The 72,089-nt window shown below is 40.0% G+C and overlaps 1 protein-coding gene across 1 annotated transcript; it reads right to left on the minus strand.

Moving 5' to 3' along the window:
* Positions 1–6,561: 6,561 nt before the first annotated feature.
* On the minus strand, positions 6,562–30,035 carry LOC147690272 (uncharacterized). Its single transcript, XM_086937910.1, has one exon. The coding sequence runs from the start codon at positions 30,008–30,010 to the stop codon at positions 9,749–9,751; it is 20,262 nt and encodes a 6,753-aa protein (XP_086794036.1). The 5' UTR covers positions 30,011–30,035; the 3' UTR covers positions 6,562–9,748.
* Positions 30,036–72,089: the final 42,054 nt, after the last annotated feature.

The following is a 72,089-nucleotide window of genomic DNA, read 5'->3' on the forward strand; positions in this document are numbered from 1 at the left end:
GTGACACAAATAGAGAGCTTAGGTGTGCCTGATTAGCCCATCATTATAAGGATGGAAGGGCGGAGCTTGGCACAGACCTACTTACATTTGAATAGGTAGTGTCCTGCCTCCACACAAAGGGTTGCATATCCCCTGTAGTTAGACTGGAGCCAGAGTAGGGAAGGCAGGATGCCTGTGGACTTCAAAGGAAAACCTCTAGAAGCTTCTCCCCACTTCAAAGGAAGGCCCAGGTATAAATATGGGACCACAGACACCAACTCTTCAGAACACTTCTGGATGTGTGGATACTCCACCTGGAAGATCTGCTGTGCTGCTGAGAAGACTTCCATTCTGCTGGACTGCTGCTCCGAAGGACTGCTGCCCTGCAGTGCTGACCTGCTGCCTGTTACCCTCCTGCTTGGATGATAAGGAATGGACCTGGCTCTTTTGAACCCAGGACCACCTAAGTGACTCCAAGGCCTAGTTGTCTGGCTTCCTGGCTTGAGTCTCAAGAAGAGATGGATCCAATCACCTTGAACCTAGCACCTGGACTCTGCCATCTGTCCCTGACAAGCGGTGCCACCCCAGTGTTGAACCCTTGGTAGTGAGCCCAAGGTGCTCTGCCAGCCTCTATAGATCCAGCGGAACTGGTCCATCTCCTCTGCTGCATGGCGCAACCCCAAGCAGAACTTTTGTATCGCTGTTAATGCATAGATCTTTTCCACATCGCTGCCTTCCGCCTCCTCAGAACCGCCACTGCTCGACGTATCCTCATCACAGGTCCCACATCCCATATTAATGGCAGCCTCGATGCTGCTGCTGTACTCCGCATCGCAGCCTTGCAGCTTCTTGGAACTGACACATCCCCTCAACTGTGCAACACATCCCAATGCCGAACTTCGCATTGCAAGCCCTTGTCAACGGGATCCTCCACGACAATGCTGGCCCTCACACTGCAGCCTTGTCTCATCTCAGAACCCACGGATCGCTTCGGCTGTGAGATACATTTTTGATGCTGTATGAAAGTACAATCAGTGGTTACCCCCACTTATTGCTTGATGTGATATGTTTATGACTAGTCTGACTGGGATACTGCTAATCAGGACCCCAGTCTATCTGCTTCCTCCCTAAATTGTTGTGTTCAGTACTTAGGTACATGCCAGATTGGATACTGGGGTACCCTTATCAGTCCCTAGAATATGGTACTAAGGTACCCAGGGCATAGGTACCCCAGAGGTCTCCCATGGGCTGAAGCATGTATTATCCCACCCATGAGAGACCATTCAAAATGGACAACAGGCTTGTCATTGCAGCCTGTGTAAGTTGGTGCTTGCACCACTTACTAAATATATAGGTTTCCTATATCTAAGGTTCACTGTACTTAGAACCTATAGGTCACACCTATAGCAGGCCTTTGCAATCCTGAAGGCAGGGTGCTAGGTTCTATGTGAGCGGGTGCCCCTGCATGAGCAGGACACCCCTACAGTCTGTTCTCCCGGGTTTTCAGTGAAGTAATCATATACTATATAGAGGGACACAGTGTAATTACGCAGTGACCATCTCCAAACTGGCTGCAACTAATCTTATCATGTTTGGTATTAAACATGTTGGAATCATACACCCACACCATAAACAGTGTGGGAGGTATGATTCCAAGCACTGGAAGAATGCTCCTTTAGGCTCTCAGTGCTCCTGGCATCAACCATCTAGATGAGGACATCACAAAGTGGTTGATGCCGACAAGTTCAGGATGTACATTGGTTTTTTCTGTGTGCTCAGAAAAAAGGCCCGGATAGGCATTCTGTAGCATGAGAAGCTGTTAAAATGCCACTGCATCCTAGGTGTGAAGATGAAAATTAAAGCAACACATGAAATTCCTTTTAATTATTTAATTATTTTCGTTACAAACATGGATGATCAGCCGATATTTTGCAAATTGTAAAGCTAGCTGTGCTCGGGACTGGAGTGAAATCTCGCTCCCTCTTACGCATTCATAATGTGTGGGACCAGGGTGGATCTCGCTGTCCAGGCTGCACGCTGAATCAATTATCCCATGACTCCATTGCCTCCGGCCTGTGGGTCCATTTGAAGGTCACACTTCTTTCCTTTGGGCTCCCCTGATTGCTCGGGCCTGCCCTGACTCCCTTACTTTTGGTGAGTCCCCTGGACCTTGCTGGTCCCGACTTTGCTCCTGCTTCACTTCCTGCGTTGGTTGCATTAGCCAAGGCTTGTTGGTACTCCTGCCAGACACCGACCCCCTCAGCACTCAACATCCTTCGTAGGACATCTCGTGCAGGGCTCCTGGTCCTCCTCAGCATCGCCTGGTCCTCACAGCTTCAGAGTCAAGGTCCTCATCACCATCCTGCTACACCCGACATCCAAGGGAATTCATCTTCCTAGTTTCCCGGGCACTCCTGAGTGATATAGACTCTGTCCCCTCGAGAATACACCTTCGGATTCCACCGGAAACTTCTTCTGTCCTCCACAGCTGCACTTTCCCGAAGTCCTCCATTGGGTTCGACAGCGGTTTCTGACACCACTTCACACGTATGCACCCGGCTTCCATGGTGTAGGTAACATGGGTACTAGGATATCCATGAGTGGGGTGGCTCTCCAACCTTCTATCTTCCACAGGGTTTCTTCAGGGTCCACTGGTAAGGGTCATCTTTCTTTAAAATTGCAACTGCAACTTACACGTTGACTTGTACAGAGAACGCTGTTGCGTTCCAATACTGCACATGACCTCCGTGGGGCTCCTAGATACTCACCATGGGTGGTTCCTTGGATCCCCAACACTTCTACAACCTCTGGAATATTATTGACTTGAGTAATGGTTTGCATACCACTATTTCAGTATATGGTTTGGTCACCCCATGGGGACCACTGTTTATTCTGTGCTACTTACGTGTTTCTATTGCAAAGTATTGTGTGCATTGTGGATATCTCTGGGTAGGAGATATCTGTATGAGTTAGTGAGTGCCTTATAATAAATACATATTTTTATAAATACATTGTGTTTTTTATTCACTTAATCTATACCTATAAGATTATGTTCTGGTTAAACAAGCTGCTTTACACTTGGTGCATAGTGCCCCCTTATATAATTGTGCATTATATACCAAACCAGCCTCTCACACTAACTCTCAGGCCGGACTGTGGTTCTACATCGCTGGTTTGTTTCTCAACGACGGGTTGGTCACCTTATAGACCTTTTTACCAAAACTTCTCCAATCTTCTAGATCTTCTTCCAGAAGGCCCTTTTTGGGTTCCAAAGTGTCCTCAACACGCATCTAAGGTTCCAGGAGCTGAGTTTCTCTTTGGGATGTTGGGACTGTGTCTCCCAAAATGCACCTGGCCAAATCCTTTAAAGTCCAGCTGAAGGTAGTCAGCTGGTTTCTTCTTGTTGGAGATGATGTGGGTGGTGCTCTTTTAACCTGTTGCTTTCAGGGAGTCCACTCCTTAAGTATGCAGTGGGTGAAGTCATTCAGAATGCAATCTTCTTGGTGTAGGCCAGGGTTCCAGCAGGGCAGTCCTTCTTCTTGTAGTTTTAAGCAGCGATCTGAGTTGCTGGGCAGCTCGTCCATGTGTATCCAGTGTTCTTGGGTGACATGAAGGGGGCACCCCTGACCAATAGGGGGCAGGGGGCCACCCTCAGGCATGACTTTTACCTCCTAAGTGTGGCATAATCTTGTCCCAGAAAGCACTATTCCTTTAAAATGCCAAATGGAGAAACTCTCTCCTGGAGGTTAAGATCTGGCTAAGCCAACCCAATGGCATGGCTACGCTTCTCTAAGGCTTCCTTTTTATCCCCTCTGCTAATTCAATTACTGGGGCTCCTGTCTGGCTGATCCCCTTCAACCAGATGTAATGTGTCTCTATGTCGGCCAAATCACACCTCATCAGAGCAGTTTGGCTCAGACTGCCAAAGGCTGTCCAATCAGGAGTGGCTGCTGGAAGGCTGGATTTTATTTCATCAGAAAAGAAAGTTCTATCACTTCTTTTCTGTGATAGTTATAATAAATGTAACCGTGGCAAGTTATAATAAATCTAACCATGGCAAGTCATTTTTCACTACTGCAAGGCCTACCTCTCACATAGGATAACATTGGTTTACCTTATTACATTTAATAAGTGATAACTTTCAATTGGGAGCAGTTAGACATATTGCGTTTGGTGTCTAACAAATTAAAAGCTCCCTTTAATGGTACCTTCAGATTTCTAGTCACAATTCTGAACATGCCACATTTAGAAAGTTGTCCTGGCTGTCACATTCAAATGCTGCAAAACCAATTTAACAGACTGAAGGTCATAAGTTCAATTGATATAGGCTTGAAGCATTTATTTGCTACTTCATTCTATTTACTATGCATTTGCTACTTCATTCTATGCACTCCACAAATAATCAAAGGTCAGGTAAGTGCAGATACGTTTTAGTCAAGAACAAAATATACATATTAAGGCAACAAATAAAAAAAATACAGATTTTCTGATGAAGTAATGTGACATAACAAACAATACATGAAGTGTGATACATAACAACAATTAACGAAACATTAGATCACCAGTCTTAGTTCACAAAAGGAACAGCTACTTTACCATCCACATTGTGTAACCAATTTAAGAAGCTGTTACCCACATTAGACCCAGTAATGAGACCATCCAAAACACATTTCTACTGGGGGAAACTTAATTAAATGCGAGAGTCCCCCATGCTGTGTAATGCAATCGCGTTTCGATTTCCAAGGATGTTTGCAGGATTCTCTTCTGGGCGTGGAATGGTTTATCTAAGGAACAAAGGGGGGCATGAATTATAGACGAGGAGAGACTCTAAACTTCCCAATTACTCAAAATAGAGGGACATTTTCTCAAAAGTACCTGTTTGAATAGAGAACAACATTTGCATGTTACAGGTGAGAAGAGCCAAGTTAAAATGTAGATGGCATGATCTAGAATGAAAACAGATCCACCATCAGTCTTGTACATGGCTCGGAGAATGTTAATATTTTGTAATGAAGGAACAAAAAAAGGCACTTAGTTGCGCCAGTCGGGCTGTGCGTTTACTAAAGATATCAGAATGCTTGCTGCCGGTTAATTTGAAGCCTGGTTGGGCTTCGAAGGGCAATCAGGATTTAAGGCACTTCATTCAGCGAGGCTACCCGGGTTCCTCTTTGTTCCCACAGATGACGCTTTGTGCTTTTTAGCGCTATTTTCACATAAACTTTAAATTTGCATATCCCCGGTTCTACTTATTGAAATTTTGTTGTTTTGGTCTTGAGTTGACATTTTCTTGTGATGTGTTTCACTGTAATACTGTTAGAAGTGCTGCATACACACTTTACAGATTGCCTCCAAGTTAAGCCGGAATGCTTTTGTGCCAAGCTAACAGAGGTTAAGCACTAGTTAATTTGGGATTTGCTTGGGACTTCACCCTGTCAAGGATTGTGGTTGATACTTGAGTGGGCTTCACCCTCCTCAACCAATAACCCAATTTCTTACACATGGACATAGCACACAATGCACCTATAGGTGCAAGCATTTATACTGCTGAACGGAGAGCGATGTTGCTTCCGTGTGATGGATTGCTTTACTGCTCTGAAAAAATTCCAAGCAGGAAATGATACCTTTTGTCAAAAATACTGCATTAACAGGCATTCTTATTCAAGGAAAGTAGAAACCTCTTGCATGCAAAGCATCAAACATGCAAAGGTTTTATTATTTGCATTTATAGCTGTAATTGTTATAAAGATTGCTATAATATTGTCTCCTCTGCCGTTGTATTCATTTAGAATGTAACATTACCTTGCTGATTGCAATTAGTGTAAACAAAATTGTAAGGCGATAAAAAAATGAACAGTTTTGGACCATAATTTTAACACGCTAGACAGATCTTCTTGCACCAAATACTCACAACTAATTGCAAAGTTGGAAATATATTCTGGTAGTAGTGGGAAAAGGTGGCCTTCCCTTAGATAAAACATTTATTTTCTTGTGTGCCTTCCTTGAGCTGCTTTAAGTCTTGCCTCCGTCCAGCTAAACCCGCCCTCCCCGAAAGACAGATCCCTGACTCAACCAATGAGAGTGGAAGATGAATGGCACGTGTATGCAAATTTAACACATAAAGCAGAAGGTTTCAAGTCCAGATCTTAGAGGACTAAGGGCAGCTACTGGGCCATATATTCCCCTTCCCCCTTGAGTTACTCCCACCCTTTTGTGAACCTTATCTTTGCAGAGGAACATTTTAATTTTTAGAATGAAGTACCTAGCAGAGCACACATTTTTGGCCGCAATGCTTCACAGGTGTTTCTGTGCAGGGCCGGACTAGCTGTAGCGGGCACCGGGCATTTTTCTGTGGGCCGAAAGGGTGGGGGGCAGTTTTTCAGCAGTGCTGCAATATCAGCCTCCTGTAACAAAACTGGTAGCAATGCTAAAGCGGAAGAAGTGCTTCTAATTGCTAGCAGCCCCCCTCCAAACCTGTCCGGTTGAATTCCCAGTCTGGCCCTGCTCCTGTGTGTGACATAATGTCTTTGTTTTCCTGAATATAATTTGCTGTTGTACAATAATAAAAAGGAATCAATATCTTGAAATATTTTACTGTTTATTTTCTATACAGAGTATACTCATTTGATATTACATGTCGAGTGTTAAAATAAAATTATGAAAGCAAAGCACATCATAGATTTTAACATTTGGCAATACTGAGAGAAGTAGCCCTCTCCCAAATGCTAACAATTATTTACAAGTTTTATAACGGAAATATTGTAAAACATAATTATGACCTCATTTTCCCGGGAACATCTGCATACTTATTATATTCACACGTAAAAGCGATATCAAGTTGTCTCATGTCAGGTGTGAGTATTTCAGCCATTTATAATTTTTGCCTTTCTGGTACTTTTCTAAATTTTGGACCATAAGCAAGTTCCATAGTTCAAAGCAAACACTGAAGAACAAATGAGCAGGAATGCCTGGCACTGGACAACTTGAAAAAAATAGAATACAAAAATAATTGTTCCATTTAGATGCGTAAAATTCACATTATTGCATATATGTGCTTTCTATAGAGTTTAGTCAGCAACTAGAATCATATAAATTCCTATTTATCAACAGGTACATATATGTGCATTCTCTATAACGGGTTGTCCTTGAAAAACGTAAAGGTTTGACCACAGCCTAGCTTGTGCAAAAATAGAAAAATAATTACATTGCAAGCAATACTAAGTTTTGTGGGTTCCCTTAATAGTCTCAGGTGGTAGTGTGGGTTTCCATGTCTTTGGTTACTGTATTTACAAAAAGGTATGATTCACAGTACTGTAGTGAAAGCTTGGATTTTGACCGGAGTGCCACTTATGGCATCCATACCAGAAAATGTAAATTATTACTACCAGTCAGTCCCTAAAATCACAGCAGAGCAGGGATTTTAGGCAGAATGGCCAGGCACTTCACTTTGCGTTTTTAATGATGCAGTTGCTGATCTACACTCCACTTGTTATATCCACCACACCAAACCTTGCTATGCACGACTCTCTTGTGTGAGCCCTGGATTCTTTAATGAGTTCACATTCCAGTGGCCCTGATGAAGCAACTGGGAGGCTACCTTCTTGCCTGAACAGTTTCACACACACTCCCAAGTCCATATGTAATAAGGTGTAGAGTTCCAAGGCATTGCTTGATTCGCAACATATTTGGCAGACAAATCTACATTCAGGTGCTTACGTGAATTTTCTGTTTGGGTTACAGACGAGTCATAGAGCCAAAATGGAAAGCGCTAGGAACTTTTAGACCTCTACTGTAGTGCGAGCTTCCCCACACTGCCCGCCAGTATGCACTGCGTGTTGTCTGGGGGGCTAGAAGGTACATCAGTCCCCAGGCTAATTCATTCTGTGGCCTCTCGGATGAGACTTTTGACTTATATTCCAATTACTTTCCATTTCCATGGTGCTATTTTCTCATGTGGTGACAACTGTGCACCAGCACCTGGACTGAAACCGATACATGCCTTTCACATCAGCCAACCAGTAAGGCAATAGGCGGTAACCATATTTTGTCCCTACCCATCCTGTTGGAATTTGAAGTATTTATCCAGATGTGAAAAGCTTTAGGATGCACAGCTGGCCAGTTCAGAAGAGAAAGTAGGCTAGCCACACTGCCTCAATTCCATGAAGAGTGAGGTACAGAGCACACCTGGGTGATATATTCCCACTACAGTGCATGGTCATTGGCTGCATCCTTAAAAACAAGATAGTATATACACCTGACCGCTCTGACTGGAATCGTCTACATTGCTGTGACCACCTGGACTGCAATAACTGTCCATCGCAGTGACTGCCTTAACTGGAATAATTGTCCATTGCTGCATCTGCTGGGACTGGAATTAGTATCCATTCTTAGATGGACAAGTTGAAATCCGTGTTACACTGATTGCAAAGGTCAAACTCACTCTACATTGACAGAATGGACAATACATCGGTGGGTGGAGACGAGAGACATACATTAGGTGTGAGGAACTATTAGATCCATTTTTGTCTTTCAGGCCCCGGAGTGTTTAAAATAGATGGGATAAACAGCAATTAGCATTATGCACAGAAACATTTTTTGGGGGGAAAGTTTTCAGATTTGAAATTGGACTATTTGAAATTGGTGGGATTGTGTTTCTTTTGTGTCCCTGCCTATGCCTTTACCTACTCACAGTGTTAACAAAGGCTCATGTATGAGGCAGCCAACATAAATAGGAGCACTATCATTCAAACCCATTCCACTCAGCACATGTAGACAAAGCGATCTGAGGCAGGAGGGCTGAGCGGGCTAGTGTATTCATCTGATCATTCAATGTGGAGATGTGTGATGGAGGGCTCTAAGAGGCATCAAGTTTAGTTCTAACTGTGTTGTGTAGGGCTAGCAGGATTGAAGTCTTAGAAGAAGAAGCATGTTTTGGTCTACATTATACCAGTCTCCTCATTCCCACCCTCAAGGCTGCCTTCACTTGCTAAATCAGGGATTCTTAGGGACAAGTCCACAGTGGAAATTACACCAAGATTTCAGACATACATAGCAAAATATTAGTAATTGTGGACAGAGCTGTTCCAACAAGGTTTTTCCAGTGGCGTCAAGCTCCACTTGCTGTACTCCAGCATTGTTATCAATGGCTGTTGACAAAGACCTCAGAGGAAAACTGCTTCTTTGTTGAATGCTAACCAGCATAAACAATATGCATACTTCACTGAGCCCGTTGGCAAACAGGTACTTCTTGCTTTTTAAGAAATAGAAGAAAGAAAATGTTTTATTCATAAATACAAACATAATTTTAAAATTTGCCAAACAACTTGTTTTCTTAAAAATGGCATTAGCACCCTGGTCTCTTAGGCACTACACACTTTCTAAAACAGTTTTTAATATAGTGATCAGACTTTTCAAAGCCATTAATGATAAATTCTTATAGATATATCTATGTGTGATAGAAGGTGATTTATAATCAATTGCCCCCAAATAAGTAAAGGGAAGTGCTCTATTCGCCTAAACCAGAGCAAGTTTGTAAAGCAGAGGATCGATAAATGGATGTCCTGGAAAGAAACAATTATAAAGTATTCATTCCAATTAAAAAGTATAAATATGTACTTCATATGGTTGTGTTTAGCATTCTTTTTACCAATGTGTTAACAATGAACATGTATCGTATTCTATAAACATAATATACTTTCACTCTCAAAGTTTTTTGTCATCCATTTTGTAACGCTGCAGATTTTACCTGCGTATTACTCAATCATTTGTTCTCTTAATCCTTATCAGCAGATTTGTCTTCTTTCCATAATGAGGAAAAACCTATTTTTGGGAATCTAAACCACCCTGGGAGTTTAGAAGGTTCATTGTCTGATCTCCCCTGCATTTCTGTTTTTTTGGAGGATGCGTCTTCGATCGTAGTGTTAGATTCTTGTTTCACATCATCCATAGAAGTCGGAAAGACAATAGATGGAGATTGGAATTTAAATTTGAAGGGGGATTTATGACTTCCGCCTATGTTTCCCTTGGGCTCTTGCATTTCTTTTTTTTTGTCTGAGAGTGTAGCTGCAACTTTGTTTTCAGTAAATTGATTCTCCAGTGTTTCACTAGGTTGAAAAGCAATATCCTCCAGTATTTGGTCCCTTGATGTCTTTATTTTAAAAGCACATGTTTTTAATTTTGTAACATTCATATTAGATATATTATCAGAAGGACTGTTTATATCAGCTGCACCTCCTAATTCATGACCTGCATCTCTTTCATTTTTCACATCTTCACTTTTACACAACATACTGTATTCTTTTCCAAAAGAAAAATTAAGAGTAACCTCTGGACTCGGTTCTTCTGAACTAATATTATCAGAAGAGGACAGTTTGATTTTTGTTATTTTCCTTCTGAACTTTGTTGTATTTATTTCAGTATCTGTCGGAGTCTCCATGAAAAACATATTTTCTGAAGATTGGAGTTCATAGGATGAGAATTTATGATCAATAGCAGCTGTCAATGTGTCTGAAATAACATGTTTTGCTTCCCTGCTTTCTATGTGACAATCAGCTTCATCGATGATGTTTTTAGTAGCTAAATCAGTTGACATTAATATACATTTATCAAATTTGATTAAATCTTCTGTATCTTTAGTCTCCGGTTCTTTTAAACCATTTCCACACTGCTCTGCCAATGCTACATTTTTACACTCTAAAATAAACCCTTTCTTGTCTTCTTTTGATTTGATAATAGGTAAACAAGACAAATTAGGTTCATCTCTCCATGTTTGCTTTTGATATTTAATAATTTCACCACTTGCAAAGGCCGGAATATCTCTTTGTGATGTTAATGCTCCAGCCTGTTCAATTACTGTTCTAGAAGTATCATTGACACCTACTTCTTCAGTTGGCATTGATGAACTTTTCATTTCCAATCTTTCTTTTGAAATTAACTTTGCTGTCTTGTGGTTTTGATCAATAGGCCAGATGTTAGTCAATGTTATGTCAAAACTAGACATTGCAGCCTTTACTTCAATGTCTATCCATTTCTCAGGAGTTGTCTCAATATCAGAAGAAGAGATTTGATCATCTATCTCTTTATTGACATTATCATCAGATGAGGGTGAGCATTCATTTTGCTCTTTTGTGTTTTCTTTCAGCAGTACTGCATCCTCCACTACGTGTGAAGAAGTTATTCCGAATGGCAGTAATTTAAATTTGTGAAACTTGACTGAACCATCGAAATCTAGAATCTCAGTTTCTGTGGAGTTTTTTGTAACCTCTATGGGGAATTCTACATTCTTCATCTTGGCGTCGACTTGTTGAAGAACTTCATTAGATATTTTGATGCCTATAGGAGTTGTTTTGATTTCATCATTTCGTGTTTCAATATGTGCCTTATTTAGTTCTTCCATTTTTAGAAATGTATTGTCAGTTTCCAACTTTAATATTTTGGTGAGTTCAGCCATTGTTTCTGAGGCATCATCAACAACAGTTTTTTCAATAAGCATCCCAAGACATTCTGAGTCTGCTTTTTCCCCTGGGATGCAGATTGCAGTTTCTGGCTCCTGTTCACTGGGCCTTATTTCAGTCAATTCTGAATCATGAAGAGAAATACCTTTCTCCGATTTGTCCAAGTCAGTGATGGAAACCTGTGTTGGTAAAATATCACATACATTATATTTGCTTCGCACACCAATTGATGTATCATCAGCATGTATTTTTTCATCAGTCATTTGATCTTTTACTTCCATGTGCACACCTTTTAATAATATGGTGCTTATCCTAGCAGTCTCTGACACATGGTCCTCAATAAGTGGGTCTTGTTGGGCGGTGCTGCTAATAGTGTCTACAGCTTCCTTCATAGTCAATGAATCCTTTAAGGACAATTCAAATCTCACCGTCTTGGCATTTGAAGTATCTGGTTCTTTCAGAATTTCCTCAAGACTAACTTCATCAATCACAATTTTCTCTTCTGCATCCTTTTCACTATCCTTTACATCAACTTCTTTCAGCTCTTCTGTTTTTGACAATTCAACTTCTTCCTTTGCCAACGATATTGGTGCTTCTCGACTCCTTTCTTTTGTTACAACGTTTTCAACGGTTGAACTTTTCATTCTAATTCTTTTCTTTTTGCTCTTTTTTGCCTTCACTTCAGTTTCTACAAGTTTCTCCACAGGTGTTTCAGTATCTGGAGACAACATTTCAGTCTCTAGAACTTTATTCACATTATCCTCAGGAGAAGGTGAGAATTCATTTTGCCCTTCCTTACTTTCCTCCAGAGATTCTGCGTCATCCAATATTTGCGAAGAATTGATTCTGAAAGATGGTAATGTAAGTTTGTGAGGTCTCAATGAAAGGTCGTATTCTAGAATCTCAGATTCTCTGGAGGTCTCTGTAACATCTCCTTGAGATTCTATATTTTCAATCAATGCATCAACTTGTTTAAGAACTTCCATTGGCATTTTAATGTCTATAGAAGTTGTTTCAGTGTCATCATATGGTGTTTCAATGTGCGCTTTATCAAGTTCTTCTATTTTTAGAGATGGAATGACAGTTTCCATCTTTGATGTTTTGATGAGTTCAGCCGTTGTGTCAGAGAAACCATCAACAGTTTTTGCTTCAGAAAGCTTCAGATGACATTCAGAGTCTGCTGTTTCCTTTGAAATGTAGTTGGCAGTTTCTTGCTCATCTTTACTGGGCCTTATTTCAGTTAATTTTTCATCACAAAGAGAAATGCCTTTCTCCCATTTGTCCAAGTCATTGATGGAAACCTTGGTTGTTGAAAGATCACACACATCACCTTTGACATGCACACTAATATCAGTTGATGTATTGCCAGCTGCTAATATTCCACCACTCATTTGATCTTCATCTTCTATCTGCACATATTCTACTTTTACCAAACTTATCCTAGCATTCTCTGAGATATGGTCCTTATTAGGTAGCTCATGTTGGACGGGACTGCTGGTAGTTTCTGCTATAGAGCCACCATCTACATCGTCTTTCATAGCTAAAGAATCTTCTAAAGACAATTCAACTCTTTCAGTCTGGACGCTCGAAGTATCTTGTTCTTCTAAAATTTCCATTGCATTTACTTCTTTTATCAAAATGGGTGTTACTTCATCCTTTTCCTGTACATCAACTTCTTTTAGCTCTTCGGGTTTTGTCAATTCAACTTCTTCCTTTGACAAAGATACTGTTACTTCTCCACTCCTTTCTTTTGTTACAACTTTTTCAAAAGTGTACCTTTTCATTAAGATGGATTTATTTTTGTCCTTTGCTGCCTTCACTTCAGTTTCTACAGATTTCATAAAAGGTGTTTCGATATCTGAACATGAGATTTCAACATCTAGGACTTTATTTACATTATCCACAGGTGAAAGTAAGAATTCCTTTTCCTCTGCCTTGTGTTCTTTCAGAGCTTCCGCATCCTCCAGTATTTGCGAAGAAATTATTCCAAATGATGGTAGTTTAAATTTGTGTAGTTTCACTGAACGGTCAAATTCTAGAATCTCAGTTTCTCTGGAGTACTCTGTAATGCCTCCTGGAATATCTATATTTCCCAACTTGTCATCAACTTGTTTAAGAACTTCCTCTGATATTTTGATGTCCATGGAAGGTGTTCCAATTTCATTATCAGGTGTTTTAATGTGAGCTATCTCAAGTTCTACTACTTGTAGAGATGGAATGCCAGTTTCCATCTTTGATGTTGTGGTTAGTTTTGCCACTGTCTCAGACAAAGCGTCAACAGTTGTTGCTTCAGTAAGCATACCATGAACTTCTGAGTCTGTTTTCTCCTCTGGAATGTAAATTGTACTTTTTAGCTCTTGTACACTGGGGCTCATTTCAGTTAATTCTGCATCACAAAGAGAAATACTTTTCTCCCATTTGTCCAAGTTATAGACGAAATACTTGGTTGTCGAAAGATCACACACAACAGCTTTGCCTGGTCCACTACCATAATTCGATATAGCATCAGCTGTAATTTTTCTGAAGGACATTTGAACTTTATCTTCCGGCTTTACATCTTCTGCTTTAATTGTGCTCATTCTAGCATTCTCTGAGTCCTGCTCCTCAATAGGTGGCTCTTGTTCAGTGGCATTGCTGGTAGTGTCTGCTATATATCCACTATCTACGTCTTCTTTCATAGCTAAACAACCTTCTAAGGAGAATTCAACTTTTATCATCTGGAATTGCACCGTATCTGGTACTTTCAGAAGTTCAGTTGCATTACCTTCTTTAATAAAAATGTTAATTCCTGCACCATTTACACTATCCTGTACATCATTTTCTTTCAGCTCTTCAGTTTTTGTCAGTTCAGCTTTTCCTTCCTTTGGCAAAGATATTGGTGCTTCTCGAATCCTTTGTTTTGTTACAACTTTTTCAATGGTTGACTTTTTCATTCTAAATGTTTTCTTTTTTTTCTTTTTTGCCTTCACTTCAGTTTCTACATGTTTTTCCAATGCTGTTTCGATATCTGGAGATGACATTTCAGTCTCTAGAACTTTTTTCACATTATCCTCAAGGGAAGGTGAGAATTCCTTAAGCTCTTCCTTCCTTTCCTCAGGAGCTTCCGCATTGTCCTGTATTTGCAAAGAACTTATTCCGGAAGATGGTAATGTACGTTTGTGAGGTTTTAATGAAATGTCATATTCTCGACGCTCAGAATATCTGGAGGACTCTGTAACATCTTCTTGAGATTTTATATTTTCCATTAATGCATCAACTTGTTTAAGAACATCCTTTGATATTTTAATATCTATGGCAGTTGTTTCAATTTCATCATAAGGTGTTTCAATGTGCGCTTTCTCATGTTTTTCCATTTTTAGAGATGGAATGCCAATCTCCATCTTTGATGTTTTGGTTAGTTTAGCCGCTGTCTCAGTTAAAGCTTCAACAGTTGTTGCTTCAGTAAGCATGCCATGAAATTCTGAGTCTGTTTTTTCTTCTGGAATGTAGATTGCAGTTTTTAGCTCTTGTACACTGGACTTGAATACAGTTAATTCGGCATCTCTAAGAGAAATACCTTTCTCCCATTTGTCTAAGTCATTGATGGAATCCTCGGTTGTCGAAAAATCACGCACATCACCTTTGCCTGGCACACTACTATCATTTGATGTATCATCAAGTACAATTTTTCCACCAGTCATTTGATCTTTATCTTCTAGCTGCAGATCTTCCACTTTTATTGTGCTAATTATAGCATTCTCTGACACATGCTCCTCAGTAGGCTGCTCTTGTTGAGTGGCAGTGCTGGTAGTATCTGCTATAGATCCACTATCTACATGTTCTTTCATAGCCAAACTATTTTCTAAGGAGAATTCAACTTTTTCCGGCTGGACGTGCAAAGTATCTGGCAGTTTCAGAATTTCTGTTGCATTAACTTCTTCAATCAAAATATGTATTGCTGCATCATTTACAGTATCCTGTACATCAACCTCTTTCAGCCCTTCAGTTTTTGCCAATTTAACTGTTCCTTCCTTTGGCAACGATATTGGTGCTTTTCGACTCCTTTCTTTTGTTACAACTTTTTCAATGATTGACCTTTTCATTTTAATTGTTTTCTTTTTGCTCTTTTTTGCCTTAAGTTCAGTTTCTTCAGGTTCCTTCAAAGATGTTTTGATATCTGGAGGTGACATTTCAGTCTCTGGAACTTTATTTACATTTTCCTCAGGAGAAGGTGAGAATTCCTTTTGCCGCTCCTTACTGTACTCCAGAGCTTCTGCATCCTCCAGTATTTGCGAAGAAGTTATTCTGAATGATGATAATGTAAATTTGTGAGGTTTTAATGAAATGTCATATTCTAGAAGCTCAGATTCTGTGGAGGACTCAGTAACATCTCCTTTAGATTCAATATCTTTCATTAATGCATCTACTTGTTCAAGAACTTCCTTTGATATTTTAATGTCTATAGAAGAAGTTTCAATGTCATCACGAGGTGTTTCAATGTGTGTTTTGTCAAGTTCTTCTATTTTTAGAGATGGAATACCAGTCTCAGATAAAGCATCAACAGTTGTGGCTTCAGTAAGCATCCCATGACATTCTGAGTCTCTTTTTCCTTCTTGAATGGTGATTGCAGTTTCTAGCTCTTGTACATTGGACCTCAATACAGTTAATTCTGCATCACTAAGAGAAATACCTTTCTCCCATTTGTCCAAGTCATTAATGGAATCCTCGGTTGTCGAAACATCACTCACATCACCTTTACCTGGCACACTACTATCAGTTGATACATCATCAGCTACCATTATTCCACCAGGAATTTTATCTTTATCTTCCAGCTGCACATCTTCCACCTTTATTGTGCTTATTCTAGCATTCTCTGACACATGCTCCTCAAGAGGTGGCTCTTGTTGAGTGGCAGTGCTCATAGTGTCTGCTCTAGATCCATTTTCTACATCTTCTTTTATAGTCAAACAATCTTCTAAGGAGAAGTCAACTTTTACCATCTGAACGTGTAAAGTATCTGGTAGTTTTAGAATTTCCGTTGCATTAACTTCTTTAATCAAAATATTAATTCCTGCATCATTTACACTATCCTTTTCAACAACTTCTTTCAGCTCTTCAGTTTTTGCCAATTCCTCTGTTCCTTCCTTTGGCAATGATATTGGTGCTTCTCGACTCCTTTCTTTTGTTACAACTTTTTCAATGGTTGACCTTTTCATTTTTATTGTTTTCTTTTTGCTCTTTTTTGCCATGACTTCAGTTTCTACATGTTTCTCCAAAGGTGTTTTGGTATCTGGAGATGACATTTCACTATCTGGAACTTTATTTACATTTTCGTCAGGAGAAGGTGAGAATTCCTTTTGTCGTTCCTTGCTTTCCTCCAGAGCTTCTGCATCCTTCAGTATTTGCGAAGAAGTTATTCTGAATGATGATAATGTATGCTTGTGAGGTTTCAATGAAATGTCATATTCTAGAAGCTCAGATTCTGTGGAGAACTCTGTAACATCTTCTTGAGATTCTATATTTTCCAACAATGCATCAACTTGTTTAAGAACTTCCTTTGATATTTTAACATCTATAGAAGTTGCTTCAATGTCATCATATGGTGTTTCAATGAGCGCTTTATCAAGTTCTTCTATTTTTAGAGATGGAATGACAGTTTCCATCTTTGATGTTTTGCTTAGTTTAGCCGCTGTCTCAGATAAAGCATCAACAGTTGTTGCTTCAGTAAGCACCCTCTGAAATGCTGAGTCTGTTTTTTCTTCTGGAATGTAGATTTCAGTTTCTAGCTCTTGTGCACTTGGCCTCATTTCAGTTAATTCTGCATCACAAAGAGAAAAACCTTCCTCACATTTGTCCAACTCATTGATGGAATCCTCAGTTCTCGAAAGATCACACACATCACCTTTGCCTGGCACACTACTATCAGTTGACATATCATCAGCTGCAATTTTTCCGCCAGTCATTTGATCTTTATCTTCCACCTGCACATCTCCCACTTTTATTGTGCTTATTATAGCATTCTCTGACACATGCTCCTCAGTAGGTGGCTCTTGTTGAGTGGCTGTACTGGTAGTATCTGCTATAGATCCACTATGTACATCTTCTTTCATAGCCAAACAATCTTCTAAGGAGAATTCAACTTTTAGCGTCTGGCTATGCAAAGTATCTGGTACTTTCAGAATTTCTGTTGCATTAACTTGTTCAATCAAAATGTTCATACCTGCATCATTTACACTATCCTGTAAAACAACTTCTTTCAGCTCTTCAGTTTTTGCCAATTCAACTTTTCCTTCCGTTGGCAAAGATATTGGTGCTTCTCGATTCCTTTCTTTTGTTTCAATTTTTTCAATGGTTGACCTTTCCATTCTAATCGTTTTCTTTTTGCTCTTTTTTGCCTTCACTTCAGTTTCTACATGTTTCTCCAAAGGTGTTTCGATATCTGGAGATGACATTTCAGTCTCTAAAACTTTATTCACATTATCCTCAGGAGAAGGTGAGAATTCCTTTTGCCCTTCCTTATTTTCCTCCAGAGATTCCGCATCCTCCAGTATTTGCGAAGAAGTGATTCCGAATGATGGTAATGTAAGTTTGTGAGGTTTCAATGAAATGCCATATTCTAGAAGCGCAGAATCTCTGGATAACTCTGTAACATCTCCTTGAGATTCTATATTTTCCATTAACGCATCAACTTGTTTAAGAACTTCATTTGATATTTTAATGTCTATAGAAGTTGTTTCAATGTCATCATATGGTGTTTCAATGTGCGCTTTATCAAGTGCTTCTATTTTTAGAGATGGATGGACAGTTTCTATCTTTGATGTTTTGCTTAGTTTAGCCGCTGTCTCAGATAAAGCATCAACAGTTGTTGCTTCAGTTAGCACCCCCTGAAATGCTGAGTCTGTTTTTTCTTCTGGAATGTAAATTGCAGTTTCTTGCTCTTGTACAATGGGCCTCATGTCACTTAATTCTGCATCGCAAAGAGAAATACCTTTCTCCCATTTTTTCAAGTCATGGACGGAATCCCCAGTTTTCGAAAGAATACACACAACAGCTTTGCCTGGCCCACTACTGTAATTTGATATAGCATCAGCTGCAATTTTTCCGACAGACATTTGATCTTTATCTTCTAGCTGCACATCTTCCACTTTTATTGTGCTTCTTGTAGCATTCTCCGACACATGCTGCTCAGTAAGCCGCTCTTGTTGAGTTGCAGTGCTAGTAGTATCTGCTATAGATCCACTATCTTCATCTACTTTCATAGCCAAACAATCTTCTAAAGCGAATTCAACTTTTACCGGCTGGACGTGCAAAGTATCTGGTACTTTCAGAATTTCCATTGCATTAACTTCTTCAATCAAAATGTTCATTCCTGTATCATTTACACTATCCTGTTCAACAACTTCTTTCAGCTCTTCAGTTTTTGTCAATTCAACTTTTCCCTCATTTGGCAAAGATATTGGTGCTTCTCGATTCCTTTCTTTTGTTACAACTTTTTCAGTTGTTGACCTTTTCATTCTAATTGTTTTCTTTTTGCTCTTTTTTGCCTTCACTTCAGTTTCCACATGTTTCTCCACTGTTGTTTCGACATCTGGAGATGACAATTCAGTCTCTAGAACTTTATTCACATTATCCGGAGGAGAAGGTGAGAATTCCTTTTGCCTTTCCTTGCTTTCCTCCAGAGCATTCGCATCCTCCAGTATTTGTAAAGAAGTTATTCCGAATGATAGTAATGTAAGCTTATGAGGTTTCAATGAAATGCCATATTCTAGAAGCGCAGAATCTCTGGATGACTCTGTAACATCTCCCTGAGATTCTATATTTTCCATTAACGCATCAACTTGTTTAAGAACTTCATTTGATATTTTAATGTCTATGGAAGTTGTTTCAATTTCATGATATGGCGTTTCAATGTGCGCTTTCACAAGTTCTTCCATTTTTAGAGATGGAATACCAGTCTGCATTGTTGATGTTTTGGTTAGTTTAGCCGCTGTCTCAGTTAAAGCATCAACAGTTGTGGCTTCAGTAAGCATCCCATGACATTCTGAGTCTCTTTTTCCTTCTGGAATGGTGATTGCAGTTTCTAGCTCTTGTGCATTGGACCTCAATACAGTTAATTGTGCATCACTAAGAGAAATACCTTTCTCCCATTTGTCCAAGTCATTAATGGAATCCTCGGTTGTCGAAAGATGACACACATCACCTTTGCCTGGCACATTACTATCAGTTGAAACATCATCAGCTGCCATTATTCCACCAGGAATTTGATCTTTATCTTCCAGCTGCACATCTTCCACTTTTATTGTGCTTATTCTAGCATTCTCTGACACATGCTCCTCAATAGGTGGCTCTTGTTGAGTGGCAGTGCTCATAGTGTCTGCTCTAGATCCATTATCTACATCTTCTTTTATAGTCAAACAATCTTCTAAGGAGAAGTCAACTTTTACCATCTGAACGTGCAAAGTATCTGGTAGTTTTAGAATTTCCGTTGCATTAACTTCTTCAATCAAAATATTAATTCCTGCATCATTTACACTATCCTGTTCAACAACTTCTTTCAGCTCTTCAGTTTTTGAAAATTCATCTGTTCCTTCCTTTGGCAATGATATTGGTGCTTCTCGACTCCTTTCTTTTGTTACAACTTCTTCAATGGTTGACCTTTTCATTTTAATTGTTTTCTTTTTGCTCTTTTTTGCCATGACTTCAGTTTCTACATGTTTCTCCAAAGGTGTTTTGATATCTGGAGATGACATTTCACTATCTGGAACTTTATTTACATTTTCGTCAGGAGAAGGTGAGAATTCCTTTTGTCGTTCCTTGCTTTCCTCCAGAGCTTCAGCATCCTCCAGTATTTGCGAAGAAGTTATTCTGAATGATGATAATGTATGTTTGTGAGGTTTCAATGAAATGTCATATTCTAGAAGCTCAGATTCTGTGGAGAACTCTGTAACATCTCCATGAGATTCTATATTTTCCAACAATGCATCAACTTGTTTAAGAACTTCCTTTGATATTTTATTATCTATAGAAGTTGCTTCAATGCCATCATATGGTGTTTTAATGAGCGCTTTATCAAGTTCTTCTATTTTTAGAGATGGAATGACAGTTTCCATCTTTGATGTTTTACTTAGTTTAGCCGCTGTCTCAGATAAAGCTTCAACAGTTGTTGCTTCAGTAAGCACCCTCTGAAATGCTGAGTCTGTTTTTTCTTCTGGAATGTAGATTTCAGTTTCTAGCTCTTGTGCACTTGGCCTCATTTCAGTTAATTCTGCATCACAAAGAGAAAAACCTTCCTCACATTTGTCCAACTCATTGATGGAATCCTCAGTTCTCGAAAGATCACACACATCACCTTTGCCTGGCACACTACTATCAGTTGACATATCATCAGCTGCAATTTTTCCGCCAGTCATTTGATCTTTATCTTCCACCTGCACATCTCCCACTTTTATTGTGCTTATTATAGCATTCTCTGACACATGCTCCTCAGTAGGTGGCTCTTGTTGAGTGGCTGTACTGGTAGTATCTGCTATAGATCCACTATCTACATCTTCTTTCATAGCCAAACAATCTTCTAAGGAGAATTCAACTTTTAGCGTCTGGCTATGCAAAGTATCTAGTACTTTCAGAATTTCTGTTGTATTAACTTGTTCAATCAAAATGTTCATACCTGCATCATTTACACTATCCTGTAAAACAACTTCTTTCAGCTCTTCAGTTTTTGCCAATTCAACTTTTCCTTCCGTTGGCAAAGATATTGGTGCTTCTCGATTCCTTTCTTTTGTTTCAACTTTTTCAATGGTTGACCTGTCCATTCTAATCATTTTCTTTTTGCTCTTTTTTGCCTTCACTTCAGTTTCTACATGTTTCTCCAAAGGTGTTTCGATATCTGGAGATGACATTTCAGTCTCTAGAACTTTATTTACATTATCCTCAGGAGAAGGTGAGAATTCCTTTTGCCCTTCCTTATTTTCCTCCAGAGATTCTGCATCCTCCAGTATTTGCGAAGAAGTGGTTCCGAATGATGGTAATGTAAGTTTGTGAGGTTTCAATGAAATGCCATATTCTAGAAGCGCAGAATCTCTGGACGACTCTGTAACATCTCCTTGAGATTCTATATTTTCCATTAACGCATCAACTTGTTTAAGAACTTCATTTGATATTTTAATGTCTATAGGAGTTGTTTCAATGTCATCATATGGTGTTTCAATGTGCGCTTTATCAAGTTCTTCTATTTTTAGAGATGGATGGACAGTTTCTATCTTTGATGTTTTGCTTAGTTTAGCCGCTGTCTCAGATAAAGCATCAACAGTTGTTGCTTCAGTTAGCACCCCCTGAAATGCTGAGTCTGTTTTTTCTTCTGGAATGTAGATTGCAGTTTCTTGCTCTTGTACAATGGGCCTCATGTCACTTAATTCTGCATCGCAAAGAGAAATACCTTTCTCCCATTTTTTCAAGTCATGGACGGAATCCTCAGTTGTCGAAAGAATACACACAACAGCTTTGCCTGGCCCACTACTATAATTTGATATAGCATCAGCTGCAATTTTTCCGACAGACATTTGATCTTTATCTTCTAGCTGCACATCTTCCACTTTTATTGTGCTTCTTGTAGCATTCTCTGACACATGCTGCTCAGTAAGCCGCTCTTGTTGAGTTGCAGTGCTAGTAGTATCTGCTATCGATCCACTATCTACATCTTCTTTCATAGCCAAACAATCTTCTAAGGCGAATTCAACTTTTACCGGCTGGACGTGCAAAGTATCTAGTACTTTCAGAATTTCCGTTGCATTAACTTCTTCAATCAAAATGTTCATTCCTGTATCATTTACACTATCCTGTTCAACAACTTCTTTCAGCTCTTCAGTTTTTGCCAATTCAACTTTTCCCTCATTTGGCAAAGATATTGGTGCTTCTCGATTCCTTTCTTTTGTTACAACTTTTCCAGTTGTTGACCTTTTCATTCTAATTGTTTTCTTTTTGCTCTTTTTTGCCTTCACTTCAGTTTCCACATGTTTCTCCACTGTTGTTTTGACATCTGGAGATGACAATTCAGTCTCTAGAACTTTATTCACATTATCCGGAGGAGAAGGTGAGAATTCCTTTTGCCCTTCCTTGCTTTCCTCCAGAGCATTCGCATCCTCCAGTATTTGTAAAGAAGTTATTCCGAATGATAGTAATGTAAGTTTATGAGGTTTCAATGAAATGCCATATTCTAGAAGCTCAGAATCTCTGGATGACTCTGTAACATCTCCCTGAGATTCTATATTTTCCATTAACGCATCAACTTGTTTAAGAACTTCATTTGATAATTTTATGTCTATGGAAGTTGTTTCAATTTCATTATATGGCGTTTCAATGTGCGCTTTCACAAGTTCTTCCATTTTTAGAGATGGAATACCAGTCTGCATTGTTGATGTTTTGGTTAGTTTAGCCGCTGTCTCAGTTAAAGCATCAACAGTTGTGGCTTCAGTAAGCATCCCATGACATTCTGAGTCTCTTTTTCCTTCTGGAATGGTGATTGCAGTTTCTAGCTCTTGTGCATTGGACCTCAATACAGTTAATTGTGCATCACTAAGAGAAATACCTTTCTCCCATTTGTCCAAGTCATTAATGGAATCCTCGGTTGTCGAAAGATGACACACATCACCTTTGTCTGGCACATTACTATCAGTTGAAACATCATCAGCTGCCATTATTCCACCAGGAATTTGATCTTTATCTTCCAGCTGCACATCTTCCACTTTTATTGTGCTTATTCTAGCATTCTCTGACACACGCTCCTCAATAGGTGGCTCTTGTTGAGTGGCAGTGCTCATAGTGTCTGCTCTAGATCCATTATCTACATCTTCTTTTATAGTCAAACAATCTTCTAAGGAGAAGTCAACTTTTACCATCTGAACGTGCAAAGTATCTGGTAGTTTTAGAATTTCCGTTGCATTAACTTCTTCAATCAAAATATTAATTCCTGCATCATTTACACTATCCTGTTCAACAACTTCTTTCAGCTCTTCAGTTTTTGACAATTCATCTGTTTCTTCCTTTGGCAATGATATTGGTGCTTCTCGACTCCTTTCTTTTGTTACAACTTTTTCAATGGTTGACCTTTTCATTTTAATTGTTTTCTTTTTGCTCTTTTTTGCCATGACTTCAGTTTCTACATGTTTCTCCAAAGGTGTTTTGATATCTGGAGATGACATTTCACTATCTGGAACTTTATTTACATTTTCGTCAGGAGAAGGTGAGAATTCCTTTTGTCGTTCCTTGCTTTCCTCCAGAGCTTCAGCATCCTCCAGTATTTGCGAAGAAGTTATTCTGAATGATGATAATGTATTTTTGTGAGGTTTCAATGAAATGTCATATTCTAGAAGCTCAGATTCTGTGGAGAACTCTCTGACATCTCCTTGAGATTCTATATTTTCCAACAATGCATCAACTTGTTTAAGAACTTCCTTTGATATTTTAACATCTATAGAAGTTGCTTCAATGCCATCATATGGTGTTTTAATGAGCGCTTTATCAAGTTCTTCTATTTTTAGAGATGGAACGACAGTTTCCATCTTTGATGTTTTGCTTAGTTTAGCCGCTGTCTCAGATAAAGCATCAACAGTTGTTGCTTCAGTAACCACCCTCTGAAATGCTGAGTTTGTTTTTTCTTCTGGAATGTAGATTTCAGTTTCTAGCTCTTGTGCACTTGGCCTCATTTCAGTTAATTCTGCATCACAAAGAGAAAAACCTTCCTCACATTTGTCCAACTCATTGATGGAATCCTCAGTTCTCGAAAGATCACACACATCACCTTTGCCTGGCACACTACTATCAGTTGACATATCATCAGCTGCAATTTTTCCGCCAGTCATTTGATCTTTATCTTCCACCTGCACATCTCCCACTTTTATTGTGCTTATTATAGCATTCTCTGACACATGCTCCTCAGTAGGTGGCTCTTGTTGAGTGGCTGTACTGGTAGTATCTGCTATAGATCCACTATCTACATCTTCTTTCATAGCCAAACAATCTTCTAAGGAGAATTCAACTTTTAGCGTCTGGCTATGAAAAGTATCTAGTACTTTCAGAATTTCTGTTGTATTAACTTGTTCAATCAAAATGTTCATACCTGCATCATTTACACTATCCTGTAAAACAACTTCTTTCAGCTCTTCAGTTTTTGCCAATTCAACTTTTCCTTCCGTTGGCAAAGATATTGGTGCTTCTCGATTCCTTTCTTTTGTTTCAACTTTTTCAATGGTTGACCTTTCCATTCTAATCGTTTTCTTTTTGCTCTTTTTTGCCTTCACTTCAGTTTCTACATGTTTCTCCAAAGGTGTTTCGATATCTGGAGATGACATTTCAGTCTCTAGAACTTTATTCACATTATCCTCAGGAGAAGGTGAGAATTCCTTTTGCCCTTCCTTATTTTCCTCCAGAGATTCTGCATCCTCCAGTATTTGCGAAGAAGTGATTCCGAATGATGGTAATGTAAGTTTGTGAGGTTTCAATGAAATGCCATATTCTAGAAGCGCAGAATCTCTGGATGACTCTGTAACATCTCCCGGAGATTCTATATTTTCCATTAACGCATCAACTTGTTTAAGAACTTCATTTGATATTTTAATGTCTATTGAAGTTGTTTCAATGTCATCATATGGTGTTTTAATGTGCGCTTTATCAAGTTCTTCTATTTTTAGAGATGGACGGACAGTTTCTATCGTTGATGTTTTGCTTAGTTTAGCCGCTGTGTCAGATAAAGCATCAACAGTTGTTGCTTCAGTAAGCACCCCCTGAAATGCTGAGTCTGTTTTTTCTTCTGGAATGTAGATTGCAGTTTCTTGCTCTTGTACAATGGGCCTCATGTCACTTAATTCTGCATCGCAAAGAGAAATACCTTTCTCCCATTTTTTCAAGTCATGGACGGAATCCTCAGTTGTCGAAAGATCACACACAACAGCTTTGCCTGGCCCACTACTGTAATTTGATATAGCATCAGCTGCAATTTTTCCGACAGACATTTGATCTTTATCTTCTAGCTGCACATCTTCCACTTTTATTGTGCTTCTTGTAGCATTCTCTGACACATGCTGCTCAGTAAGCCGCTCTTGTTGAGTGGCAGTGCTAGTAGTATCTGCTATAGATCCAGTATCTACATCTTCTTTCATAGCCCAACAATCTTCTAAAGCGAATTCAACTTTTACCGGCTGGACGTGCAAAGTATCTGGTACTTTCAGAATTTCCATTGCATTAACTTCTTCAATGAAAATGTTCATTCTTGTATCATTTACACTATCCTGTTCAACAACTTCTTTCAGCTCTTCAGTTTTTGCCAATTCAACTTTTCCCTCATTTGGCAAAGATATTGGTGCTTCTTGATTCCTTTCTTTTGTTACAACTTTTTCAATGGTTGACCTTTTCATTTTAATTGTTTTCTTTTTGCTCTTTTTTGCCATGACTTCAGTTTCTACATGTTTCTCCAAAGGTGTTTTGATATCTGGAGATGACATTTCACTATCTGTAACTTTATTTACATTTTCGTCAGGAGAAGGTGAGAATTCCTTTTGTCGTTCCTTGCTTTCCTCCAGAGCTTCCGCATCCTCCAGTATTTGCGAAGAAGTTATTCTGAATGATGATAATGTATGTTTGTGAGGTTTCAATGAAATGTCATATTCTAGAAGCTCAGATTCTGTGGAGAACTCTGTAACATCTCCTTGAGATTCTATATTTTCCAACAATGCATCAACTTGTTTAAGAACTTCCTTTGATATTTTAACATCTATAGAAGTTGCTTCAATGTCATCATATGGTTTTTCAATGAGCGCTTTATCAAGTTCTTCTATTTTTAGAGATGGAATTACAGTTTCCATCTTTGATGTTTTGCTTAGTTTAGCCGCTGTCTCAGATAAAGCATCAACAGTTGTTGCTTCAGTAAGCACCCTCTGAAATGCTGAGTCTGCTTTTTCTTCTGGAATGTAGATTTCAGTTTCTAGCTCTTGTGCACTTGGCCTCATTTTATTTAATTCTGCATCACAAAGAGAAAAACCTTCCTCATATTTGTCCAACTCATTGATGGAATCCTCAGTCCTCGAAAGATCACACACATCACCTTTGCCTGGCACACTACTATCAGTTGATATATCATCAGCTGCAATTTTTCCGCCAGTCATTTGATCTTTATCTTCCACCTGCACATCTCCCACTTTTATTGTGCTTATTATAGCATTCTCTGACACATGCTCCTCAGTAGGTGGCTCTTGTTGAGTGGCTGTACTGGTAGTATCTTCTATAGATCCACTATCTACATCTTCTTTCATAGCCAAACAATCTTCTAAGGAGAATTCAACTTTTAGCGTCTGGCTATGCAAAATATCTGGTACTTTCAGAATTTCTGTTGCATTAACTTGTTCAATCAAAATTTTCAAACCTGCATCATTTACACTATCCTCTAAAACAACTTCTTTCAGCTCTTCAGTTTTTGCCAATTCAACTTTTCTTTCCTTTGGCAAAGATATTGGTGCTTCTCGATTACTTTCTTTTGTTTCAGCTTTTTCAATGGTTGACCTTTCCATTCTAATCGTTTTCTTTTTGCTCTTTTTTGCCTTCACTTCAGTTTCTACATGTTTCTCCAAAGGTGTTTCGATATCTGGAGATGACATTTCAGTCTCTAGAACTTTATTCACATTATCCTCAGGAGAAGGTGAGAATTCCTTTTGCCCTTCCTTATTTTCCTCCAGAGATTCTGCATCCTCCAGTATTTGCGAAGAAGTGATTCCGAATGATGGTAATGTAAGTTTGTGAGGTTTCAATGAAATGTCATATTCTAGAAGCTCAGAATCTCTGGATGACTCTGTAACATCTCCTTGAGATTCAATTTTTTTCATTAACCCATCAACTTGTTTAAGAACTTCATTTGATATTTTAATGTCTATAGAAGTTGTTTCAATGTCATCATCTGGTATTTCAATGTGCGCTTTATCAAGTTCTTCTATTTTTAGAGATGGATGGACAGTTTCTATCTTTGATGTTTTGCTTAGTTTAGCCGCTGTCTCAGATAAAGCATCAACAGTTGTTGCTTCAGTAAGCACCCCCTGAAATGCTGAGTCTGTTTTTTCTTCTGGAATGTAGATTGCAGTTTCTTGCTCTTGTACAATGGGCCTCATGTCACTTAATTCTGCATCGCAAAGAGAAATACCTTTTTCCCATTTTTTCAAGTCATGGACGGAATCCTCAGTTGTCGAAAGATCACACACAACAGCTTTGCCTGGCCCACTACTGTAATTTGATATAGCATCAGCTGCAATTTTTCCGACAGACATTTGATCTTTATCTTCTAGCTGCACATCTTCCACTTTTATTGTGCTTCTTGTAGCATTCTCTGACACATGCTGCTCAGTAAGCCGCTCTTGTTGAGTGGCAGTGCTAGTAGTATCTGCTATAGATCCAGTATCTACATCTTCTTTCATAGCCCAACAATCTTCTAAAGCGAATTCAACTTTTACCGGCTGGACGTGCAAAGTATCTGGTACTTTCAGAATTTCCATTGCATTAACTTCTTCAATGAAAATGTTCATTCCTGTATCATTTACACTATCCTGTTCAACAACTTCTTTCAGCTCTTCAGTTTTTGCCAATTCAACTTTTCCCTCGTTTGGCAAAGATATTGGTGCTTCTCGATTCCTTTCTTTTGTTACAACTTTTTCAGTTGTTGACCTTTTCATTCTAATTGTTTTCTTTTTGCTCTTTTTTGCCTTCACTTCAGTTTCTACATGTTTCTCCAATGTTGTTTCGACATCTGGAGATGACAATTCAGTCTCTATAACTTTATTCACATTATCCGGAGGAGAAGGTGAGAATTCCTTTTGCCCTTCCTTGCTTTCCTCCAGAGCATTCGCATCCTCCAGTATTTGTAAAGAAGTTATTCCGAATGATGGTAATGTACGTTTATGAGGTTTCAATGAAATGCCATATTCTAGAAGCGCAGAATCTCTGGATGACTCTGTAACATCTCCCTGAGATTCTATATTTTCCATTAACGCATCAACTTGTTTAAGAACTTCATTTGATATTTTAATGTCTATGGAAGTTGTTTCAATTTTGTGATATGGCGTTTCATTGTGCGCTTTCACAAGTTCTTCCATTTTTACAGATGGAATACCAGTCTGCATTGTTGATGTTTTGGTTAGTTTAGCCGCTGTCTCAGTTAAAGCATCAACAGTTGTGGCTTCAGTAAGCATCCCATGACATTCTGAGTCTCTTTTTCCTTCTGGAATGGTGATTGCAGTTTCTAGCTCTTGTACATTGGACCTCAATACAGTTAATTCTGCATCACTAAGAGAAATACCTTTCTCCCATTTGTCCAAGTCATTAATGGAATCCTCGGTTGTCGAAAGATCACACACATCACCTTTGCCTGGCATATTACTATCAGTTGAAACATCATCAGCTGTCATTACTCCACCAGGAATTTGATCTTTATCTTCCAGCTGCACATCTTCCACTTTTATTGTGCTTATTCTAGCATTCTCTGACACACGATCCTCAATAGGTGGCTCTTGTTGAGTGGCAGTGCTCATAGTGTCTGCTCTAGTCCCATTATCTACATCTTCTTTTATAGTCAAACAATCTTCTAAGGAGAGGTCAACTTTTACCATCTGAACGTGCAAAGTATCTGGTAGTTTTAGAATTTCCGTTGCATTAACTTCTTCAATCAAAATATTAATTCCTGCATCATTTACACTATCCTGTTCAACAACTTCTTTCAGCTCTTCAGTTTTTGACAATTCATCTGTTCCTTCCTTTGGCAATGATATTGGTGCTTCTCGACTCCTTTCTTTTGTTACAACTTTTTCAATGGTTGACCTTTTCATTTTAATTGTTTTCTTTTTGCTCTTTTTTGCCATGACTTCAGTTTCTACATGTTTCTCCAAAGGTGTTTTGATATCTGGAGATGACATTTCACTATCTGGAACTTTATTTACATTTTCGTCAGGAGAAGGTGAGAATTCCTTTTGTCGTTCCATGCTTTCCTCCAGAGCTTCCGCATCCTCCAGTATTTGCGAAGAAGTTATTCTGAATGATGATAATGTATGTTTGTGGGGTTTCAATGAAATGTCATATTCTAGAAGCTCAGATTCTGTGGAGAACTCTGTAACATCTCCTTGAGATTCTATATTTTCCAACAATGCATCAACTTGTTTAAGAACTTCCTTTGATATTTTAACATCTATAGAAGTTGCTTCAATGTCATCATATGGTTTTTCAATGAGCGCTTTATCAAGTTCTTCTATTTTTAGAGATGGAATTACAGTTTCCATCTTTGATGTTTTGCTTAGTTTAGCCGCTGTCTCAGATAAAGCATCAACAGTTGTTGCTTCAGTAAGCACCCTCTGAAATGCTGAGTCTGTTTTTTCTTCTGGAATGTAGATTTCAGTTTCTAGCTCTTGTGCACTTGGCCTCATTTTATTTAATTCTGCATCACAAAGAGAAAAACCTTCCTCATATTTGTCCAACTCATTGATGGAATCCTCAGTCCTCGAAAGATCACACACATCACCTTTGCCTGGCACACTACTATCAGTTGATATATCATCAGCTGCAATTTTTCCGCCAGTCATTTGATCTTTATCTTCCACCTGCACATCTCCCACTTTTATTGTGCTTATTATAGCATTCTCTGACACATGCTCCTCAGTAGGTGGCTCTTGTTGAGTGGCTGTACTGGTAGTATCTTCTATAGATCCACTATCTACATCTTCTTTCATAGCCAAACAATCTTCTAAGGAGAATTCAACTTTTAGCGTCTGGCTATGCAAAATATCTGGTACTTTCAGAATTTCTGTTGCATTAACTTGTTCAATCAAAATTTTCAAACCTGCATCATTTACACTATCCTCTAAAACAACTTCTTTCAGCTCTTCAGTTTTTGCCAATTCAACTTTTCTTTCCTTTGGCAAAGATATTGGTGCTTCTCGATTACTTTCTTTTGTTTCAGCTTTTTCAATGGTTGACCTTTCCATTCTAATCGTTTTCTTTTTGCTCTTTTTTGCCTTCACTTCAGTTTCTACATGTTTCTCCAAAGGTGTTTCGATATCTGGAGATGACATTTCAGTCTCTAGAACTTTATTCACATTATCCTCAGGAGAAGGTGAGAATTCCTTTTGCCCTTCCTTATTTTCCTCCAGAGATTCTGCATCCTCCAGTATTTGCGAAGAAGTGATTCCGAATGATGGTAATGTAAGTTTGTGAGGTTTCAATGAAATGTCATATTCTAGAAGCTCAGAATCTCTGGATGACTCTGTAACATCTCCTTGAGATTCAATTTTTTTCATTAACCCATCAACTTGTTTAAGAACTTCATTTGATATTTTAATGTCTATAGAAGTTGTTTCAATGTCATCATATGGTATTTCAATGTGCGCTTTATCAAGTTCTTCTATTTTTAGAGATGGATGGACAGTTTCTATCTTTGATGTTTTGCTTAGTTTAGCCGCTGTCTCGGATAAAGCATCAACAGTTGTTGCTTCAGTAAGCACCCTCTGAAATGCTGAGTCTGTTTTTTCTTCTGGAATGTAGATTGCAGTTTCTAGCTCTTGTACAATGGGCCTCATGTCACTTAATTCTGCATCACAAAGAGACATACCTTTCTCCCATTTTTCCAAGTCATGGACGGAATCCTCAGTTGTCGAAAGATCAAACACAACAGCTTTGCCAGGCCCACTACTGTAATTTGATATAGCATCAGCTGCAATTTTTCCGACAGACATTTGATCTTTATCTTCTAGCTGCACATCTTCCACTTTTATTGTGCTTCTTGTAGCATTCTCTGACACATGCTGCTCAGTAAGCCACTCTTGTTGAGTGACAGTGCTAGTAGTATTTGCTATAGATCCAGTATCTACATCTTCTTTCATAGCCAAACAATCTTCTAAAGCGAATTCAACTTTTACCGGCTGGACGTGCAAAGTATCTGGTACTTTCAGAATTTCCGTTGCATTAACTTCTTCAATCAAAATGTTCATTCCTGTATCATTTACACTATCCTGTTCAACACCTTCTTTTAGCTCTTCAGTTTTTGCCAATTCAACTTTTCCCTCATTTGGCAAAGATATTGGTGCTTCTCGACTCCTTTCTTTTGTTACAACTTTTTCAGTTGTTGACCTTTTCATTCTAATTGTTTTCTTTTTGCTCTTTTTTGCCTTCACTTCAGTTTCCACATGTTTCTCCAATGTTGTTTCGACATCTGGAGATGACAATTCAGTCTCTAGAACTTTATTCACATTAACCTGAGGAGAAGGTGAGAATTCCTTTTGCCCTTCCTTGCTTTCCTCCAGAGAATTTGCATCCTCCAGTATTTGTAAAGAAGTTATTCCGAATGATGGTAATGTAAGTTTGTGAGGTTTCAAGCAAATGCCATATTCTAGAAGCTCAGAATCTCTGGATGACTCTGTAACATCTCCCTGAGATTCTATATTTTCCATTAACGCATCAACTTGTTTAAGAACTTCATTTGATATTTTAATGTGTATAGAAGTTGTTTCAATTTCATCATATGGCGTTTCAATGTGCGCTTTTACAAGTTCCTCCATTTTTAGAGATGGAATACCAGTCTCCATTGTTGATGTTTTGGTTAGTTTAGCCGCTGTCTCAGTTAAAGCATCAACAGTTGTGGCTTCAGTAAGCATCCCATGACATTCTGAGTCTCTTTTTCCTTCTGGAATGGTGATTGCAGTTTCTAGCTCTTGTACATTGGACCTCAATACAGTTAATTCTGCATCACTAAGAGAAATACCTTTCTCCCATTTGTCCAAGTCATTAATGGAATCCTCGGTTGTCGAAAGATCACACACATCACCTTTGCCTGGCATATTACTATCAGTTGAAACATCATCAGCTGCCATTACTCCACCAGGAATTTGATCTTTATCTTCCAGCTGCACATCTTCCACTTTTATTGTGCTTATTCTAGCATTCTCTGACACACGATCCTCAATAGGTGGCTCTTGTTGAGTGGCAGTGCTCATAGTGTCTGCTCTAGTCCCATTATCTACATCTTCTTTTATAGTCAAACAATCTTCTAAGGAGAGGTCAACTTTTACCATCTGAATGTGCAAAGTATCGGGTAGTTTTAGAATTTCCGTTGCATTAACTTCTTCAATCAAAATATTAATTCCTGCATCATTTACACTATCCTGTTCAACAACTTCTTTCAGCTCTTCAGTTTTTGACAATTCATCTGTTCCTTCCTTTGGCAATGATATTGGTGCTTCTCGACTCCTTTCTTTTGTTACAACTTTTTCAATGGTTGACCTTTTCATTTTAATTGTTTTCTGTTTGCTCTTTTTTGCCATGACTTCAGTTTCTACATGTTTCTCCAAAGGTGTTTTGATATCTGGAGATGACATTTCACTATCTGGAACTTTATTTACATTTTCGTCAGGAGAAGGTGAGAATTCCTTTTGTCGTTCCTTGCTTTCCTCCAGAGCTTCAGCATCCTCCAGTATTTGCGAAGAAGTTATTCTGAATGATGATAATGTATGTTTGTGAGGTTTCAATGAAATGTCATATTCTAGAAGCTCAGATTCTGTGGAGAACTCTGTAAAATCTCCTTGAGATTCTATATTTTCCAACAATGCATCAACTTGTTTAAGAACTTCCTTTGATATTTTAACATCTATAGAAGTTGCTTCAATGTCATCATATGGTTTTTCAATGAGCGCTTTATCAAGTTCTTCTATTTTTAGAGATGGAATGACAGTTTCCATCTTTGATGTTTTGCTTAGTTTAGCCGCTGTCTCAGATAAAGCATCAACAGTTGTTGCTTCAGTAAGCACCCTCTGAAATGCTGAGTCTGTTTTTTCTTCTGGAATGTAGATTTCAGTTTCTAGCTCTTGTGCACTTGGCCTCATTTCAGTTAATTCTGCATCACAAAGAGAAAAACCTTCCTCACATTTGTCCAACTCATTGATGGAATCCTCAGTTCTCGAAAGATCACACACATCACCTTTGCCTGGCACACTACTATCAGTTGATAAATCATCAGCTGCAATTTTTCCGCCAGTCATTTGATCTTTATCTTCCACCTGCACATCTCCCACTTTTATTGTGCTTATTATAGCATTCTCTGACACATGCTCCTCAGTAGGTGGCTCTTGTTGAGTGGCTGTACTGGTAGTATCTTCTATAGATCCACTATCTACATCTTCTTTCATAGCCAAACAATCTTCTAAGGAGAATTCAACTTTTAGCGTCTGGCTATGCAAAATATCTGGTACTTTCAGAATTTCTGTTGCATTAACTTGTTCAATCAAAATTTTCAAACCTGCATCATTTACACTATCCTGTAAAATAACTTCTTTCAGCTCTTCAGTTTTTGCCAATTCAACTTTTCTTTCCTTTGGCAAAGATATTGGTGCTTCTCGATTACTTTCTTTTGTTTCAGCTTTTTCAATGGTTGACCTTTCCATTCTAATTGTTTTCTTTTTGCTCTTTTTTGCCTTCACTTCAGTTTCTACATGTTTCTCCAAAGGTGTTTCAATATCTGGAGATGACATTTCAGTCTCTAGAACTTTATTCACATTATCCTCAGGAGAAGGTGAGAATTCCTTTTGCCCTTCCTTATTTTCCTCCAGAGATTCTGCATCCTCCAGTATTTGCGAAGAAGTGATTCCGAATGATGGTAATGTAAGTTTGTGAGGTTTCAATGCAATGTCATATTCTAGAAGCTCAGAATCTCTGGATGACTCTGTAACATCTCCTTGAGATTCAATTTTTTTCATTAACCCATCAACTTGTTTAAGAACTTCATTTGATATTTTAATGTCTATAGAAGTTGTTTCAATGTCATCATATGGTATTTCAATGTGCGCTTTATCAAGTTCTTCTATTTTTAGAGATGGATGGACAGTTTCTATCTTTGATGTTTTGCTTAGTTTAGCCGCTGTCTCAGATAAAGCATCAACAGTTGTTGCTTCAGTAAGCACCCCCTGAAATGCTGAGTCTGTTTTTTCTTCTGGAATGTAGATTGCAGTTTCTTGCTCTTGTACAATGGGCCTCATGTCACTTAATTCTGCATCGCAAAGAGAAATACCTTTCTCCCATTTTTTCAAGTCATGGACGGAATCCTCAATTGTCGAAAGATCACACACAACAGCTTTGCCTGGCCCACTACTGTAATTTGATATAGCATCAGCTGCAATTTTTCCGACAGACATTTGATCTTTATCTTCTAGCTGCACATCTTCCACTTTTATTGTGCTTCTTGTAGCATTCTCTGACACATGCTGCTCAGTAAGCCGCTCTTGTTGAGTGGCAGTGCTAGTAGTATCTGCTATAGATCCAGTATCTACATCTTCTTTCATAGCCCAACAATCTTCTAAAGCGAATTCAACTTTTACCGGCTGGACGTGCAAAGTATCTGGTACTTTCAGAATTTCCATTGCATTAACTTCTTCAATGAAAATGTTCATTCCTGTATCATTTACACTATCCTGTTCAACAACTTCTTTCAGCTCTTCAGTTTTTGCCAATTCAACTTTTCCCTCATTTGGCAAAGATATTGGTGCTTCTCGATTCCTTTCTTTTGTTACAACTTTTTCAGTTGTTGACCTTTTCATTCTAATTGTTTTCTTTTTGCTCTTTTTTGCCTTCACTTCAGTTTCTACATGTTTCTCCAATGTTGTTTCGACATCTGGAGATGACAATTCAGTCTCTATAACTTTATTCACATTATCCGGAGGAGAAGGTGAGAATTCCTTTTGCCCTTCCTTGCTTTCCTCCAGAGCATTCGCATCCTCCAGTATTTGTAAAGAAGTTATTCCGAATGATGGTAATGTACGTTTATGAGGTTTCAATGAAATGCCATATTCTAGAAGCGCAGAATCTCTGGATGACTCTGTAACATCTCCCTGATATTCTATATTTTCCATTAACGCATCAACTTGTTTAAGAACTTCATTTGATATTTTAATGTCTATGGAAGTTGTTTCAATTTTGTGATATGGCGTTTCATTGTGCGCTTTCACAAGTTCTTCCATTTTTACAGATGGAATACCAGTCTGCATTGTTGATGTTTTGGTTAGTTTAGCCGCTGTCTCAGTTAAAGCATCAACAGTTGTGGCTTCAGTAAGCATCCCATGACATTCTGAGTCTCTTTTTCCTTCTGGAATGGTGATTGCAGTTTCTAGCTCTTGTACATTGGACCTCAATACAGTTAATTCTGCATCACTAAGAGAAATACCTTTCTCCCATTTGTCCAAGTCATTAATGGAATCCTCGGTTGTCGAAAGATCACACACATCACCTTTGCCTGGCATATTACTATCAGTTGAAACATCATCAGCTGTCATTACTCCACCAGGAATTTGATCTTTATCTTCCAGCTGCACATCTTCCACTTTTATTGTGCTTATTCTAGCATTCTCTGACACACGATCCTCAATAGGTGGCTCTTGTTGAGTGGCAGTGCTCATAGTGTCTGCTCTAGTCCCATTATCTACATCTTCTTTTATAATCAAACAATCTTCTAAGGAGAGGTCAACTTTTACCATCTGAACGTGCAAAGTATCTGGTAGTTTTAGAATTTCCGTTGCATTAACTTCTTCAATCAAAATATTAATTCCTGCATCATTTACACTATCCTGTTCAACAACTTCTTTCAGCTCTTCAGTTTTTGACAATTCATCTGTTCCTTCCTTTGGCAATGATATTGGTGCTTCTCGACTCCTTTCTTTTGTTACAACTTTTTCAATGGTTGACCTTTTCATTTTAATTGTTTTCTTTTTGCTCTTTTTTGCCATGACTTCAGTTTCTACATGTTTCTCCAAAGGTGTTTTGATATCTGGAGATGACATTTCACTATCTGGAACTTTATTTACATTTTCGTCAGGAGAAGGTGAGAATTCCTTTTGTCGTTCCTTGCTTTCCTCCAGAGCTTCCGCATCCTCCAGTATTTGCGAAGAAGTTATTCTGAATGATGATAATGTATGTTTGTGAGGTTTCAATGAAATGTCATATTCTAGAAGCTCAGATTCTGTGGAGAACTCTGTAAAATCTCCTTGAGATTCTATATTTTCCAACAATGCATCAACTTGTTTAAGAACTTCCTTTGATATTTTATCATCTATAGAAGTTGCTTCAATGTCATCATATGGTTTTTCAATGAGCGCTTTATCAAGTTCTTCTATTTTTAGAGATGGAATGACAGTTTCCATCTTTGATGTTTTGCTTAGTTTAGCCGCTGTCTCAGATAAAGCATCAACAGTTGTTGCTTCAGTAAGCACCCTCTGAAATGCTGAGTCTGTTTTTTCTTCTGGAATGTAGATTTCAGTTTCTAGCTCTTGTGCACTTGGCCTCATTTCAGTTAATTCTGCATCACAAAGAGAAAAACCTTCCTCACATTTGTCCAACTCATTGATGGAATCCTCAGTTCTCGAAAGATCACACACATCACCTTTGCCTGGCACACTACTATCAGTTGATAAATCATCAGCTGCAATTTTTCCGCCAGTCATTTGATCTTTATCTTCCACCTGCACATCTCCCACTTTTATTGTGCTTATTATAGCATTCTCTGACACATGCTCCTCAGTAGGTGGCTCTTGTTGAGTGGCTGTACTGGTAGTATCTTCTATAGATCCACTATCTACATCTTCTTTCATAGCCAAACAATCTTCTAAGGAGAATTCAACTTTTAGCGTCTGGCTATGCAAAATATCTGGTACTTTCAGAATTTCTGTTGCATTAACTTGTTCAATCAAAATTTTCAAACCTGCATCATTTACACTATCCTGTAAAATAACTTCTTTCAGCTCTTCAGTTTTTGCCAATTCAACTTTTCTTTCCTTTGGCAAAGATATTGGTGCTTCTCGATTACTTTCTTTTGTTTCAGCTTTTTCAATGGTTGACCTTTCCATTCTAATTGTTTTCTTTTTGCTCTTTTTTGCCTTCACTTCAGTTTCTACATGTTTCTCCAAAGGTGTTTCAATATCTGGAGATGACATTTCAGTCTCTAGAACTTTATTCACATTATCCTCAGGAGAAGGTGAGAATTCCTTTTGCCCTTCCTTATTTTCCTCCAGAGATTCTGCATCCTCCAGTATTTGCGAAGAAGTGATTCCGAATGATGGTAATGTAAGTTTGTGAGGTTTCAATGCAATGTCATATTCTAGAAGCTCAGAATCTCTGGATGACTCTGTAACATCTCCTTGAGATTCAATTTTTTTCATTAACCCATCAACTTGTTTAAGAACTTCATTTGATATTTTAATGTCTATAGAAGTTGTTTCAATGTCATCATATGGTATTTCAATGTGCGCTTTATCAAGTTCTTCTATTTTTAGAGATGGATGGACAGTTTCTATCTTTGATGTTTTGCTTAGTTTAGCCGCTGTCTCAGATAAAGCATCAACAGTTGTTGCTTCAGTAAGCACCCCCTGAAATGCTGAGTCTGTTTTTTCTTCTGGAATGTAGATTGCAGTTTCTTGCTCTTGTACAATGGGCCTCATGTCACTTAATTCTGCATCGCAAAGAGAAATACCTTTCTCCCATTTTTTCAAGTCATGGACGGAATCCTCAATTGTCGAAAGATCACACACAACAGCTTTGCCTGGCCCACTACTGTAATTTGATATAGCATCAGCTGCAATTTTTCCGACAGACATTTGATCTTTATCTTCTAGCTGCACATCTTCCACTTTTATTGTGCTTCTTGTAGCATTCTCTGACACATGCTGCTCAGTAAGCCGCTCTTGTTGAGTGGCAGTGCTAGTAGTATCTGCTATAGATCCAGTATCTACATCTTCTTTCATAGCCCAACAATCTTCTAAAGCGAATTCAACTTTTACCGGCTGGACGTGCAAAGTATCTGGTACTTTCAGAATTTCCATTGCATTAACTTCTTCAATGAAAATGTTCATTCCTGTATCATTTACACTATCCTGTTCAACAACTTCTTTCAGCTCTTCAGTTTTTGCCAATTCAACTTTTCCCTCATTTGGCAAAGATATTGGTGCTTCTCGATTCCTTTCTTTTGTTACAACTTTTTCAGTTGTTGACCTTTTCATTCTAATTGTTTTCTTTTTGCTCTTTTTTGCCTTCACTTCAGTTTCTACATGTTTCTCCAATGTTGTTTCGACATCTGGAGATGACAATTCAGTCTCTATAACTTTATTCACATTATCCGGAGGAGAAGGTGAGAATTCCTTTTGCCCTTCCTTGCTTTCCTCCAGAGCATTCGCATCCTCCAGTATTTGTAAAGAAGTTATTCCGAATGATGGTAATGTACGTTTATGAGGTTTCAATGAAATGCCATATTCTAGAAGCGCAGAATCTCTGGATGACTCTGTAACATCTCCCTGATATTCTATATTTTCCATTAACGCATCAACTTGTTTAAGAACTTCATTTGATATTTTAATGTCTATGGAAGTTGTTTCAATTTTGTGATATGGCGTTTCATTGTGCGCTTTCACAAGTTCTTCCATTTTTACAGATGGAATACCAGTCTGCATTGTTGATGTTTTGGTTAGTTTAGCCGCTGTCTCAGTTAAAGCATCAACAGTTGTGGCTTCAGTAAGCATCCCATGACATTCTGAGTCTCTTTTTCCTTCTGGAATGGTGATTGCAGTTTCTAGCTCTTGTACATTGGACCTCAATACAGTTAATTCTGCATCACTAAGAGAAATACCTTTCTCCCATTTGTCCAAGTCATTAATGGAATCCTCGGTTGTCGAAAGATCACACACATCACCTTTGCCTGGCATATTACTATCAGTTGAAACATCATCAGCTGTCATTACTCCACCAGGAATTTGATCTTTATCTTCCAGCTGCACATCTTCCACTTTTATTGTGCTTATTCTAGCATTCTCTGACACACGATCCTCAATAGGTGGCTCTTGTTGAGTGGCAGTGCTCATAGTGTCTGCTCTAGTCCCATTATCTACATCTTCTTTTATAATCAAACAATCTTCTAAGGAGAGGTCAACTTTTACCATCTGAACGTGCAAAGTATCTGGTAGTTTTAGAATTTCCGTTGCATTAACTTCTTCAATCAAAATATTAATTCCTGCATCATTTACACTATCCTGTTCAACAACTTCTTTCAGCTCTTCAGTTTTTGACAATTCATCTGTTCCTTCCTTTGGCAATGATATTGGTGCTTCTCGACTCCTTTCTTTTGTTACAACTTTTTCAATGGTTGACCTTTTCATTTTAATTGTTTTCTTTTTGCTCTTTTTTGCCATGACTTCAGTTTCTACATGTTTCTCCAAAGGTGTTTTGATATCTGGAGATGACATTTCACTATCTGGAACTTTATTTACATTTTCGTCAGGAGAAGGTGAGAATTCCTTTTGTCGTTCCTTGCTTTCCTCCAGAGCTTCCGCATCCTCCAGTATTTGCGAAGAAGTTATTCTGAATGATGATAATGTATGTTTGTGAGGTTTCAATGAAATGTCATATTCTAGAAGCTCAGATTCTGTGGAGAACTCTGTAAAATCTCCTTGAGATTCTATATTTTCCAACAATGCATCAACTTGTTTAAGAACTTCCTTTGATATTTTATCATCTATAGAAGTTGCTTCAATGTCATCATATGGTTTTTCAATGAGCGCTTTATCAAGTTCTTCTATTTTTAGAGATGGAATGACAGTTTCCATCTTTGATGTTTTGCTTAGTTTAGCCGCTGTCTCAGATAAAGCATCAACAGTTGTTGCTTCAGTAAGCACCCTCTGAAATGCTGAGTCTGTTTTTTCTTCTGGAATGTAGATTTCAGTTTCTAGCTCTTGTGCACTTGGCCTCATTTCAGTTAATTCTGCATCACAAAGAGAAAAACCTTCCTCACATTTGTCCAACTCATTGATGGAATCCTCAGTTCTCGAAAGATCACACACATCACCTTTGCCTGGCACACTACTATCAGTTGATAAATCATCAGCTGCAATTTTTCCGCCAGTCATTTGATCTTTATCTTCCACCTGCACATCTCCCACTTTTATTGTGCTTATTATAGCATTCTCTGACACATGCTCCTCAGTAGGTGGCTCTTGTTGAGTGGCTGTACTGGTAGTATCTTCTATAGATCCACTATCTACATCTTCTTTCATAGCCAAACAATCTTCTAAGGAGAATTCAACTTTTAGCGTCTGGCTATGCAAAATATCTGGTACTTTCAGAATTTCTGTTGCATTAACTTGTTCAATCAAAATTTTCAAACCTGCATCATTTACACTATCCTGTAAAACAACTTCTTTCAGCTCTTCAGTTTTTGCCAATTCAACTTTTCTTTCCTTTGGCAAAGATATTGGTGCTTCTCGATTACTTTCTTTTGTTTCAGCTTTTTCAATGGTTGACCTTTCCATTCTAATTGTTTTCTTTTTGCTCTTTTTTGCCTTCACTTCAGTTTCTACATGTTTCTCCAAAGGTGTTTCGATATCTGGAGATGACATTTCAGTCTCTAGAACTTTATTCACATTATCCTCAGGAGAAGGTGAGAATTCCTTTTGCCCTTCCTTATTTTCCTCCAGAGATTCTGCATCCTCCAGTATTTGCGAAGAAGTGATTCCGAATGATGGTAATGTAAGTTTGTGAGGTTTCAATGAAATGTCATATTCTAGAAGCTCAGAATCTCTGGATGACTCTGTAACATCTCCTTGAGATTCAATTTTTTTCATTAACCCATCAACTTGTTTAAGAACTTCATTTGATATTTTAATGTCTATAGAAGTTGTTTCAATGTCATCATATGGTATTTCAATGTGCGCTTTATCAAGTTCTTCTATTTTTAGAGATGGATGGACAGTTTCTATCTTTGATGTTTTGCTTAGTTTAGCCGCTGTCTCAGATAAAGCATCAACAGTTGTTGCTTCAGTAAGCACCCCCTGAAATGCTGAGTCTGTTTTTTCTTCTGGAATGTAGATTGCAGTTTCTAGCTCTTGTACAATGGGCCTCATGTCACTTATTTCTGCATCACAAAGAGAAATACCTTTCTCCCATTTTTCCAAGTCATGGACGGAATCCTCAGTTGTCGAAAGATCAAACACAACAGCTTTGCCAGGCCCACTACTGTAATTTGATATAGCATCAGCTGCAATTTTTCCGACAGACATTTGATCTTTATCTTCTAGCTGTACATCTTCCACTTTTATTGTGCTTCTTGTAGCATTCTCTGACACATGCTGCTCAGTATGCCGCTCTTGTTGAGTGACAGTGCTAGTAGTATTTGCTATAGATCCAGTATCTACATCTTCTTTCATAGCCAAACAATCTTCTAAAGCGAATTCAACTTTTACCGGCTGGATGAGCAAAGTATCTGGTACTTTCAGAATTTCCGTTGCATTAACTTCTTCAATCAAAATGTTCATTCCTGTATCATTTACACTATCCTGTTCAACACCTTCTTTTAGCTCTTCAGTTTTTGCCAATTCAACTTTTCCCTCATTTGGCAAAGATATTGGTGCTTCTCGACTCCTTTCTTTTGTTACAACTTTTTCAGTTGTTGACCTTTTCATTCTAATTGTTTTCTTTTTGTTCTTTTTTGCCTTCACTTCAGTTTCCACATGTTTCTCCAATGTTGTTTCGACATCTGGAGATGACAATTCAGTCTCTAGAACTTTATTCACATTAACCTGAGGAGAAGGTGAGAATTCCTTTTGCCCTTCCTTGCTTTCCTCCAGAGCATTTGCATCCTCCAGTATTTGTAAAGAAGTTATTCCGAATGATGGTAATGTAAGTTTGTGAGGTTTCAATGAAATGCCATATTCTAGAAGCTCAGAATCTCTGGATGACTCTGTAACATCTCCCTGAGATTCTATATTTTCCATTAACGCATCAACTTGTTTAAGAACTTCATTTGATATTTTAATGTCTATAGAAGTTGTTTCAATTTCATCATATGGCGTTTCAATGTGCGCTTTCACAAGTTCTTCCATTTTTAGAGATGGAATACCAGTCTCCATTGTTGATGTTTTGGTTAGTTTAGCCGCTGTCTCAGTTAAAGCATCAACAGTTGTGGCTTCAGTAAGCATCCCATGACATTCTGAGTCTCTTTTTCCTTCTGGAATGGTGATTGCAGTTTCTAGCTCTTGTACATTGGACCTCAATACAGTTAATTCTGCATCACTAAGAGAAATACCTTTCTCCCATTTGTCCAAGTCATTAATGGAATCCTCGGTTGTCGAAAGATCACACACATCACCTTTGCCTGGCATATTACTATCAGTTGAAACATCTTCAGCTGCCATTACTCCACCAGGAATTTGATCTTTATCTTCCAGCTGCACATCTTCCACATTTATTGTGCTTATTCTAGCATTCTCTGACACACGATCCTCAATAGGTGGCTCTTGTTGAGTGTTAGTGCTCATAGTGTCTGCTCTAGTCCCATTATCTACATCTTCTTTTATAGTGAAACAATCTTCTAAGGAGAGGTCAACTTTTACCATCTGAACGTGCAAAGTATCTGGTAGTTTTAGAATTTCCGTTGCATTAACTTCTTCAATCAAAATATTAATTCCTGCATCATTTACACTATCCTGTTCAACAACTTCTTTCAGCTCTTCAGTTTTTGACAATTCATCTGTTCCTTCCTTTGGCAATGATATTGGTGCTTCTCGACTCCTTTCTTTTGTTACAACTTTTTCAATGGTTGACCTTTTCATTTTAATTGTTTTCTTTTTGCTCTTTTTTGCCATGACTTCAGTTTCTACATGTTTCTCCAAAGGTGTTTTGATATCTGGAGATGACATTTCACTATCTGGAACTTTATTTACATTTTCGTCAGGAGAAGGTGAGAATTCCTTTTGTCGTTCCTTGATTTCCTCCAGAGCTTCCGCATCCTCCAGTATTTGCGAAGAAGTTATTCTGAATGATAATAATGTATGCTTGTGAGGTTTGAATGAAATGTCATATTCTAGAAGCTCAGATTCTGTGGAGAACTCTGTAACATCTCCTTGAGATTCTATATTTTCCAACAATGCATCAACTTGTTTAAGAACTTCCTTTGATATTTTAACATCTATAGAAGTTGCTTCAATGTCATCATATGGTTTTTCAATGAGCGCTTTATCAAGTTCTTCTATTTTTAGAGATGGAATGACAGTTTCCATCTTTGATGTTTTGCTTAGTTTAGCCGCTGTCTCAGATAAAGCATCAACAGTTGTTGCTTCAGTAAGCACCCTCTGAAATGCTGAGTCTGTTTTTTCTTCTGGAATGTAGATTTCAGTTTCTAGCTCTTGTGCACTTGGCCTCATTTCAGTTAATTCTGCATCACAAAGAGAAAAACCTTCCTCACATTTGTCCAACTCATTGATGGAATCCTCAGTTCTCGAAAGATCACACACATCACCTTTGCCTGGCACACTACTGTCAGTTGATATATCATCAGCTGCAATTTTTCCGCCAGTCATTTGATCTTTATCTTCCACCTGCACATCTCCCACTTTTATTGTGCTTATTATAGCATTCTCTGACACATGCTCCTCAGTAGGTGGCTCTTGTTGAGTGGCTGTACTGGTAGTATCTTCTATAGATCCACTATCTACATCTTCTTTCATAGCCAAACAATCTTCTAAGGAGAATTCAACTTTTAGCGTCTGGCTATGCAAAGTATCTGGTACTTTCAGAATTTCTGTTGCATTAACTTGTTCAATCAAAATTTTCAAACCTGCATCATTTACACTATCCTGTAAAACAACTTCTTTCAGCTCTTCAGTTTTTGCCAATTCAACTTTTCTTTCCTTTGGCAAAGATATTGGTGCTTCTCGATTACTTTCTTTTGTTTCAGCTTTTTCAATGGTTGACCTTTCCATTCTAATCGTTTTCTTTTTGCTCTTTTTTGCCTTCACTTCAGTTCCTACATGTTTCTCCAAAGGTGTTTCGATATCTGGAGATGACATTTCAGTCTCTAGAACTTTATTCACATTATCCTCAGGAGAAGGTGAGAATTCCTTTTGCCCTTCCTTATTTTCCTCCAGAGATTCTGCATCCTCCAGTATTTGCGAAGAAGTGATTCCGAATGATGGTAATGTAAGTTTGTGAGGTTTCAATGAAATGTCATATTCTAGAAGTTCAGAATCTCCGGATGACTCTGAAACATCTCCTTGAGATTCAATTTTTTTCATTAACCCATCAACTTGTTTAAGAACTTCATTTGATATTTCAATGTCTATAGAAGTTGTTTCAATGTGATCATATGGTATTTCAATGTGCGCTTTATCAAGTTCTTCTATTTTTAGAGATGGATGGACAGTTTCTATCTTTGATGTTTTGCTTAGTTTAGCCGCTGTCTCTGATAAAGCATCAACAGTTGTTGCTTCAGCAAGCACCCCCTGAAATGCTGGGTCTGTTTTTTCTTCTGGAATGTAGATTAAAGTTTCTAGCTCTTGTACAATGGGCCTCATGTCACTTAATTCTGCATCACAAAGAGAAATACCTTTCTCCCATTTTTCCAAGTCATGGACGGAATCCTCAGTTGTCGAAAGATCACACACAACAGCTTTGCCTGGCCCGCTACTGTAATTTGATATAGCATCAGCTGCAATTTTTCCGACAGACATTTGATCTTTATCTTCTAGCTGCACATCTTCCACTTTTATTGTGCTTCTTGTAGCATTCTCTGACACATGCTGCTCAGTAAGCCGCTCTTGTTGAGTGACAGTGCTAGTAGTGTCTGCTATAGATCCACTATCTACATCTTCTTTAATAGCCAAACAATCTTCTAAAGCGAATTCATCTTTTACCGGCTGGACGTGCAAAGTATCTGGTACTTTCAGAATTTCCATTGCATTAACTTCTTCAATCAAAATGTTCATTCCTGTATCATTTACACTATCCTGTTCAACAACTTCTTTCAGCTCTTCAGTTTTTGCCAATTCAACTTTTCCATCCTTTGACAAAGATATTGGTGCTTCTCGACTCCTTTCTTTTGTTAAAACTTTTTCAGTTGTTGACCTTTTCATTCTAATTGTTTTCTTTTTGCTCTTTTTTGCCTTCACTTCAGTTTCCACATGTTTCTCTAATGTTGTTTCGACATCTGGAGATGACAATTCAGTCTCTAGAACTTTATTCACATTATCCTGAGAAGGTGAGAATTCCTTTTGCCCTTCCTTGCTTTCCTCCAGAGCATTCGCATCCTCCAGTATTTGTAAAGAAGTTATTCCGAATGATGGTAATGTAAGTTTGTGAGGTTTCAATGAAATGCCATATTCTAGAAGCTCAGAATCTCTGGATGACTCTGTAACATCTTCTTGAGATTCTATATTTTCCTTTAGCGCATCAACTTGTTTAAGAACTTCATTTGATATTTTAATGTCTATTGAAGTTGTTTCAATATCATCATATGGCGTTTCAATGTGCGCTTTCACAAGTTCTTCCATTTTTAGAGATGGAATACCCGTCTCCATTGTTAATGTTTTGGTTAGTTTAGCCGCTGTCTCAGTTAAAGCATCAACAGTTGTGGCTTCAGTAAGCATCCCATGACATTCTGAGCCTCTTTTTCTTTCTATAATGGTGATTGCAGTTTTTAGCTCTTGTACATTGGACCTCAATACAGTTAATTCTTCATCACTAAGAGAAATACCTTTCTCCCATTTGTCCAAGTCATTAATGGAATCCTCGGTTGTCGAAAGATCACTCACATCACCTTTACCTGGCACACTACTATCAGTTGATACATCATCAGCTGCCATTATTCCACCAGGAATTTGATCTTTATCTTCCAGCTGCACATCTTCCACCTTTATTGTGCTTATTCTAGCATTCTCTGACACATGCTCCTCAATAGGTGGCTCTTGTTGAGTGGCAGTGCTCGTAGTGTCTGCTCTAGATCCATTTTCTACATCTTCTTTTATAGTCAAACAATCTTCTAAGGAGAAGTCAACTTTTACCATCTGAACGTGTAAAGTATCTGGTAGTTTTAAAATTTCCGTTGCATTAACTTCTTTAATCAAAATATTAATTCCTGCATCATTTACACTATCCTTTTCAACAACTTCTTTCAGCTCTTCAGTTTTTGCCAATTCATCTGTTCCTTCCTTTGGCAATGATATTGGTGCTTCTCGACTCCTTTCTTTTGTTACAACTTTTTCAATGGTTGACCTTTTCATTTTAATTGTTTTCTTTTTGCTCTTTTTTGCCATGACTTCAGTTTCTACGTGTTTCTCCAAAGGTGTTTTGTTATCTGGAGATGACATTTCACTATCTGGAACTTTATTTACATTTTTGTCAGGACTAGGTGAGAATTCCTTTTGTCGTTCCTTGCTTTCCTCCAGAGCTTCCGCATCCTCCAGTATTTGCGAAGAAGTTATTCTGAATGATGATAATGTATGTTTGTGAGGTTTCAATGAAATGTCATCTTCTAAAAGCTCAGATTCTGTGGAGAACTCTGTAACATCTCCTTGAGATTCTATATTTTCCAACAATGCATCAACTTGTTTAAGAACTTCCTTTGATATTTTAACGTCTATAGAAGTTGTTTCAATGTCATCATATTGTGTTTCAATGTGCGCTTTATCAAGTTCTTCTATTTTTAGAGATGAAATGCCAGTTTCCATCTTTGATGTTTTGCTTAGTTTAGCCGCTGTCTCAGATAAAGCATCAACGGTTGTTGCTTCAGTAAGCACCCTCTGAAATGCTGAGTCTGTTTTTTCTTCTGGAATGTAGATTTCAGTTTCTAGCTCTTGTGCACTTGGCCTCATTTCAGTTAATTCTGCATCACAAAGAGAAATACCTTCCTCACATTTGTCCAACTCATTGATGGAATCCTCAGTTCTCGAAAGATCACACACATCACCTTTGCCTGGCACACTACTATCAGTTGATATATCATCAGCTGCAATTTTTCTGCCAGTCATTTGATCTTTATCTTCCACCTGCACATCTCCCACTTTTATTTTGCTTATTATAGCATTCTCTGACACATGCTCATCAGTAGGTGGCTCTTGTTGAGTGGCTGTACTGATAGTATATTCTATTGATCCACTATCTACATCTTCTTTCATAGCCAAATAATCTTCTAAGGAGAATTCAACTTTTACCGTCTGGCTATGCAAAGTATCTGGTACTTTCAGAATTTCTGTTGCATTAACTTGTTCAATCAAAATGTTCATACCTGCATCATTTACACTATCCTGTACAACAACTTCTTTCAGCTCTTCAGTTTTTGCCAATTCAACTTTTCCTTCCTTTGGCAAAGATATTGGTGCTTCTCGATTCCTTTCTTTTGTTTCAACTTTTTCAATGGTTGACCTTTCCATTCTAAGCGTTTTCTTTTTGCTCTTTTTTGCCTTCACTTCAGTTTCTACATGTTTCTCCAAAGGTGTTTCGATATCTGGAGATGACATTTCAGTCTCTAGAACTTTATTCACATTATCCTCAGGAGAAGGTGAGAATTCCTTTTGCCCTTCCTTATTTTCCTCCAGAGATTCCGTATCCTCCAGTATTTGCGAAGAAGTGATTCCGAATGATGGTAATGTAAGTTTGTGTGGTTTCAATGAAATGTCATATTCTAGAAGCTCAGAATCTCTGGATGACTCTGTAACATCTCCTTGAGATTCTATATTTTCCATTAACGCATCAACTTGTTTAGGAACTTCATTGGATATTTTAATGTCTATAGAAGTTGTTTCAATGTCATCATATGGTGTTTCAATGTGCGTTTTATCAAGTTCTTCTATTTTTTGAGATGGAAGGTCAGTTTCTATCTTTGATGTTTTGCTTAGTTTAGCCACTGTCTCAGATAAAGCATCAACAGTTTTTGCTTCAGCAAGCACCCCCTGAAATGCTGAGTCTGTTTTTTCTTCTGGAATGTAGATTGCAGTTTCTAGCTCTTGTACAATGAGCCTCATGTCACTTAATTCTGCATCACAAAGAGAAATACCTTTCTCCCATTTTTCCAAGTCATGGACGGAATCCTCAGTTGTCGAAAGATCACACACAACAGCTTTGCCTGGCCCGCTACTGTAATTTGATATAGCATCAGCTGCAATTTTTCCGACAGACATTTGATCTTTATCTTCTAACTGCACATCTTCCACTTTTATTGTGCTTCTTGTAGCATTCTCTGACACATGCTGCTCAGTAAGCCGCACTTGTTGAGTGACAGTACTAGTAGTATCTGCTATAGATCCACTATCTACATCTTCTTTCATAGCCAAACAATCTTCTAAAGCGAATTCAACTTTTACCGGCTGGACGTGCAAAGTATCTGGTACTTTCGGAATTTCCATTGCATTAACTTCTTCAATCAAAATGTTAATTCCTGTATCATTTACACTATCCTGTTCAACAACTTCTTTAAGCTCTTCAGTTTTTGCTAACTCAACTTTTCCCTTCTTTGGCAAAGATATTGGTGCTTCTCGACTCCTTTCTTTTGTTACAACTTTTTCAGTTGTTGACCTTTTCATTCTAATTGTTTTCTTTTTGCTCTTTTTTGCCTTCACTTCAGTTTTCACATGTTTCTCCAATGTTGTTTCGACATCTGTAGATGACAATTCAGTCTCTAGAACTTTATTCACATTATCCTGAGGAGAAGGTGAGAATTCCTTTTGCCCTTCCTTGCTGTCCTCCAGAGCATTCGCATCCTCCAGTATTTGTAAAGAAGGTATTCCGAATGATGGTAATGTAAGTTTGTGAGGTTTCAATGAAATGCCATATTCTAGAAGCTCAGAATCTCTGGATGACTCTGTAACATCTCCCTGAGATTCTATTCTTTCCATTAACGCATCAACTTGTTTAAGAACTTCATTTGATATTTTAATGTCTATGGGAGTTGTTTCAATTTCATCATATGGCGTTTCAATGTGCGCTTTCACAAGTTCTTCCATTTTTAGAGATGGACTACCAGGCTCCATTGTTGAGGTTTTGGTTAGTTTAGCCGCTGTCTCAGTTAAAGCATCAACAGTTGTGGCTTCAGTAAGCAACCCATGACATTCTGAGTCTCTTTTTCCTTCTGGAATGGTTATTGCAGTTTCTAGCTCTTGTACATTGGACCTCAATACAGTTAATTCTGCATCCCTAAGAGAAATACCTTTCTCCCATTTGTCCAAGTCATTAATGGAATCCTCGGTTGTCGAAAGATCACACACATCACCTTTGCCGGGCATACCACTATCAGTTGATACATCATCAGCTGCCATTATTCCACCAGGAATTTGATCTTTATCTTCCAGCTGCACATCTTCCACTTTTATTGTGCTTATTCTAGCATTCTCTGACACATGCTCCTCAATAGGTGGCTCTTGTTGAGTGGCAGTGCTCATAGTGTCTGCTCTAGATCCATTATCTACATCTTCTTTTATAGTCAAACAATCTTCTAAGGAGAAGTCAACTTTTACCATCTGAACGTGCAAAGTATCTGGTAGTTTTAGAATTTCCGCTGCATTAACTTCTTCAATCAAAATATTAATTCCTGCATCATTTACACTATCCTGTTCAACAACTTCTTTCAGCTCTTCAGTTTTTGCCAATTCATCTGTTCCTTCCTTTGGCCATGATATTGGTGCTTCTCGACTCCTTTCTTTTGTTACAACTTTTTCAATGGTTGACCTTTTCATTTTAATTGTTTTCTTTTTGCTCTTTTTTGCCATGACTTCAGTTTCTATATGTTTCTCCATAGGTGTTTTCATATCTGGAGATGACATTTCACTATCTGGAAGTTTATTTACATTTTCGTCAGGAGAAGGTGAGAATTCCGTTTGTCGTTCCTTGCTTTCCTCCAGAACTTCCGCATCCTCCAGTATTTGCGAAGAATTTATTCTGAATGATGATAATGTATGTTTGTGAGGTTTCAATGAATTGTCATATTCTACAAGCTCAGATTCTGTGGAGAACTCTGTAACATATCCATTAGATTCTATATTTTCCAACAATGCATCAACTTGTTTAAGAACCTCCTTTGATATTTTAACGTCTATAGAAGTTGTTTCAATGTGCGCTTTATCAAGTTCTTCTCTTTTTAATGAAGGAATGACAGTTGCCATCTTTGATGTTTTGCTTAGTTTAGCCGCTGCCTCAGATAAAGCATCAACAGTTGTTGCTTCAGTAAGCACCCTCTGAAATTCTGAGTCTGTTTTTTCTTCTGGAATGTAGATTTCAGTTTCTAGCTCTTGTGCACTTGGCCTCATTTCAGTTAATTCTGCATCACAAAGAGAAATTCCTTCCTCACATTTGTCCAACTCATTGATGGAATCCTCAGTTCTCGAAAGATCACACACATCACCTTTGCCTGGCACACTACTATCAGTTGATATATCATCAGCTTCCATTATTCCACCAGGAATTTGATCTTTATCTTCCAGCTGCACATCTTCCACTTTTATTGTGCTTATTCTAGCATTCGCTGACACATGCTCCTCAATAGGTGGCTCTTGTTGAGTGGCAGTGCTCGTAGTGTCTGCTCTAGATCCATTATCTACATCTTCGTATATAGTCAAACAATCTTCTAAGGAGAAGTCAACTTTTACCATCTGAACCTGCAAAGTATCTGGTAGTTTTAGAATTTCCGTTGCATTAACTTCTTCAATCAAAATATTAATTCCTGCATCATTTACACTATCCTGTTCAACAACTTCTTTCAGCTCTTCAGTTTTTGCCAATTCATCTGTTCCTTCCTTTGGCAATGATATTGGTGCTTCTCGACTCCTTTCTTTTGTTACAACTTTTTCAATGGTTGACCTTTTCATTTTAATTGTTTTCTTTTTGCTCTTTTTTGCCATGACTTCAGTTTCTACATGTTTCTCCAAAGGTGTTTTGATATCTGGAAATGACATTTCACTATCTGGAACTTTATTTACATTTTCGTCAGGAGAAGGTGAGAATTCCTTTTGCTGTTCCTTACTTTCCTCCAGAGCTTCCGCATCCTCCAGTATTTGCAAAGAAGTTATTCTTAATGATGATAATGTAGGTTTTTGAGGTTTCAATGAAATGTCATATTCTAGAAGCTCAGATTCTGTGGAGAACTCTGTAACATCTCCTTGAGATTCTATATTTTCCATCAACGCATCAACTTGTTTAAGAACTTCCTTTGATATTTTAATGTCTATAAAAGTTGTTTCAATCTCATCATATGGTGTTTCAAAGTGCGCTTTATCAATTTCTTCTATTGTTAGAGATGGAATGACAATTTCCATCTTTGATGTTTTGCTTAGTTTAGCCGCTGTCTCAGATAAAGCATCAACAGTTGTTGCTTCAGTAAGCATCCCATGATATGCTGAGTATGTTTTTTCTTCTGGAATGTAAATTGCAGTTTCTAGCTCTTGTGCACTGGGCCTCATTTCAGTTAATTCTGCATCACAAAGAGAAATACCTTTCTCCCATTTGTCTAAGTCTTTGATGGAATCCTCAGTTGTCGAAAGATCACACACATCACCTTTACCTGGCACACTACTATCAGTTGATATATCATCAGCTGCAATTTCTCCACCAGTCATTTGATGTTTATCTTCTAGCTGCACATCTTCCACCTTTATTGTGCTTAATATAGCATTCTCTGACACATGCTCCTCAGTAGGTGACTCTTGTTGAGTGGCAGTACTGGTAGTGTCTGCTATAGATCCACTATCTACATCTGCTTTCATATCTAAACAATCTTCTATGGACCCTTCAACTCTTACTGTCTTGATGTTCAAAGTATCTGGTTCATTCAGGATTTCCTTTGCATTAACTCCTTTGATCAAAGATTGATTTCTTGCATACTTTTCTCCTTCCTGTACATTACCTTCTTTCAGCTCTTCTGTTTTGGCCAATTCAATGTCTCCTTCCTTTGACAAAGAGATTGGTACTTCTTGACTCCTTTCTTTTGGTAGACATTTTTCAATAGTGGAACTTTTCATTCTAATTGATTTATTTTTGCCCTTTGCTGCCTTTATTTTTGTTTCTACAGATGTCACCAAGAATGTTTCAATATCTGTAGATGACATTCCAACCTCTAGGACTTTACTTACATTATCTTCAGGTGAAGGAGAGAATTCCTTTAGCTCTTTTTTGCTTTCCACCAGAGCTCCTAAATCCTCTAGTATTTGTGAAGCAGTTATTCCAAATGATGGTGATTGAAATGTATGAGTATTCACTGAAGTGTCATTTTCTAAAATCTCAGTTTCTCTGGAGCACTTGGTAATGTCTCCTGGAGATTCTACATTTTCCATGTTGGCATCAAATTGTTTCATTTTTTTTTTTGATATGCTGATGTGTTTGGAAGATCTTTTAAGTTCATCGTTAGTAGTGTCAGTGTGAGCTTTATTAAGTTCTCTCATTTTTAGAACTGGAATGTTAGTTTCAATCTTTAATGTTTTGGTGAGTTCAGCCATTCTCTCGGAGGTAGCATCAATAATTGATCCTTCAATGAGCATCCTATGACTTCCTGACTCTTCCTTGCCTTTTGAAACATAGACTGCAGTTTTTGGCTCCTGATCACCTTGCCTCACTTGAGTTAATTCTTCATCATGAATAGAAAAACCTTTCTCTGATTTGTCCAAGTCATTGATCAAAAGCTCTGTTGTTGAAAAATGACACACATCTTTGCCTTGCTCACTGTCAGTTAATGTACCATCAGCACATATGTTTCCATCAATCATTTGATCTTTAACTTCCACCTGCAAATCTTTTAATTTTAGTGTACTTATCGTAGCAATCTCTAACTTTTGTTCCTGAATAGGTGGTTCATGTTGTCTAGCACTGCCAGTAGTGTCTGCTATAGAGCCTCCATCTACATCTTCCTTTATAGACAAATAATCTTCTAAGGAGAATTCACATTTTACCATCTTGACATCTGTAGTAACTGTTTTTTTTAGAATTTGCTCGACAATAACTTCATCAATGACATCTTTCTCCTCTGAATCCTTTTCTCTGACTTGTACATCAACTTCTTTCATCTCTTTTGTTTTTGCAAATTCATCTTCTCCTTCCCTTGAGAAAGAAATAGGTGCTTCCTGACTCCTTTCTTTTGTTACAACTTTTTCAATTGTGGACTTTTTTATTTTAATTGATTTCTTTTTGCCCTTTGCTGCTTTTACTTCAGTTTCTACAGATTTCTCAAATGTTTTTGTGATATCTGAGTTTGACATTTCAACATCGAGCACTTTATTGACATTAGCCTCATATGAGGGTGATAATTCATTTTCGGCTTCCTTTCCTCTCTTCAGAGTTTCAGCATCATCCCGTACTTGTGAAGAAATGATTCCGTATGATGGTATTTTAAATTTGGAAAGTTTCTCTGAATTGTCATAATCTAGAATCTTAGTTTCTATGGAGGACTCGGAAATCTCTCCTGGAAATTGTACATTTTCTTTCTTGACATCAACTTGTTCAAGAACTTCCACAGATGTTTTGATGTCTATGGAAGTTGTTCTGATTTCATCATTTGGTGTTTCAATGTGAGATGAATTAAGTCCTTCCATCTTTATAGATGTGATGCCAGTTTTCATCTTTAATGTTTTAGTCAGTTCAACCATTGTCTCAGAGAAAGCCTCAACAGTTGTTGCTTCAATAGTCATCTCATGACATTCTGAGTCTGCTGTTTCCTTCGGAATGTAGAATGGCGTTTGTAGCTCCTCTTCTCCAGGCATTATTTCTGTTAATTCTGTACCACAAAGAGATATACCTTTCTTCCATTTGTCCAGGTCATTGATGGAAACTTCCGTTGCTGAAAATTCATGTACGTCATCTTTACTTTGCCCACTAATATCATTTGAAGTATCATCAGCGGGAATTTTTCTATCAGTCATTTGATCTACAATTTCCATCTGCACATCTTTTATTTTTTTTGTGCTTATCATAGCAGCTTTTGAAATATGGTCCTGAATAGATAGCCCATGTTGGTTGGCACTGCTGGTAGTGTCTGATATAGAACCATCATCTACATCGTCTTTCCTAGACAAAGAATCTTTTATGGACGAATCAACTTTCCCAGCCTTTACGTCTGAAGCATCTTCTTCTTTCAGAATTTCCTCTGCTGTAACTTCATCAATCACAATTTTTTCTTCTGCATCGTTTTGAATAACATGAACAATAACATCTTTTACCTCTTCAGTTTTTGCCAATGAAACATCTTCATCTGACAAAAAGTCCTTTACATCAATAATCTTTACTTTTGTTGTGTTGTTCGCAAAGGTGGATAGTTTAACTTTGCTAGCAAATTGAATTGGTCTCCTTGAGTCTTTCATTGTAATTTCTTTTGAGCTCTGGGCATGGAAAGAATCTTCGCAGCTAGCCGAGGTTTTTACATCAATGTATACCTTGCCAGTTGGAGATTCGATATCTTCTATTATTGTTGGCCTCACATCATCAGTAATAATATCATGGAATAGTTCATTTTTTAATGATTCTTTTTCTCCATTTGGAAGATTTTTTTGGATTTCTCGTTTTTCATTTTTGGGCAGGTAAAGACCTATTTTAGGAATCTTTATATTAAATATTTTACTTTTGCTCTTTTTATCCTTGTGGTGTTCTTTTGTGGACATTATAATATCAGCGTCTTCATTTACGTGTTTCTGTTCTGTATCTTTGGGGTCCTCAACAGCTCTCCCAAAAGCAACACCATCTTTCTTTTCTGTTCTTGATTTTTTTCCAAATAATGTCCTTTTGCTAGTAGGTTCACCTAAATCACCCCCGACTTCTGAATATTCTAGAATACTCATCGCATCTTTTCCTTCTTCTGCCATTCTTTCAAATGGAAGCTCTGTTTCCTTGTTTAGGATACCAATTTCTGTTTCTAATTGGTTTTTTTCCTGAAGTGCAGCACACAATGTTGGAATCTGCAGTTGAGAAATGTGTACTGTTCCTTCTGTCCTTTTACAACTGGATTCTTGTATATCTTTTTCTAAATTAAGATCATCCACTGTACGGCCCGGGATTTGGTCATTTATGCCCTTTGTGGTACTATTATTCATGCTAGATTGTTCTATCTGTACCTCTGTGTGCACTTTACAAGTATCAATATGTGTATTAGCTTCTTTTAAACTAATGTTAACGTTCACTTCTGGAATTTTTACATCTGGTGCTAGGAATTCTATCCTAGTCATAATATTCTTTGGCAGGTGAACATTAACATCAGCTCTCACTTTGTCTGTAGCTCTGCCATCCGTAATTTTGAATTTTGCTGTCTCCAGATTATTTGATTTCACTGTAAGATCTTCTGATGATATTTGAAATACTGACATTTTCTGTTTGGCCTGTTCCTTGAGCGCGAGTTTCTGTACTTCAAGATCTGGAAATTTGATTTCTTCATGTCCTTTGTGAAAGGAAGCAATTTCTGTTTTATCATCTATTTCTGCATTCATACTTAGATGGCTTCCAGGGCCCTTTTTGGGTGACATGGAAAATGTTGGGAATCTAAAAGACGGCATTTTAAATAAACTCTCAGATTTTTCAGCTTCTGCCTCTGAAATAGCCCTTTTTCTCCCAGACTTAAATGTGCTGCTGTCTTTAATATCTTCTTGCACATTGGTAGGAGTAAAATCCAATGATGGGGATTCAACTTCTGACTTTGTTGCTTTATTCTGACGCTTTGGTAGTTTGGGCATTTTTATTATTGGCATATGGATTTTCCAGACTGATGTCTCTTTTTGTATTTCATGTATTCTTTCTTTGCCACCTTCCTCTTGATTTTCAGTTTGCACTTCAGAACTTTTGATGTCTGCTATTTGAGATAGTATGGTGTGTGGAGATTCTGACTGAAAAGTGTCATCATCACTATAAGTTTCTTTCAATTTAAGCACAGACATTCCAGACTTTGACCGGTAAAACAATGGAATTTTAAATTTCCACCCAGAATCTACATCTCTTTCTTCTTTGTCTCTAGGGATATATGTTGATCCTATTACAATATCAGATTCCTTAATCAGTTTGTCAACTCCTGAAGAATTGCTTTTCTTATTGCTTTCACAGAAAGCGACAAATTGTTCTTCTTGGGATACATTGGCTGTTAGGGTTTCATCATCCACTTTTCCCTTTCTAACTCTGACACCCAGTCCATGTGATTGCATGGTAGGTGATGCTGTGCTTCGTTTACTCATTTGTAATTTTGCTTCTTCTATGGTAACTAGTCCCAACCTATTGCTGTCTATGGTTTCTAATGAGTCGTCGTTAATATTTTCATTTTTTATATAGGATTCTGTTTTAGTTGTTAATACATTTTCTTCTACTGTTGTTCTTTTTGTATTAACTTTTGATGACGTCAATGCAATTTCAAGCTGTGGTATCCCTATTCTAGATTGTTTTTTTGTACACATTGAGCTTTCAATTTCACCTCCTGTTCTCGATGAGATATCAGAATCTATGGTCGAAATTGGAATGCCAGCATCGCTTGAATCTGCCAGAGTAGTTTCATTTATTTCTACTGCTTGGTCAGTGTCATGTTTCATACCACCCATTTTTATTACAGCATTTGAATGCCCTAATTGCTGAGGCAAATGGCCCACTTCCATGTCATGCATTTGTATGGGATATTTGTTCTCCGTCAAATGGGTTTGCTGTCTTTGAAGGGTGATATCAACTGAATAGTCAAGGGATGTTTCCAGTGGTGTATACGTTTCTGACTTATATGATTGTTTACATGACACTTGTACTGTCCCGGGGTAGATAACAACGGTGTTATCTGATTCCAAGCTCTGTTCCCCTGAACATATATTCTGCATCTTTAATTTGTTGTTGATTAGTTGCTGTTCATCTATGTACTCTTGTCTTCCTTCTGAATAGCTTTCTTCACTTTGCAGGTAGGTTTCAGTGTCCATGCTTAAGACTGTCTCGGGTGTGTTAGCCTCATATGTTTCGGATAAACTCTGTGATCTTCTGTGTCTAAGAAGTTTTGTATGTCTGATTGACTGGAATCTGGGCCATGATAATCTTTCTCTCTTTGACTGCTTTACTTTGTGCTTCTGTTTTCTTTCTGTTAAATTGTCTTTGTCTGCTAACTTTTCAGTGGTCTCCATTGTTTTTTCAAACATTGGCAGTTTTTTCCCAATTTCCTGCATGCATGAAATATTTCATGGTTATTATAATGAAATAAAAAGAAAAGTCAAAGAAGGAGCAGGTTCAGTTCTTAAGGTTATACATGCTAAATGCAGTTTAGCCATGATACATGGAGACTAAAGTATCAAATGTGGTTTTATTTGCAAAGATGCATAGTGCTATGTGATGAAAATCACAAACTTTCAGTACATCAAAATAAATTGTGATTTGCAACTGATATTGACAGTAATACATCAGACACAGGTGGGGAAGCAGCTTCTTTGATATCACCATCGAGCTCAGTTTGTAACAGTGTACGAAAATGCAAAGATTGGTAGAATTTAAACATGTATAAGAATGTATCAGTTTCAATATCTGTAGGGTTCAAAACCAACCACATTGAAATGACACAATCAAGAATATGAAAAATAATGGTGTTAATTAGGACACAGGACAACAGCAAAAAACATAATTAGTAGAAGGTTGCTAGGGACCATTGTCTTAGTAAAGTTTATACAAGTAGGAGTCTCCCTCCCCCAACATCCTCAAGCAATACACTGTTTGGCTGCAGACGTTGGCTTCAGTGCGCTGCCCAGCTATGGAAAGGCTTATTTCGAGCTTTGAAGGGTCTTCCCTCACAAATTACTCTTTCTGGCTGAAACTACAGGAAGGAGGACTCCTCTATGGGTAAGCAAATTACATGTATTGTAGATCTTCAATTGGTATTAAGCTATTTAGGTGCTAGTAGGGTATCAGTGAGTCCAGCAAGCACTGTTGAACCTTTGCCTTTGTTTCGGTTTCCTTTGTTGTAGTCTATTGCACAAGCATTGGGTGATGCCAAAAACCTAATCTGCAGATTTCATCAGTGATGCTTCCTTACTGTTATTTTCATAACATTACAAACGACCATCAAAGATCAATTATTATTCACATTACAGCTAGGACCACTTATAACTTTGCTACTTATAAATCACTTACATATTGAGGGTTCTTTTACTGTTGATGTACATGTATCCCCGGATCTCATATCATGAAAATGTACCCACAAACTTAGAGCTTTGCTTTTGGTACTAACCAGATTGGTAACTAGTGCTAAAATGATTGTGCTTTTCCCTTAAATCATGGTAGAACTGGCTTATACCCAATTGGCATATTTAATTAACTTACAAGTCCCTGGTAAAGTGCAGCTACATGTGCCCAGGGATTGTAAATTAAATGCTACTAGTGATGTCATTTGAGTTGTCATCAGTGATGTCACTGACCATGTCATGAATTATGTAATATGTGACATCATCAGCAGTGGATTGCGGGTGCACGATATATAGTTAGTGCAACTAACTATATATGGAATTTCAATGGTTTTGTGTGAGTAAAATAAGGTTTTGTAAATGCTAATTCCTAACTATATATGGTCTATAACCCATGGTTTTTTCAGTGAATTTTCAAGGTTTTTTAAATGCTAATTCCTAACTATATATGGTCTATAACCTATGGTTTTTTCAGTGAATTTCAATGTTTTTTTAATAGCAAATATCAAAAGCTGTAAAATGTCAAGTACGTGGTAGGTAAAAACATTTTCGTGTCTATGCACGCTGATGTGCTTTGAACGCTGCCCCCCCCCCTCTTTTCTTTTAGGAGTATTCTCTCTTTGCAGATAGTGAAGGGTAGGTAACGCAGGCCTTTGCCCCGTTGTAATCCGTCGTGCCTGCTTCCCTCTCCATTTGATTGATTGTTATCCAAGCATTTACTGTTTTGGAATTGGTTCTCTTTGGTTCATTCTCTATTTACAAACAAGCACAGAGTCGCAATACTCTGTTTAGGCTTTGCAGATAGTGAAAAATCGTTAGACAAAACAAAAGGAATCAAGCAACATCAGTAGGCCACTAATGGGATCTCTTTTTGACCTCGCTAAAATAGAAACATTAGGAACAACCCCTCATGAGAAATATGAAACTAGTGAGAGGAACTAAGCTCAACGCCATGATGGCTGCAAGGCAGCTCGGCTCCGCCGCCCACCCCGCACAAAACAACGACAAACCCTATGCAAATATTATAAATATATACAACACACCAGCAAAGTAACAGGGTAAAACGTTTTATTAAATAACTATTTACATGGCAGCCTGCTGCAACAACGATCCCAATGCATGCCACCGTTCCCTGGATTTCTCCCCAACTACTCTGCGGCCTATGAGATGGAGAGGCTGGGGCGTTGACTAGGCGGGGCCTCCGGCCGCAACCACAGCGCCAACGATCGCTGCTGACGGAGGGGAGCCTTGCCGGTGAGAGCCACTGATCTGAAGAACCGCTGCCTGCGGTGCCTCCCTGAGCCGCTTGACTGAGCCCCCCGAGGGGAGGTGTGCTGGCGCGGACTCGGAGGGGGCGCTTGGCTCCTGCCCCCTCCCCAAGTCTTGTTGCCCTGGTGTGGCCTGAGATCGCCCCCGACATAGGCGGTCGGCTCCCGGGGTCAGGCGGAACTGTGTTGCCTTTTGGTGACTCTTCCATTCTGGACCTTGTCCCACAATCCGTTTGACCTGAAGACACGTCCTGCGGTGCCCTGGTCCAACCATCACATATACCTGCGCCAGGAGACGGCGTGGGGTGCACTGGAAGGGAGAGGCGGCGCGAACGAGCCTCCCCCACCTCCCCAGGTGGAGGTTTCTCAGCTACACCCCAGCGCTTCACTCGGCCACCTGAGTTGCGCCCGCTCCTGCGGCACAGGGCCTCGCTCGGCCAGCTGAATTGCGCCTGCTCTTGTTATTACAGCGTCTCACCCGCCATCCGGATGAATTGCACCCACTATTGCGGTACAGTGACAGGCGGCTGCCACGGAGCTCAGGAAATGGCGGTCGGCTCCACAGACTTGGGCCTGGCCTGCAAGGATGGCTCTGGGCAACCCTGGAACTCGGACGCTTAACTGCTAGGGCATGGGCCCCATTCCCAAAAGCGTCCCCTCAGCCTTGAAGATTCTACAAGAGTCACCGGGGCCCCCGACTCCCGCAGACTTCCGGTGGGGAGCGACTGCCATGATTGCTTGCGGAATGGCCACGACGTAGCCACGGAATGCTCTCATGCTGACGCCAGCTTCAGTCTGAAACTTCCAGAAACACTGTAGACTACCAATTCGATCAGTTCCGGTGGAGCCCCAACGTGACCCGGTAGAGAAGAACTTGCCCTCCCCTCTTTGACTGATGGTTCTTCTTGCCTGTCCCTTCTGTCATATGACGCGCCGCGTTAGCGCACCCGGAAGTGCTCCGGTGCGGGAGGCACGAAGCGCAGCTTCCCGGAAGCGATCCGGGGCGCGGAGCGGAGCGCATAACGTAAGCATAACAGGTCATGTGACTTGTTAATAAAACTTTTCATTGGTTCATTTCACTTTTGGGTTCCTAATGATGTAAGGCTAGGTCATGTGACCTAAAAGTAACACTTTTCATTGGTTGAGAACTATTTTTTGTCCCAAATGATGAAAACCCCTCCTTGTTTCCTCACTCTGACTTTCATCTTTGTGAGAGGAAGACCTTTTTTCATCACTTAGCAATAGCAAGTGTTGTATCTTCAGCTGGTGCATCCCCACCACCACCACCACCACCTCCTAGGAATAGAGTAACACCTCCTCAGGTGGTGGTTGAGCAAGAGGTGCCCTCCCCCACACCTTCTTGTTGCCTGATTCGGCCAGCTCAATCGATCGAGCATGAGACTCTGTTGTGATCTGAAGAACCGCTGCCTGCGGTGCCTCACTGAGCCGCTTGACGGAGGCCCCCGAGGGGCGGTGTGGTGGCGCGGACTGGGAGGGGGCGCTTGGCTCCTGCCCCCTCCCCAAGTCTCGCTCGGCCAGCTGAGTTGCGACCACTCTTGCAGCCTACGACATGGAGAGGCCGGGGCGTTGACTAGGCGGGGCCTCCGGCCGCAACCACAGCGCCAACGATTGCTGCTGACGGAGGGGAGCCTTGCCGGTGAGAGCCACTGATCTGAAGAACGGCTGCTTGCGGTGCCTCCCTGAACCGCTTGACGGAGGCCCCCCGGGGGCGGTGTGGTGGCGCGGACTGGGAGGGGGCGCTTAGCTCCTGCCCCCTCCCCAAGTCTCTCTCGGCCAGCTGAGTTGCGCCTGCTGTTGCTATTACAGCGTCTCCCCCGCCATCCGGCTAAATTGCACCCACTCTTGCGGTACAGCGACTCTTCCATTCTGGACCTTGTCCCACAATCTGTTTGACCTGAAGACACGTCCTGCGGTGCCCTCGCAATGCGGCCTGGTCCCTGAATGTGTGCAGGGGGACGGTATTTCTCGCTCGGCCAGCAGAGTTGCGCCCACTCTTGCGGCCTACGACATGGAGAGGCCGGGGCGTTGACTAGGCGGGGCCTCCGGCCGCAACCACAGCGCTAACTATCGCTGCTAACGGAGGGAAGCCTTGCCGGTGAGAGCCACGGATCTGAAGAACCGCTGCCTGCGGTGCCTCCCTGAACCGCTTGACGGAGGCCCCCGAGGGGCGGTGTGGTAGCGCGGACTGGGAGGGGGTGCTTGGCTCCTGCCCCCTCCCCAAGTCTTGTTGCCCTGGTGTGGCCTGAGATTGCCCCCGACATAGGCGGCCGGCTCCCGGGGTCCGGCGGAACTTTTTGCCTTTTGGTGACTCTTCCATTCTGGACCTTGTCCCACAATCCGTTTGATCTGAAGACACGTCCTGCGGCCTGGTCCCTGAATGTGTGCAAGGGGACGGTATTGATTGGATCAAGATGGCGGCTTCACACAAAGCTGACTCAAGTGTTGCTGCTGATGCTATGCAGACAAAAACTGGTTTTCAGTTTGTACATTCTTCAGGATTTTTCCATCCAAGGCTGGTTGAGAGTTTGTAGAACGATGGCTTCAGATTTTCAACATACTACTTTTCAACATTCTTCATAAATGTAATTCTGGTCCTGCCGCTACTTATTGGAGACATTAAACTATACTCTGGACCTGCCTGGCCTCGACCAAAATGGCGCCAGTATGGGAGCGACTTGCAACTCCTTATGACGTTCTAGTTACTTAGCCTTCACGTTATGGGGGATGTATGCGGTCTTTGTTCACATGGCGGGCGGGGAAGGGTACTGACTGGGAATACGGACAACCCTATTGATGTCAATTTTTCATTATTGATTATTGTATTAATAAAGCTTCGAAGTAATGTTACCCATGATACTCGCCCATGGTGTGCGTATGGACGATTTTATTGTAACTGATCCTGTTATACTTTCAATAACAAAATCAACCTTCACTTAACCTGCAACCGTTTGTCACGTTTAGTTTTTTCAATTAAATGACTCGCTTGTTACATACTCCTATACCCCTGGCTTTTGAAAGACACCATCTTGTAGAATAAAGGGCTGCGTCAAGGGTGGTATTGCCCAGAATGTCTTGTTTTCTAGTGCTCGTAATAACGAAGCCAGAACTGCCGAAAGGGATTCTGGTCCTGCCACTACTTATTGGAGACATTAAACTATACTCTGGACCTGCCTGGCCTCGACCAAAATGGCGCCAGTATGGGAGCGACTTGCATCTCCTTATGACGTTCTAATTACTTAGCCTTGACGTTATGGGGGATGTATGCGGTCTTTGTGCACATGGCGGGCGGGGAAGGGTACTGACTGGGAATACGGACAACCCTATTGATGTCGATTTTTCATTATTGATTATTGTATTAATAAAGCTTCGAAGTAATGTAACCCATGATACTCGCCCATGGTGTGCGTATGGACGATTTTATTGTAACTGATCCTGTTATACTTTCAATTAAAAAATCAACCTTCACTGATCCTACAACCGTTTGTCACGTTTAGTTTTTTCAATTAAATGGCTCGCTTGTTACATACTCCTATACACCTGGCTTTTGACCCTTTCCTACACGCGGTCTGTACTACCGCCCTCGGGCGATCTATGTAATGAACAGACTACCATTGCCGAAACACAAGGGAATGCATCTCAGAGAGATAAGTCAAATACGTGGTAGATAAAAACATTTTCGTGTTTATGCACGCTGATGTGCTTTGAACGATGCCCTCCCCCCCTCCTCATCATTTAGATTACCACCGCCCATTGCACAAAAGCGTACCGGGCGCTCCCCACGCAAAAAAAACGATTTTTTTTTTTGTTGCCCCGCGGGGCCCTTTTAAAGCCACCACATCAAACCTAGGGGGTCAGGGAGGATCTACTATGCCCCCTTATGGTCATTTCCCCCTTTGTTTTGGCCTCCTCTTGTCTCTCGATCCTACCGAGAGACAAGATGGCCGCCGCTCCGGACTGTTTAGAATGTTGACAGACACCGGAGAGCCAATCAGCTTCGCTTCGCGAAGTTCCATTACGCGTCAAGAACGCGAACCGGAGCGCTACCCGGAGCGCTGTCACAGATATATATATTTTTTTGAACGTTAATTTATCAAAATCCACTGGAGCACATATATTGAGACCTAGCAAAGGCACATCGGGCTAACAGTCCCTACAATTTTGCCAAGTTTCATGCAAATCCATTCAGCCATTCGAGTTAAAAGTGAGGCCAACCGCCCTATGGAAATTAACATGGGAAAAACGCGTTTTGGGACCCCCCTTTTTTCTCGGCCCCCCCTTAACGAACCCCCCCCCCAAAATTTTCAGGGGCTGCTCAGAAACAAAATGTGCCATTTTCCTGAAAATTTCAGCCAATTCCGTCCACAAACGCCAACGTTATTAGACATAGAATTTTCAAAAATCCCATAGAGAAAAAAATCCTAACTATATATACCTACTGGCGACCGCCAGTAGTTAATATATATATATATATATATATATATATATATATATATATATATATATATATATATATATATATATATATATATATATATATATTTCGGCATAGAACGTCCGTGGCCACAGCATGCAGCAGCAAAATAGACGAGGCAAACCCGATTTCTGTGGTTGTGGTAAGTTTATTCAAGTTCAATCCTCATCACCACTCCGCCATGACGCGTTTCGGTGCAAACAGCACCTTGATCACATGACAATCATTGCAAGGCGGGCGTGCTCATTTTAAATTGCCTGGAGCCAATCAAAATAGCGTCATAGACATAGACGACATATTGTTAAAACCAATTACTGCATAAATGCATTCGCTGTATATGTACACATAAGTGCGGCAGAAACTCATATTTTTACACAATAAAATACAATTGGTAAAATTACTGAGTAATGTGCAAAATCATGCTGTGCAAAATTGAATTTAAATATAAATATAAAATCCACTAAATAAATAGATACATATAAATATACATTGCTAAAAATTACAAAATTCATATATATACACATATTTGCACATGATTGAAAATTTCTCTTATAGGTAGAAGACGGTTAAAATAAATAAATATATATAACCAATCCGCTACAAATTAAAAACCATATCTTTTAAAGAGTTCTGTACTACCTCAGAGAAAAGCATGATACAGGAAAAAATTAATTATTGCATAGTGCATGTACTAATCCTGTTATGTACACATATTTGCCTGCTCACGTATACAATGCATTGGTGGTATTTAATCAGTTCCCAACTCCATGACAATTGTGCTACCCCGTGAAAATATGTGAAGAAAAAAAGTGCAATTAAAATGTGATATATGGTCTGAGGCAGCTACTATTCATTTAAACTCATGGTATGCTAAAACGGACTAGATACAGAATCTATTTACAGGTAAGTATGGCAGTCTTCCCCTGCATTAAGACCATTAGGGCTCTTTGTGTCGAGTAAAATGATATGTCGTGTTTCTAATCTGCGCAGTAATAGATCTCGGTCCCCACCTCTCCTCTGGGGAGGGACTGTGTCTATCACAAAATAGCGTAGATCTGCAGCCTTCTTATTGTGCACAGACTCAAAATGTCTAGCTACTGGATACGCTGCGTCACCATTGGTGATGGCTCTAAGGTGTTGGAGTATCCGTTTGAATACTTGTGGCCTTGTACTTCCCACATATCGTAGGCCACAAGGGCACTCCAACACATACACAGCGTATTCAGTGCGACAATTCAGTTTGTACCTGATGGTAGTTGGTATTAGGTTAAAGGGTGTAGTGTATTCCTTCTTGCTGACTCCGTTCTTGCAAGCCTTGCAAGTAGGACAGCGCAAGAACCCTTTGCTCTTGTCCATCCAAGGAGTCACTGCGCGGATTTCTGGACTGCTTGAAACTAGAAGACTGCCCATAGATCTAGCACGTTTATAGGCAATCAAGGGAGCCCCCTTAAATTGATCACCTATAACTGGGTCACTCGTAATTAGAGACCAGTTACGCTTGACAATGTTTCTAATGGTTCGGTGCTGGTTACTGTAAGTTAGAATCAGTCTAGTTGTATTGTCATCCTGCTGTTTAGTTGTATGTACAGCAGTAGAGCTAGTCACAGACGTTATATTAGGGTCATTTACAGGGATGTTGAGTAATGAGGCTCTAGGCTGTAAATTAGCACGATTCATGGCCCTCATTATGATTTTGTCGCTATACCCTCTTTCTTTAAATCTGGCCGCACATGCCTGCTGTGCGCTTAAGCAACTTTGTTCTGTACTACAAATCCGCCTTACGCGAAGCATCTCGCCATAAGGTATACTGTTGATCAAATGGACAGGGTGGTGACTATTGGAATGGAGGATACTATTGCCCGCCGTTTCTTTTCTATACATCTTGGTTTCTAGTTTTCCTCCATTTACACTGATCTCCACATCAAGAAAGCTGATGGAACTGTCACTGATTTGGCTAGTGAATTGGAGATTCATGTTGTTTACATTTAAACTGTCAATGAACCCCTGAGCTTCTTGTAAGCTTCCATCCCAAATTACAAAAAGGTCATCGATGTACCTTAGCCAGGAAATAACATTGGTAGCCATAATTTCCGAGTAGTTTACCCATAGGACTTGCTCCTCCCAGTACCCCATATGCAAACAGGCATAACTGGGAGAGAAGCAGGCCCCCATCGCTACTCCTCTGGTCTGTTGGAAATATTGCTTACCAAATAGAAAAAAGTTATTTTCTAAACACAAAGTGATCATATCCATGATCATACGTGTGTGAGTTGTGCAATGATCTGGCCTAGTACTCAAATAATGCTGCACAGCTCTTAGGCCATCCCTGTGGTGTATGCTGGTGTATAATGCAGACACGTCTAATGCTATCAACAGGTAACTTGGTTTCCATTGCACATCATACACCTTTCTAAGAAAATCACTGGTGTCCAGTACATAAGATGGTAAAGATTTGACAAAGTTTTGGAGAAAATAGTCCACATATTTACTTATATTTTCCAGTATACCATTGCATGCTGAAATAATTGGTCGCCCTGGTGGCACAGTGTTGTTTTTATGTATCTTAGGGATGAAATATATGGCAGGCGTGGTTGGATTATCCTTTTTCATGTATTTAAATTCATCCATCGTAATTACTCCAGCACTCCTCCATGCCATAAGTTTAGAGTGTGTTAAGTTTTTTGATATCAAGACTTCATTGGAGTCTGCCCTCCGATAACAGGTGCGGTCATTCAACTGGCCCATCGCCTCTTCTAAATACATTTGTAGGGGCCACAAGACGACATTACCGCCCTTATCGGATTGTCTTATTACCACCTTTGTGTTACTTTTCAATTTCTTTACACATTGGTGATAAGCAAAGTCTTGATACTTGAATTTATTCACATTCTCGTTACGTTTAAGATACAGTTGCCTTATTTCTTGTGCCACTTTGTCTTGAAATTGATCTAAATTGTCTTTAATCATTAATGGGCAAAATTTCGATTTTGGCTTGAATGTGGTAGTGGTAGTAAGAAGTTGTTGCTGATCCGGGCCCGGGTCAGACTGTGACTCTATAGATACCATTTGCATATCACCTATTGTAGTTAAAGGACTTGCATCCAACATCAAGTTTGATTGTGCACTCATATCAGCTGGTGTGGACAATGTCACCGGTTTACGCCCCATATTGTATTTGCGCAACTTTAGTTTGCGGACATATTTAAACAATTCTATTCTTGTGTCTGCATAGTCAAAATTAGTTCTTGCGCAATAGGATAAACCCAGAGATAATGTTTCCACTTCCTTAGTAGTTAGGTTTATATCCGTGAGGTTGATAACAGTTTGAGATTCAGTTGTATTATCACTGTTCCCAGACTTTGAGATGGAGGTGGAAGAATCTAGCGCCGACTCCATTGGTTGCGCTTTGGTTGCTTTCTTTGCTGTTTCTTTTGCGCGTTTGCATCTGTTGTGCTTTCTCCTGGCTGCGCGTTTGCTGTTTGTGTTTTGCCTCTTACAGCATTTTGCGCACCAGAGCGTAGGGTCTGCTTTCTGTCCTGTTGTACAACCACCTCCAGTTCTTGGGCTGGAGTAAATTTGCGAAACATATATATATATGATTCGAAAAGCAGGAACATTTTGTCTGGAACTTTGCGCTATGTCCTGCCTCAAGCGCACCACTTGGCATGATTTCCCCCACCCACATCTTACCTGGGAGCCTCATCGTGCATTCTGGGTCCTGCAGTCCATAGAAGATCACGGACTCGCATCAGGTGTGTGTTAGACCTGGCACCTTGGCGTGAGTCTCCCTTCCACTTTTTGCTGATGTGCCTCCGATGTTTTGCTGGTTTTCCGATACTCAGGGCACTGCGCCACGGCTGATCCGTGCCGCAGTGCAAGTGCTCCCTACTGTAAATTGTACATACGATTGGTATCCATGATTGGTGCATTGGATTTACTGTTAGTCCCTAGTAACGTGCGCGAGAGAGTGCCGGGGCTTGTAGATGCCAATACTGCTGGTGGGCCTGCAGCGCTGGTTGCGCCACCCACCGAAGCAGCCGTAAAGATGTGTCTGGGAACTGCGACCGCAGAACCCGCGTGCGGTCTCGTACTGTCACGCTAGCTGGGCAAGTGTCCCCACTTGCCAGCACCGACCCTTCCCTTGACTACATATTAGTCACCCCTATGGTAGGCCTGCGGGCAGGGTGCGTTGTAGGTGCAAGGTAGGACAAGCCTGATGAGCGTGGCATGTCCTAGTAGTGACTTACAACGAAGACCGTATTTCACTATTGAAGGCTACCTGCTCCATTAGGCCAGACTGAGCTGCGAGGATTATTACACCCTATAATCCCCGCAGGCTCAAGGAGCATGGTAGCGAGCCATGTTTAGTATGCCTGAACTCAGGATGATAAGATATTTCTTGTAGTCAAGTTTATTTTAATATCCTGGGTTTGCAAATGCTACTTTTAGAAAGTTAGCCTTTGCTTGCTTAACCATTTCAGCCGCCTCTGCTGGTATATGTATCTGACTGTCTGGGATGTGTGAGTGACAGGGCTGGAGGGATGACAGGTGGTGAATGCGCAGATTACACCTTAGTGGGAGGTAGGAGTGCCTCTTGACTCGAACTGTCACTGTGCTCGGCCACCACAATGCTGGCTCCACCCTCCTGGGGAGCGGCGGATGACTCTGCCGGCACCTGGCCCAGGACGGGCGAAGCCCCATCAACAAGGTACTCTGGCCACCCCTGTCCGGACAATGCTGGCTCCACCTCCTGTGGGGCGTCTGATGCGCCTGCCCCTCACACTGAAAGCAGAAGCCGGAGTACACCCGCCGGGGTACTCCAGAACTGAGAGTGGCTATGCAAAGGCCCCCCTGGCCTGCGAGAACACAAGAATTGGCCTATAAAAGAAGGAGCCCTGCTCCTTGAAGATTAGATCCGGTTTGGGCCACAGAAGGACTCTGCCCTACGAGAAGGACCGTGAGAGACAAGGAAGGGTGCTGACTCTTGCCTGTGTCTGGTGCCTTGCTGCTGAAGGAGAGGAAGACAAAAAGACTACGAAAAGACTTTTGCTCTACTTGTGCCAAACTCTGCTAAAGAGATCTCCAAGGGCTTGCAACTGAACTTGCCCCCTGACCAGCGTCCCAGGACCAGTGGACGCTACCCCCTTGGAAGAAAGCGACTGCGGGTGCTGACCATCGCCGCAGCACCGACGGAGGAATCTCCTCCAAGACAACGACCTCCCGACCACCGTGACCGGGGCCCAAAGCAACAGCGGAAGCAAAGTAAGGACCAGCCGCCGCCGGCCCGAACACCGTGACCGCAACTGCACCGGGAGTCCGGGAGCAAAGCAAAGGAGGACCCGTCCGGTCCGAGCTCCCGAGGTGACTGCATAACGAGCAGCCACTCACCTGCAAAGACGGACAGTTGCCCTGTGAGAATCCGCAAGGTCGGTAGTCTGCCCGACAGCCCAGCTGTGAGCCCACAGCTGCACCGGCACTTGGCTGGGTACGTCCTGCACTTGGGGACCGTACTGCAACTTGCCACCGCCGCACAGCCGCCGCCTCCAGGGTCGGAGCGGACGACGAGGAGAGGACCCTGCCGCCACAGAACACCGCTGCCCCGGATGACCAGTGACCTGCTCGGCTGAAGAGCCGCAACGATCAGCGACCCCGGGAAGGCAACGCGACGTGGGACAGATCCCCTGGAAGCCGCCGGCTCCACAAGAAATTTGAGTAACACCGGCCTACGGGCCTCAAGAGAACTGCATAAGAACTGTGGTAACCCGAATTGAGTAATCTGCAACCGTTTTCATAAAGTATTGACTGTATTCGCAAGCCTGCTTAAAATCTATATAAAGATATATATTTTTACAGAATACAGTCTGGTCTCGTTGTGTGGTGGGTTGGTTGCAAAGGTGTACTGTTGCAAGTGTTTAACCCTATGTGCCCCAAAGATTAGCCTACGACTGCTCAAGCCACACTACCTAGAGGGTAAGCAGAGGTTGTCTGGAAGGTAACCCTCAGCCCTGACGAGGAAGAGAGAGTCCCTGCTTGTCGCTAGTGTTGCACTGCGCCAACTAGAGCCTCCCCCTTACTACATTGGACGCAGCGGTGAGGATTTCGAATTTACACTTGCGATATCTATACCTGAGCTTCTGACCACTACACAAGGATTACGGTCCAGTTACTTAGCCACAGACTTTGCTTTTTGAATTTTGCCGAAAGAAGATTCCGAGTGCAGAAACCATGCCGGGCACAAAGAGCCTGGATGGAGCGGAGTCCACGACCTCCGAGGTGTTGGAGGTGGAGTGGGACCCCACCAAAGTGGATAAATATTCCAGGGACGAACTGAAGTTCTTTTGCAAGAAACTCAAGGTCCCGCACGCTGGCTGCAAAAACAAGACCCAGCTCTCCAAGGCCCTGAAAGCCTGGATCGAGTCCCGGAAAACCCCGGAGGAGCAAGATGTCCTCGCCGAGCAGAATGCGACGGAGGAGCAGAATGCACTTGGGGATCTGATCGATCTCGAGAGGCAAGACAGCGAGCACAGCTTTAGTAAAGGCCTGTCACCAGAGGAGCTGGCGGACAGGAAGGAAACCCGGAATCACGAGAGAAAGTTGGCAGAAATGAAAATCCAGCTGGAGCTTGAAACCAAAAGAATGGCGCTGGAAGAGCGAAAGCACCAGATGGATTACGAAATAAAAATGAGGGAGATAAGTCTCAAGGAGAGAGACTTGGATCGTCCTCCCTCTGGTGGCAGCACATCGCCAGTGCAGGTAGAGTCAAGAGTGCACATCCCGAAGGACGTAGTTAAGGAGTTCTTTAAGGGGGATGACATAGGACAGTGGTTTAGGGCATACGAGGTAGCCATGTCCTCCCACCGGGTCCCTGACAAGGATTGGGGAGCGGGGTTGTGGGGAAGGTTCCTTAGCGAAGGGAGAGATACCTTGCTAGATTTGCCCGTTGAGAATCAGAGATCCTATGCCCACATGAAAGAAGCTTTATTAAACAGGTATGGGCTTACCCCTGAAATGTATAGACAGAAGTTTAGGGGATGTACTAAGCGGCCTGGGAATACGTATGTGGAGTATGTGACTTACTTTTGCAGAGCACTGGATGGTTGGGTGAAAGGTAACAAAGTTAATGATTTTCAAGGTCTCTTTGATTTAATTGCATGGGAGCACTTGTCTGATCACTGTTTTCCTGAGTTACGCCAGCACCTGATCGATAGCAAACTGTCCAACCCGAGGAAGCTTGCTGAGGAGGCGGACCGCTGGCTCAGCACCAGGGTCCACAAGGGTCCCGTGGGAGATTCCGCCAAGAGTGGGCAGGGTCCCCAGCAGAAGAGTGGGGGGGACAAGGGGGGAAAACAGAAAGGGTTCCAAAAAGGCCCCCAAAGTAGTTCCCAAGGGAATCCGCAGCAGGGTTCTCAGCCTCCCCCACCCCCGAAGCAGAATGGGGCCCGACAGGTAAACCTGTTCCAAAGGGGCCCTTCAATTGTTTCAAATGTGGCGAGCCTGGGCACATATCCAGTGACCCCAAGTGTCGCCTATTTGGAAAACCTGCACCCACTGGTGCTCCGCCCCGACAAGTGACTAGCGTTCACCTGGGAGAAGAAATGATGGTCCCGGGGGGTGGAGATCCCGTTCACATGACCCTGGTCTCGTTAGGAGACAGCGAGATGATCCCTACGAACTACCTGCCCTCTAACACTAAAAAATATGGGCAGGTGGTGATCATCAATGGTAAGGAAGCCGAGGCTCTTAGAGACACAGGAGCCAGTGTGACTGCAGTGAGGCAGCACCTGGTGTCTCAAGAGCAGGTTGTACCCCATGCCTACTGTAGGGTTATCAATGCTGATAATTCTGAGAGTCAGTGTCCGATGGCTCAAGTTCCCTTCGAGTGGGGGGGGGTCTCTGGTACTCTGCAGGTCTGTGTGAGAAAAACCATGCCTGTTGACTGTTTGCTAGGGAACGACTTGGAGCACTCCCC

Source organism: Lissotriton vulgaris, chromosome 9, assembly GCF_964263255.1.
Source record: "Lissotriton vulgaris chromosome 9, aLisVul1.2, whole genome shotgun sequence".
Lineage (NCBI taxonomy): Eukaryota > Metazoa > Chordata > Amphibia > Caudata > Salamandridae > Lissotriton > Lissotriton vulgaris.

Bases quoted from the DNA above. Each gene is read 5' to 3' on its own strand.
- LOC147690272 (XM_086937910.1), bottom strand. From the start codon at position 30,010: ATGACTGGCGGAAAAATTGCAGCTGATGATATATCAACTGATAGTAGT.